The following is a 72,089-nucleotide window of genomic DNA, read 5'->3' on the forward strand; positions in this document are numbered from 1 at the left end:
CAAACAGCTGGTCCCGCATTTTTTAATGATTTTAACCTAATTTGCTCAGTTGCTCAAATTAGGTTCGTACTCTTTCCAAACAATTGGAAGTTCGCTCAAACGACCATCTACTGGTCGCACGACCATCAAGAGCCGGTCTCATGACCTCTTGGTCGGACCCTCATATTTTCTACATCAGGTTTTATGATTTGTTGCTCACACTAGCATTATTTCAGTAAATGATTAAATCAACATTTAATCATTCTTTCACCAACTGGTCCTCAAGAGACTTTGGTATTTTTTCTCATTCGAGCATTTGGGCGTTATATGGTGAACCCGTCATTCCATGTAGCCGGTCCCGTGTTGATTTGCAATAAATCATCATTTCGGTAAAATTAGGGTTTTGAATCCAGAGCTCTGCAGAAACGTGATTCTGCGCAGATTCGAACACTCTGATAATTTTTTTATGTTGATTCCATGATTGATATTCATATTTATTGTGCTCGACTCAGCGGTCAGTAACTTAAATTAACATTTTATTTGGTCCAGCTACCAACAATTCATCAAAAGAACAATATTTGTTCAAACTAGCAATATTTGATCGAACTAGTAATATTAGCTCGAACCAGCAATATTTACTCAATTAACAATATTCGCTCAAACTAGCAATATTTGCTCAAATCAAATAATATTGGTTCAACTATCAATATTCAACAATTTAGCAACACAATTTTGCTCGTCTTAGGTTATGATGATACCTCGTCTCAGCAGACACATTAAATTCATGAGTTTCGAAACATTTGCTAATCATGTTCAACTCAGCAATACATGGACTCATCGTCCCATAAAGTCAGCAACTGACTCCACAATCACGAGATTTCAATCGTGTCACATGGGGGATACTAACTAGGGTTTTGGTCTGGCAGTCTACGACAAGTGTGTTCACCCACGATGAGAATGTGAGCAAGTCGTGCAATCAGTTGGAAGAGTCAGCAAAGTAGTGGGTGAAACGTTAACCAAGTCTCTGCACGATGAGTAATTGGTTTTAACATGATTTCCCCATTTCCCATTCTCTGATTCCAGCAACTGTCACACTTCATGGGATCATGGTGTTTTCAACTCCGGCATTATAAAATGTCCCTGAATCCTGATTGAAAAGACAGAGGTTTTTCGAACAATCGTACAACATTCGCCAAAAACGAGCAATTTCTCATCAAAGTTCATACGGACAATCTTTCGTCTACAAGAAATCACAAAAATTACTCTCAATTGAGAAAAATTCAATCATTCAGAGCATTTTTACGCTGAATTCACAACACCAATCTCAGATCACCATTGATCTCACGCATTTCTCAGCTTCCCTCCTACAGATCAACCCATCCTCTCTTGTGACCGAATTGACTCTGGAACGGCCATCGTTCTTGGTTTAGGTCGGGGTCTTACAGATTGATCTCTCGAACTTAAAGCACTCCCTTCTTGCAGTGCATCTGTGTGAGGTTCAACATTTCTCTCGGTTCAAGGAGTCTCCGCACGGACGACTCTTCAATTCCATAAAAACTAGCAAATCGTTTTTCCCCATTCACAGTAGCTTCTCATCCAAATGCTTGATTTCCTTGGTTCTTCAACATTACTCGAAATCTTCGTCACTTCCAAGTACTCCAGTGATTCTGAACGTGTTCAATTCAGCATCATAGTTGTTGAAGATCGGTAGATATAACAATATATAAAAACAAGATGATTTCGTATTGTTATACAGTGTCATAGTACTATTACACGGCATCAAATTCCAATTGTATCACAACTTTGACAATATAAATTCCAATCGTATTGTTAGTCAATAGTTCATCTCATATGAAAACCACTCCCCCTTACATAATGATCTGTAAACCATATACATTTGTAGTGTGAACTACACATTAATTCTCCCCCTTTTTGTCAATATAAATTGGCAAAGGTACGAAAACTAGTGGGATCATAATGAAATTCTCATAGAGATTTTTCATGACTAAAAGAAAACATATCAACTTTGTTTCAATGATTTCACATAGTCTAAACTTAGTGTATTCATCAAGGAGTTTATAAAGATACAAGAAAACTCATACAATATTCCATATCCGCACTCCCCCACAAAGATTTGGCAACTAAGCACAAGTTCAAATAAGAACTCTCCCCCATATAATGTCATTTCCGAAACAAGAGCAAGAGCGACCTTACTTTTGCAAGAAAAGAAGGATCTCTTTGGACATTAACAAATTATATGAAACATGAATTTGTATCCAGAAAACTCAATTAAATTAACCACAAGATAACCCATGATTAATCTAATCGGAAATGCTCAACCTAAGAGAACTTGCGGAGCCGCACAATACTTTCACGTAGAAGTGGATCAGGGAAAGATCAATATTGCGGAATATTCAAAGATTCATTCTATTTTTATCAATATTTGCATAATAATATCATAGACAATCTTTGTAATCAAAAGTTCATCCTATCTTCCATCAATATTTGCATAATGATACAATAGGCTTAACTTTTGACATATATGGGACAATCATAGTTCACGGATGCAAACACACATATCCCATAACAATTTTTGAAATATATGAAACCAATAAAGATTAATACTGCAAAATCATCTTCCAAATAAACTTTAGAATTTAAATAAATAAATCTAAAAACATTGCAAGATGAAAGTTGTTGGCAATAGCTATGTGTACTCACAACAATTGCTATTCCAAATCCTAGTTATCCTTCTTAAAATACAAGAATAAATTCTCATAAGAAGTTTCCTAGACATGAAGAAATATAACTCCTAGGAAGAACGCAACTGAAGGTCTTCAGACATAACCAGCAACCAAAGATCGAACACAAACAAGTTCATCAGTTGCTTTCTTCAGTTCGTTTTTCAGAAATTCAAGATTTTTTGTTGCAATTCCAAGTTGCTCACGTACGACCTCAAAATCTCGAAGAAGATTCCCCACCAATTGAGATGACATCTAAACTGGAAGTTTGTTTTCACGATCAACAACATGATAGCAAGTAATGAAAACAGGGTCCTCGTGAAACTCAATAACCTTGCCCTTTTCAACTTTATCTTCCTTTTTGCATCCATCCATTATGCACACCACACAGATTCAAAAGAACTTTTGACATTACATAACATGTATGTATCAGGAGAAGAGGAAAACCGTGATACATATATATGAGTGATTCATAGGGAAACCCTAGGGTTACTCGTTTACGTTCGGTAAGGATAGGGTGCACAAACTTCCATGGTTATGAGACAGGCTCAAAACCAAGAAGCCAATGGAGCCAATATAAAAATATATTTTGATGGAAACATATTCTAATGACAGAATAACTTAGCTCAGAAGTGAGCATAAAGTAATTGTTGAAATCAACAGATTAACGGTCAGTAGGAAGACAAAATAAGAGTTTTCAAGGTAAGCAACAAAGAGAATATTCACAAGAGTTATTGATCAAAAATATTACAATATGTAATAATTAACCGGGCAGGGCTCAACGATAAGATGATCAATTTATTCTTAAACTAAAAAAGAAACAATAAAGACCATTTTCTCAAGACAAAGAGCTTCTTGAGAATTATGAGCATCCTCACACGGTATCAAGGAGGATGCTCACTTGAGCAGTCAAGTTGTAGATTGATGAGCATATATCTCATCAAGGGTATTGACATTTTCCATTTTTCTTTTTTGAAGATCTTCAGAAAAGTCAACATGATTAGTCACAGGAGAATTAAAAAGAGGAAGGCAAGAGATACCTGAAGCTGTCGCCTTCTTTGCCTTCTTAATGATGTGCTTGAGTCTATTTATACTGGTCTTTAGTTCTGAAACATAATTATTAATATGAATATACTCAGGAACGATTGCCGCTTTTGATCCAACACTTCTTTTAGTCATGGAAGAAGAGTTTGAAGAAGTTTTCTTGCTCATTGGATCAACATGGCAGTCATTTATCCTTATAACACAATTCTTTTTAAAATTATAGAAATCCATTGTGTCATCTTTATAGGAAAGACTTGGCTCATCACAACACTTTTCTTGTCTGAGAGTTGGACAATTAAGACCATTAATATGAGAAACCGGTTCGATTACTTCCTTAGACATCCAGATAAGAATGTTATGAAGTTTTTTATTCCGGAAGCGAATATGACATCTCCTATCAAGATGACCTTTTTTGCCGCAATAATAACATCATAGAGAGTTATTAGCTTTTCTCATATGACTAGTTTTAGGAGGGAGACAACCTTTGGTTGTTGAAGGTTCTGCTGCTGAAGGTAAAGTTTCACTTTTGCCATTAGTGGAACTCTTTTTCTGGAGGTTGTCATTAGCGTAGACAAAATTGATCATACCACAACTTGGAGAATCTATTCCTTTATATCCCAGACCACGTGTATCACGATGTTCTTTACATGCTCCCATCATAGTGGATAATTTTGTAGAGATAGCACTGAATCTTTTCAGATTCTCTTCCAGTGATTTGACCTTATCAAGAACAGCAGTTAGATCATCCTCTAATTGTTTTTCTCTGGCGAGAAAACCGATTTCTCTGTCATTAAAACATTTTTGTTGAGAGTCATATCTTGCTTCAGTTTCTGCAAGTCTTTCTTTCAACATAAAGAGATTTCGACAAAGATTCTCACATTCAGAAGTTTTTGAACGCATATCTTCTTCTCGATATTTAAGAAGAGATTGTAAGAGTTTATAACCACAATCATATCCCTTAAAGTGTTTTCTCAATTTCCTGTTTTCTAGACAGAGACGACTCAGAAATTCAGTCAAGCAAGTTGTTGACTTCTTTTTATTTGTGAGATGGTCGAAAAGCTTGATATATTATGAGACTTACTCATCAACATTTTTTCCCTCGTCTGAATCACTTTCATTTAAAAGATCATCCAACTGTTCGTCTAGGTGTTTTTCCCAGTTGAACGCAGTTTCAGACAATGGAGAAGACGTGAGAGATTTCTCAGGAGACTCAAGGATTTGAACCAAGTCAGAATGTTTCTGAACTATTGTTGCGTTGTCAAAAATAACACTACTGTCCACAAAGTTAGATCGCTATAAACAACGACTTATAAGTTCTTAAACGTGTTTGCCTACTCTGATACCAATTGAAAAAACGGTGGTCTAACAACCTCACCCAATATAATTCCAAGAGAATAAACTAGACAGTCAGACTCAATCGATGAAAATATATCCAAGAGTTGTATCTCAATTTCTCAAATCAATATGCAATCGAACAGATAGAAATTTGTGAGCCGGATTAATATGAAAAATAAGTTGGATGGTACAAAAGACCAATATCCAAAAGTCAATCAATTTATATCAACAACCAAAGGTTGGATTATCTAATTGATTAAACTTCACACAACCTGTGATATTTCAATTATATAAACAAATATAATGCGGAAAAGAATAACACAGACACCAGAAATTTTGTTAACGAGGAAACCGCAGATGTAGAAAAATCCCGGGACCTAGTCCAGATTTGAAAACCACATTGTATTAAGCCGCTACAGACACTAGCCTACTCCAAGTTAACTTCGGACTGGAACGTAGTTGAGCCCTAACCAATCTCATATTCATCAAGGTACGGTCGCGTTCCTTAAGCCTCTGAATCCCAGCAGGACTCTGCGCACTTGATTCCCTTAGATGATCTCACCCACAACTAAGAGTTTCTACGACCCAAAGAAGAAGACTTGATAAACCAATCTGTCTCACACAGAAAAGTCTATTGAATAGATAAATTTGTCTCCCACAGAAATACCTATGAGTTTTGTTCTGTCTTTTGATAAATCAAGGTGAAAAGGAACCAATTGATACATCGGTCTTATATTCCCGAAGAAAAACCTAGTAATATCAATCACCTCACAATAATCTTAATCGTATGGTAGCGAAACAAGATATTGTGGAATCACAAACGATGAGACGAAGATGTTTGTGACTACTTTTTATCTTGCCTATTGGAGATTAAATCTCGAGCAAATCTTAGAGAATATTTAAGTCAATACGATAGAATAAAGCAAGATCAGAACACGCAACTACAGAGAAAATAGTTGGGTCTGGCTTCACAATCCCAATGAAGTCTTCAAGTCGTTAACCTACAGGGTTTTGGAAAAAAACCTAAGGTTAAAGGAGAATCGACTCTAGTCGCAACTAGTATCACACACGAGGTGTGGGAATTAGGTTTCCCAGTTGCTTGAGTTCTCCCTTATATAGTCTTCAAATCAGGGTATGCAATGTTAGCTTGGTAACAAAGCATTCAATATTCACCGTTAGATGAAAACCTGATTAGAATCAAGCTAATATATTTCAAACGTTAGATCGAACTTAGCTTGTTACACACAAATGAAAAGTGTCTTCATTTAGATATGAGTAACCACACCTAAACGTTTACACCTTGTTGGCTCAATAATAGTCAACCGAAGTTAGCCATATGAACACTTTCATATCAACCTTATTCATCTTAACTATAACTAGTTCAAATGACTCAAATGAAACTAGTTCTAGAGTTGTTCAATTGTTTATATTCTCATACAAGTATACAAGACACAATTGAAGAAAAAAAAGATTTTGATTCACTCGAATCAATTCATAAACATTATAGCCACGGTTTGTAAAAGATTTCATTCCTTAATATGTAAATGTATTAGTTCATGAACAAACCGATTTTAGAACATAACTTACTCAAGTATGCAAACGGGTACGCATACCTAAGTGGCCGGACTTAGTTTGGGTTCACCAGTATGCGAACTGGTACGCATACCTCCAAACTCAGTTGAATACACGGACATGAACTTTACGCCAGTACGCATACGGGTATGCATACTAAGTTCTCGGACTTTCATTAAAACAACCAGTACGCATACGAGTATGCATACTATGGTTCCCGGACTTGGAATAACGTGCAACAGTTAGCATACAAGTACGCATACTGTGCTATATCCAATCATGGTTAATTGTTCTAAACTCCCATTTCAATCATTGAAACATTCTTTATAAGACGACAATAACTGTCTCACACAAACTATTAGCTTCAAAGAAATCTTCAAGTGATCGAATGATCAATACGAAACATTCTGAGTCTACATCAAATGACTGTCTCACATAAATAATGTAAGATGTTACCAGGCGATTTTCACATTATCATCTTTTGACTTTCGTCAAGAATATAAGATGAACTTGGTTAAAGCGAATACTTACCAACACATATTTCGAGAAATATGTAAGCGAATTAAATTCAGCTCGAAATATCAAATGTGTATAATTGAAGTCTATATAGCTATACGAATTTTGTCTCAAATAGGAGATAAAGTAGATAGACTTTTGAGTGATAGATGAGTTCAAGTCTTCACATACCTTTTGTTGATGAAGTTCCACAAGTTCCCCTTAGTAGTTCTTCGTCTTCAATCGATGAACGCCGTGAAGTCTAATGCTCAACTACAATTAGTATCCTAATCCGAGACTTATCTATAAGTAGGCTAGAAATTAAGACTTATAGTTTTTGCAACTAAACTTGACAACAAGCTTGAGATAACAACGCTTGCGAGTTCGACCGAGTATTGATCTAATACATGTAACACATGATGGAGGTTTTCCTGTGAAAATTCTTGTTGAAGACTGAAAGACATCTATGTTATGCTTCTTGGGTTTGGTTGTTTTTGGCAAAACATAAATTAATTCATGGATATCCATAAGGACCAATAAAGGAAACAAAAGTACATCTGATAGTGTAGTACAGTTCTATCTGTAGAATTTGTGCGATTGTTATCCTAGGGGTCAAAATGTTATGAAGATTCTGGATAGTTTTTTACTGATTAGGTAGCCTCGTTAAGAGTATTTTATGAGGCTACAACAACTTGACAATGAAGGAGAGGTGACCAGAAGAGTATGTGACCATAAGTTTATTGATCAGAATTGCATTGTGGGTAGATATTGGAGTCGGTGAGGTTGACACGGTTTAGAATATCGAGGGTCGGAAGGCTTTTGTTGATTGATTTTCACACAAAAAAAGTTGTACCTTTGGGGGGACACATAAATGTCTAGAGGAACTAAGATATTGGTAATGGGTTTTGATGCAATTGATGTGAAATGTTGGTTAAGCATTTGTATCCAGATGTTGTTGAATATCTTTCAGGTTTGATGAAAGTTCATATGATTCTATTAGCGAGGTTGTTTTTGGAGAGGTGGATATTCACGATTCATTGGATTGTTGGGAGACATGGGAGGTTTAACTTATCATGGTTCCAGGTATGGTTTAAATGATCGATGAGGTTGGAAACCATTTAGAGGTGGTAACAAAGCGCGGGATCCATGGTATTAGTGAATTGGTGAATACAATTTGCTTGGATAGGCTTTGTTAAAACAGTGCGAATAAAGGTTGGTAATTCCCTCCACTATGGGATGGTTGAGGACTGGGTGGCTAGAATTTCTGCAAAAATTGGTTATTGTTTGAGATATTTTTCATTGCAGAGGCTAGCTCAAATTGAATCATGTTTTTCATGGATATTCCTAACTTGTTTCATTATTAACATTTTGTTATGATCACTACTGCTTTGGATGCCCAGACCGCCTTATTATTTGGTCTTGATTAGCTTATCCCAGTCTAAGGGGTGAAGTTTCCTTACGAATCATGTCCCAAGAAAAATTCATGGTAATACGATCTATTTTCTTATGCACGTGGGTAGGAAGAATCTGTGGTTGCATGATGTGGTTTGAAGTAGTGGTTAGAGAATATTTTATGAGTGATAATCTACCCCATGTGTTAATTATTTTTCCATCTAGCCATTCACTTTGCATTCCGGTCGTTGAAGCGTAGGTTCAAATATGTGGCGAGAAGATCTACCTTGTTATAAGTAGATATAGGGGGTAATGTTGTAGGCATGTCAAAAGATTGGTAAAGAGAAGCCAGTTGTTGCTGATGATCAAGCACTGAATGGTGAATATTAGTATATTTTGATGTATGAATTTGCTGACATGCCGAGGTAATATATACTTGGAGAAGATATTTGAGTTGATTAATGCATTGTCATTGATGCTTTATCTGTTATGAGGAGATAGTCCTTATATAAAAGGTGAAGAATTGGTGGGGATCTTTGTGAGATGTATGAGCCCTCCAAGGCGTTTTTGGCTCCAGGTTTCCCAATTTTTTCAAAAGAATTTTCGCACAAATAATAAGCACATAAGAAGAAAGTCGGCCTTATTCCTCTAGTTGAAGTGGTGTGAAACTAATTGATAACTTATTATTATCTAGTGTGTAAAACTTCCGGGTTCTTATGAGCCAAAACAACCACAATTCCAGCATGTCTTCGCGAGACGCGGCTGATTGTGATGCCATGATTCCTAGTATACATCCTCGACGAGATACTGCTGATCATGTAGGCTTTGTAGATGCGTAAAAACGTCCATGGCGGACTTATGACCCAGAGCGGAGATATGCATGTCATGTAAGCACGACTCAATTTATTTGAGATCAATGACTTATTCCTGGTACACCATCGTGAGATACATTGGTCATGTCTACTCTAGGATCTGACTCGACTTAATGAGGTTTCCGAATAATTCCTAGGATATTCCCGCGAGATACACTGGTTATTCTGCCTCTAGGCCCTTTCGACAGATTCCTAGAACATTTTTCTGAGATACACTGGTCATGTCGGCCTCATAAATATGTGCACAATTGATTCCTAGCACATCTCTGCAAGATACGCTGGTCAAAGACAAGTAAGTCAAAGTCTCGCGGTGACGTTAATCGGGCGTACAAAGCCTTTTCTCTCTCTTCAGGACGTGTCCCAGCTGACCACAGAGAGATTCATATCCGTTAAGAAAATATTCGTAGAGATTTTGATCCGACCGTAAATTCTGAGAGATTCAGTTCTCTCTTCAAAAAGCAAAATCTCAGAGAGGTTCGAATCTCTCTGCAAAATATCAGAGAGATTCAAATCTCTCAGGAAATCTCAGACAAGGCTGAATATTCCCCATGATAGGCCCGAGCCTCATGTAGGAATCAAGTCTCCTTTTCAGACTCTCCGCGTGAATTCTGAGGCATCTCATGCCTTTTTCACGTGACTCATCCTAGTCATTCTTACAGATCGGAGAATATCTCTCTATCTTGGACAACTCGGCTAAAGAAATTATTTCTCTCTCAATGTATCATCACAAAGGGTGACTCAGCTTCATACAAATGGGGGGATAATAATTAGGGTTTTGGTCTGGCGGTCTACGACATGTGTGAGAAATACCCGGCTTATTTCTCACCGCAGAAGAGAGTAAAGGCGGTGGAATAATGAGATAAACTCAACCTAGTTCATCTCTATCTATTCCTGAAGAGACGGGAGAATTGCCTCGCACAGCACGGAAAGCAATACTTATCTTCACCGACCTGAGATTAGAGAATTCAGCTATAAATAGGTCCTTTATTTCTCCAAGATACGATTATCTTTCTCAAAACCTCTCAGAGCAATTCTTCTTCAAACCCTAGAATTCTCTGATCTCTCTCTTTGTCTGCTTCCCTCCCGAAGACCAGCCCTAAACCTCTTCCATGTGACTGAAGCATCCTTTGAACGGCCACTGTGTGTGGTTTAGGCAGAGACTGTTCATGCTCAACCTCCCGTAACTCACTTTCAGAAACCCTAGAATCTCACTTCTAGCCTCTCTCAGATTTTAGGTAACTATAGTAGTCGAAAAAGGATTCAAGACCGATCCTTAAATTAGGACCAACCCCTTGTAGCAAGGATCGATCCCAGGACAAATCCTGAGTATGTTTGACTTTTTTTCTTAAATTTTCGGTTTGTCTGTTATCTTCATGGGTTTCTGCAAACATCCAGATATACACGAGTTAGACTAAGAATACTCATAAATATCGACACAATGTTTGAACATGTACAAAAATTCAATATCTTATTATTCCACTATATTCTTTAAATACTCAACGCAAGATATCATATAATATCGATTTTCGATGTTATTTGTGGTATCAAAATTATATGCTCCTAGAAATTTGCATATCTCTAGCAGCTATGTTAGTTTTCATACTATATAAGAGAGATCGATTATAAGTTGGAAAATATTACATCTTTGTTAGTTTCATAAATACGTATTTATTACATATCTCAAAATTGGTAAATCTTGTTTCCAGAAAAATGTCTTGCTCGTAATACTATAAATAAGGTTGTTCACGCCTAGATTCAATTCCTCCACAAAAGTTTTCTTATTTTGATTAACAATGTCTCTTAAATATTACCTAAGTAGCAGAAGTGCCCATGCAACGAATTTTGTTTCAAAGCTTGCCAAAAGCCCAAAACTATAGCAGAAACTCGTCAAACCCAAAACACAATTCTCTTTTTTATTCTCGGGCAGGCCCGATTAGACCCAACAACCAGCAAAATCCCAATCCAAGTTGGCTTCGGTGTTTTGCTCATAACTTCTTCGATATGTATCAGAATTGAATGATTCTTTCTTGATGGAATCGCCTTTCCATTCTCTGCAAGTTGTAGGTAGTGGTTTTTAGTAATCTTGTACCAAATGGACCGAGCAATGTTCTTCCTTTCTTCACTATTGTGTTGTATTCGTCATGTCACTTCGTCTTCTTCAGACCTATAGTACTTCACTTCTGTGATGCTTTAACAGTCAATTCCTTTGCTTTTTCGGTGACTCACCTAATTAAAAATAAATAAAATAAAATAAGCTCAATACAAAGTGATTTCCAAGAAATTTAACAAATACAAGTATGACCTATCAATAATATGTAAATTAAGCACATATTAATGAGCTTATCGAGTAATACAAGGCAGGCGTATTTGGTTGAAGCCCAAGGAATACATATTTGGAAACCAAGGCAACCGGGATTTCATCTAACAATTTTTAATCACCCCATCTATGTTCAAATAAGCCACAATATATTTTTTCTGGAGAACACGAAATCCAAAAGAACACTCCGTCTCCCCTGGTTTAAGCGGACAGAGGGAGTAAGATAATAATGGCCAACAACTGGGACGATTTCTTTATAACATAATCTGGTTAGTTCAGACTCAAAACAAAAGGGTAAGAAATTATGAAGACCAATGAACTTGCAAGATTACGTTATAAAGAAAGATTTCTAATTGACTAGCCATTATTGCATCCAAATAAAACCCTCTCATTTCTTCATTTTTCCGCTCTAGTAGTAAGTTAGGGTTTTAACATATATTGAATAGTGTTTACATGCTTTAAAGTTGCGTCCTCATATATAATCGCAATCCTGCTATTCTAAATGGTCTAGCAAATTGCAGTTGGAAGAAATGTAGTGGGGTCTGTTAATTGCCGACAATTTATAGGTTGCAGTTTTAGATGTAAACTAGATTTGTACCGGTGTTACGCATCCAGATTTTTTTTTTAATTTGGTGTGTGCGGGGTTTCGTCTTGCCCCGTGGCAATGCATTTTTCGATTTGGTGCGCGCGGAGCTTAGCCCAGCCCCGTAGCGATGCATTTTTGATTTGGTATGTGTGGGGCTTCGTCCGGGGCGATGTGTTTTTGATTTGGTGTGGCGGGAAAAATACATTAAATAGGTGGAGAATATGTGAAGATTTTATTATTTTTTCCTTATAACTTGGTGTGCGCAGGGTTTCGTCCCGCCCTGTGGCAATGCATTTTTGATTTGGTTTACGTCGGGCTTCGCCCCACCCTGTGGCGATGCATTTTTGATTTGGTGTGCGCGGGGCTTCTCCCCCCGGTGCCGATGTATCTTTGATTTGATTTGGCGGGACAAATACATTAAATAGGTGGAGAATATGTGCAGATTTTATTTATTTTTTCATTTTATTTTGGCAGAAAATATGTGGATTTCTTTTCCTCTTTATATATTAATAATTTGGAAAACAGAGTCATAATTGTTGAAGGAGAAATATAGAGAAGAGAGAAATCTTATTCATTAGATATCAATGTAGTATTACATAGGAATAAGCATTTGTTTATAATCTAGGTTATTAAGCCTGGTTACATATATATATATATATATATATATATATATTTATATATATGAGCCGTACACATGGGTCAAAGTCCTTACAACACCCCCTCTTGTGTGTTCCAATAGTAGTGCTTCATATGTAGCGCTTCACATATAATGATGCCGATGTAGCGCTTCAGATATAATTCTTCATATCTAGTTTCTCTCCTGGATGACCACTGTATCTAAGTCAATTGCCTCATTAAAACCTCACTAGGAAAATCCAGAGGGACAAAACCTAAACTAAGGAAAAAGAGAACAACATTAAGAAAACTTTGAACAGTGTTGGAATCGCATATGTTGCCTCGTTAAAACCTTGACGCGGGAAAAACCCAGTGGGATAAAACCTTGACGAAGGGGAAAGAGTACAACGCAGTAAGTCCGAAAGTATGCCTATGCTGAATACCCATATATAATATCTTATCTATGTTTATAGATGATTGATGAACACCTAGTATTGATACGCAATAGTATTATCAATACTAATAGTTGACTTGTGCCGAAAACTGTTGTGATGTAATCTTTGCTTTGTTGGGCTGATTCTGGCAGTGGTTTCACTTGACAGACTATCGAGTTTCATTTCTTTGATTCTGATATTGTTCGGCAATTATATCAATGTGATCTTCAGGTCTTCATCATTTATCATGTAGTTGGTGTAGTTATGGCTGCCTCACTAAAAACCTTGCCGAGTAACAAAACCCTGTGAGAAAAACTAATCTCGATCGAAGGGAAAAAGAGTACAACACAGTTTCACATTTTAGAGTCAAATATGTCGACATCATATCCTTGGATCCTCCCCCTGATGTCAGCATCTCCCCCTGATTCCATTCAGATGAGTTTCCAGACAGTTCCTTCAGTCGTATACTTTCCAAAACTGAATATAGGAAATGACTTAGTAAATAAGTCAGTCATGTCTCTCCCTGATTACTTTCATTGGAGAAGAGATTATTATTCCTTTATAATCAACAACTTTTGGATTGCAATTCCATTAGCAGTCCTCTTATGTATTTATAGGGATAAAACAAACTCATATATGGTTACTGTTAAGTATCAATTCTTTATTATATAAAGGAGAATGTTTTGGCTGATGTGGCAGCTCCACGTTAAATTGGATATTTTTTTCTCCTATTAGAAAGCCATGTGGCATGTAAGAATCTAATTGATATACTTGTCCATCGATTACAACGTTTGGCCGAAGAGATACGACATGTGATGTTACAACGTTTGGCCGAAGAGATACAACGTGCGATGTTAAAAGGCGAAACCTTTACCTTAAGAGATACAGTACTGATGAAAGAACGCAAATGTTGACCAAGAGACACTAATGAAAGAACGCATTTCAATCTAATGCACCGATTCGAACACTATAAATTAGTTAAACAATGAGAGAAATAATAACATTTGGAGTTTGGGCGAGTCAAGATTTTGAAATCTGATACGAGATACTTTTAACTTCTCTTCACTTTTTGGATGTTGTGTGGACCATTTAATGTTCATAAAAAATTCATCAGGGTGGGAAGTGAAATATGCAATTAACGTTCTTTTAGGTTAATTATTTTGGGCAAACTAATTAAGAATTTCTTTGTATTATTTGTTTAGAATTAACATCTATAGTTTCTGCTGTTAACCAAGTGCCTGCTTTTTGCTTCCAGTTACTTAGGTTTTCATGATTTGATAGAAGAAGAAATCATCAGAGCTTTTAAGTGTTTGCTGATTTTGGATTGATTTAAGTGTTGTTTGAGTATATATAAAATTGTTGCTGAATTCTGGATACATAAATCCAAACGGGAAACCATGATTAGTTTTGTAGTTTTTGCGAGTTTATAAATAGTTCAGAAACTGTTGGGTTCAAGGTTTTAATTTTCTTTTTCCCAGAAATTTCATGTCTCATGTACGTTGAGTGGTAGTGCTTCCAATTTTTGATTTGTTTTAGGTTATAAATTTGGGGTTTATAGCGTCATTTATACAGGATAAGGATAAGATGGATGAAAAAGGAACACCGCAACGCAGAAGATAGATGCCCCTGATTTAGATGATGAGGAAAATATTTTCCCTCATGTGGAAATGTCCAAAACACAAACAACATCTTAAAGGGCTTCCTTTAATGCTTATCATATATAACCGGGGTTGGAAGATCCAAACCAAGCCAAAGAATTTGTGATTTTGTTACATCACATTATGATTGCGACCATGAGGAAAAGAAAGACGCGTCGCGAATGCTTTTCTTAAAATCTTTAGTTTTTATGTATTGGGATTATTTTCTGCTTCCACCATTATTCTGAATGTGTTTAGAGGTAATGTTGTTGGTTTCAATTCTTTACCATGTTGGTGGTGGGTATAGTTTTCAAGTTCGCCGTGTGATTTGGAAGTTGTTTGGCGATGAATCCATTTGATATGAAAATTCCATTGAGGTTTTAGTTCAAATTAGTATGATTGAAATCGTTGACTGCTATATTGTAAACTTCAAACTAAATGATAATTCTAATGAGCAGCAAATGTGGCTGTCTATGAATGTCAATAAAAAAAATGAAGATGTGCATCAACTGCAATTTTACTCTACAACAGAAACATTCTGATCTATTTTAGTTTTTGGTATCAGCAATAAATTGAATTTCCATTGAATGAAAACTTACTTTATTCATTCCAACGGAGAATGGCATTGTGTTGTTATTTTGTAGCACCGGATAAAAGCATTCTGTAAATATAGTCAAGAACATTGTTGGCCTAACCATTTTTTTATCTGTCCAGAATCAAGATGAATGACAATAGCCCGTGCATTTGCACGGGCATGGAAGGACTCGTATGGTTATATTCATCATACCATTCCAAAGACGTTGGTCGGCGCTAAACTATATCTAGCTAATAAGTTCACTGAGGATGAAATTTTTGGTCGAGTACATTATGCTAATCACAAAAATGCGTCTATTGCACTTAGATATGGGAATTTCATCTCCCAACACATCTTCGTCATCTTCCTTTAGACGAAATGGTCATTTACTTACATTTGTACCTTAACTAATCTTGAGAGTGTTAGCAGGATGCCTGTTCTTATTAAATTTCCTGATAACTTTGGACATATGCAAACTGGTGGAATAATACTCCCTTTGTCTCACTATTAGTTGACCTATTTATTTTTAGATTTTGTCCCATAATAAATAACCTATATCACTAAACAAGGAGATATTCCTAAAATTATCCTTTTAATTGATTATTGTTAGTATTAGAAATATGCATAATTTGATAGGCATGCTTATATTCGTTATGTAGGTGTTTTAAAATGCTTTTCAATGGTATAAAATTTGCGAACATCCGTGGTGTAGTATGAGAGATAAATCATTTTATTTTATTTTTGCTTAATCATGAAATTTTATTACTAAACTTTTCATTTACAAATTACAGAAGGTCAAGATATTTTCCAGGCAGAAAACTCAAAATAAGAAATAAAACAGGGAAACTATGAGTCCATCATGTTAAGCCCAAAACAAACACAAAAAATGCCCAGACAGCCAAGGCAACTAAGCAGCTAACAAATGAATTACAGATTCTTTAAAATCTAAAATATAAATCATCCTCATTTTCAAGTTTACCTAGAAATTGAGGCTTCTCTTCAAAGTAATGCACTTCACCTCTGCTCTATATGAGTGCCTGAATGTGATTGCAGGAATAAATCTTCTAATTTTAATCCATTTATTATATACTATCCAAGGCACCTTGTGATTTAAGAATGTCATTATCACAGCTTTGGAATCCAAACTAAAGCAAACTTTCACCAGTCTTTTTGTTACAACCCACTCACCTGCAATAATTAATGTCATCACCTCTGCCAAGTAATTTGTGGCAATCCCCAGCCCACCTGAAGCTGCACCCATATGATCACCATAATGGTTTCTGGCAATAAAGCCAATTCCTGCCATTCCTGGGTTACCTTTAGAAGCTCCATCACAACAAATTAGTGTTTGGTTCTGAGTGGGAAATGTAAAGAAACATTGTTTCACTCTGACAGTATGCACTTTCACCCCTGATATACCAAAATGTAACATTACATGCAGATCAAACATATTACCCCACATCTTACCTCTCATTCTGATACTGCATTCCTTTGCACATCTATTGATTCTCATTTTCATTTTATCCACAGATGGAGTTGCAGCTTCATAAATCACAGAATTTCTTGTAAACCACAATTCTACCATAACATTGAAAGCACATATGAACCATACTTCTTTAATGGCTGGAATTTTCCCTTTTGAAAAGTTCAAAACTCATCAAAGCTTTGAGGACAAGAACATTGAAAGATCCCACACAGCCAGTGCCATACAGTTTCACTAAATTCATAATGCCACATAATATGCTCCATTGTATCTTGAGCCTTACCACACAAATAACATTTAGAGACTGTTGATAAACCTTTTTTCTCACTGATTCCTCAGTTGCACAAGCACCTCTTAAAATCTTCCATAAATTTGTAGATGTGTAAGGGTGAACGCAAGGTTGCCATACCTGGTGAGCCCAAGCTTTTACAGAATATTTCTTCCTGATCAGTTGAGCAGCATTTGACACTGTAAAGTTACCAACTTTGTCCTTGGACCAATTTTTTTTATCTTTTCCACCCACTCATACTGGTAGTTCACTAGCATCAAAGTATTGTAACATTTCTTCAGGGACACACCATTCTCCATTATGAATTAAATCCTTTACCCTCATTGTGCCATTTTGCAATATATATCATCCATAGGATGTCTCTCAATCAAAGCATAGTCTTTTATCCATTTGTCTCTCCATACTGAAATGTTTTCCCCATCACCAACAATCCATCTGCTCCCTTCTTGTACCTCAGAGATAACCCATTTAAGTCCACGCCAAATTGTAGACTGTTTGTGATATTTAATCCATTCCCCATTCTTGTCTTTGTATTTAGATCTCATAAACAAAGTCCACTCCACATCTTCATTCTCAATTTTCCAAAGTAACTTCATTAGTAGATCTTTATTTATAACTTCAAGTCTCCTCAATCCTAAACCACCCCCTTCCACTGGAGAATTAACTTCATCCCATTTAACAGTCACTAATTTCTTCACTGAAGGATCACCTGACCATAAAAAGTTTCTGATAATTCTTTCACACACTTGAATCACACTCTTAGGCCACTTATAAACTAACATGTTGTAAATGGGCATGCTGCATAAAACAAATTTCACCAAAGTTAATCTTGTAGAAAGGCTAGTAACTTCCCCATCCAACCAGCTAGCATTTTTTGCATCATTTCTAAATTTTACTAGTTTTTATACATAAGGGTATAGTTATAAAAAGTACTTAAAATACTCTTTTCCATTCCTTGTCTTAAGAATTGTGCAAACTTGAACTAGGTCATCTAATAGTGGGACGGAGGGAGTATACCACAAGCTCGGTGTCGACTGAGCTTTTCCCGGATTTTCATCTCAAATTCGAATTTCAAGTAGCTTGTATAATCCCTTACTGCATTAAGGTTACAAGTAGTGAGCACGTGCGATGCACGTCGGCAACATTAATTTTTCATTCCATTTCTGAAATGTAGTACCTTTATTTTACTTTTCAATTTAGCCTAATATTAGGTAAAAATGGAAATAAAAAATTAAAGTATCATTTTTAATGAAACGGAGGTAATCTTTCGTATCGAAACTAAAATCTATAGATTCTTCTAAGTAATTTTATAGTATATCAAGTGAAGAATTTGAGCATTATATAGACAACACATAAAAAGTACATAAGCTCTTTCAACTTACCTTTAAATTATAGCTATTTTTTCGGAGAACTATAAATACATTAAAAAATAAAAATTTGATATGGTTGTTTATACTCGTTGCGTAGGTGATTGAAAGAGCTTTCCAAATATATAAAATTCACAAAAATCCGACGTACCATTTGAAAGATACGAAGTTTTAAAGTATTTATCTTTATTCTTATAAAAATGGCATTTCTGTAAATAAACGATTTCATATATTATTATTTTTAAATCCCTATTCTGTTAAGCATTTCAGTCCTTATTTATATTTCTTAACTAAACAGTCCATATTTTTATTAACATTTTAGTCCCTAATCCGTTTGGTTAAATTTGGTGAACCAAAAAAGAGAGTAAGGATTTCAATTAAGCTTGCTTGCCTTAAAGAGGGGGGAGATGTATATACCATATCAATAAAATACACATAGATAGCTATAATTCCAATTCAGGAACTTTTCTTGTGAGTACGCAAGGCACAATACCTTACATGTTTATCCCTTCCCAATCAAGTAGTCACTTAGACGGATATACCAAATCCGCCTGATTGTTTCAATTTATAAGTGAACGTTCCATTCTAATTGAAAACGTACTTCGTGGTCTAGAGTCATTTGATTTGGACGACAAATTCTATCAAACACTTTTGTAAATATGTTTATCTCTTAATCCTTACAGAGATAAGTAATAACCACATAAAAATGCTACATTTCAAGTCCTTTTGAAACTACCAAGCCAACTAAGTAACATAACGCTATAACGTTCGTTACAAGAGAGTAAACAATTCCAGGCCGTTGTGAGAAACCTCGTGCCACAAGGCGAGTCTTTATACTTTACGACCCCATTATTCTCATTGCTCCTTATGACAAATAATCATGTATGTCCACAGGCTTTACACTTGGTTGGTTGGCACTACCACACCAAATATATATACATTTGTCAAAGAATCAAATTCTACCTGGATTGTGTAGGCCAAATATGCTCTTTGTTGATATTTAAACAATAAGAAGCATCGTTCGATCTCATCGTGGTCAATTTCCTTGAGAAAATGTATATGAAAATAAAAATCATTAATATTCCCGCAGGATATTTCCATTGACTCATGTGTGTTTTCATAATCTTTTAGGATTTCATTGTTCTCTGGAATCATTAAACTTCGGAGCGTCCTCTAGTTTGATTCATGGACATAATCTGAGACAATATAATGAGATGATTTAATCAAAGATATATTAGGTTGTGCCTTGTTCACCTACTTCCTTTCTAGGTGAGCATTGATCGAACCTGATGGTCTCTCCATCTTCCTTTACGGAGCCACAACCTCAACTACACTTCCACCAAATGTAGTTGCAACATCTTAATCTATGGTGTACCCCATAATGAGGATTTCTAACTTTGCAAGCAAATTTTTGCAGCTGGTATGTATGATCTTGTCACGTTACCGATATCAATGTACTTTCTGAAAATCGATTACTCTTTTCACTTCATATTCACATTTGTAGAGTTCAAGAATCAATATGAGACAGAGTGCGAATACACCACCACAATGCCTGTCGTTCCTTTAGGAAATCTTTTTTCTTATCTCCCCCTAGCGACGGGAAGACTGTCTCATCAAAGTGACGATCCCTAAATATAGCGGATAAGAGATTGCCTGCTAAAGGTTTCAAATGCGGATAATTATTGGGAATTCATATCCAATATAACTACTTAATCGTTTTGATTACGATGTGGAGTCTTAGTGGCACATATATAGCGCAACCAAAAATGCGTAAAAATACAAATATCAGGCTTATATCCAGTTACCAACTGGTACGCAAAAATGGTTGACTAATTGTGGGTTCTAAAACGAATAAGTGAATATGCGTGCAATGTTTCATATCCCCCAAGCATTTGTAGGAAGGTTGTTACGCATAACCTATCCTTAGATACCATCTGTAACCTCTGATGGTAGCATCTGCGAGACCATGGGGTGAGGATGTTCTACAGTGATCCTATTAAACATGCAACATTCATCAAGTCCTTTTGATGTACATATCTAGCATTTACAAGGTTGGTGAGTCCTTAAAATGTATAATTTGTGTTAGGAATGTTTCAAAAACGCATTATTTCTTGTGATCAATAACTAATTCAACACTTTGAATCATCCACCAGATCCATAAATCACTTGAATGGTCTGCATTCTATATGGATATGTTCACATATATCACCTTGTTACTTTTGGAAAAAAATGGGTTGTTTACCATTTGCATCTTAGGATGGTCTCAATCCTTTTTTACTAAAGAATGACTTTGTAAAATGAGTTACATGCTTTATTGTTAGAGCATTGCTCGGTCGAACTCACATGCGTTGCTATCTCAAGCATGTTTGTCAATGTTAGTGATCAAAACTATAAGTCTTGATTTTTAGTCTATTATAGCTAAGGTCTCGGACTAGGATAGAAAGTGTAGTTGAGCTCAATAACTCCATGGCAATCATCATACAAGACGAAGGACTACTCAAGGAACCAGTGGATCTTCATCGACTAAAAGGTATGTGGAGACTTGAACTTATCTATCACTCAAAAGTCTATTTATCTCTTATCTTGAGATAAAAGTCGTTTTTCTATATAGACTTAGATTATACACATTTGCTATTTCGAGCCGAGTTTATCTCGCCTATCTATTTCTCGAAATATGTGTTGGTAAGCTTTCACTTTAGCCAAGTTCATCTTTACCTAGTGACGAAAGTCATGACAAGTTTCAATCACTTTGAAAATTGCTTACTTTGACGAAAAATAGTTTGTGAATAACAACTATAAAATATCAACGTCCTCTAAGAATGTTTCAATGATTGAAATGAGAGTTTAGATAATATAACCATTGGAGGATATAAGCAATGTTGTGGAAACACATATATGTATAATTCCTTATTCCTTGAACCGAAGTTTGCGAACTTTGTTGATCAAGAGAACCGCAATAGTGGCGTGAGCCAAGTCTGCGAACTGGCGGAAGTTCTCGACCCGAGAAATTCTGCTGGAGTTTGTGAACTCCGTCCGGGAACTTAAGTCCGCGAACCGTGGCTATATAGTTCATGAACCAATTTGAGTGAATCAAATAGTTTTTGCTTCGATTGTGTCTTGTGCAGTTACATAAGATTTCCTTGCAATTGAACAACTCTCTAACTAGTTCATTTGAGTCACTTGAACTAGTTATGGTGAAGAAGAATATGGTTGATATGAACGTGATCATATGGCTAACCATTTGGTTAACTATTGTTGAACCAATAAATGTACAAGTTTGGGTACGGTTACACAAGCCTAGAAACATGCATTTCATTTGTGTGTAACAAGCCAGTTTTCGATCTAACGGTTGAAAGATATTAACTTGAATCTAATCAGGTTTTCATCTAACGGTGAATATTGAATGCTTCGTTACCAAGATAATATTGATTGCAAATCCTGATTTGAAAGACTATATAAGGGAGAATTCTAGCAACTGTGAAACCTAATCCCCACACCTTCTGTGTGATACTAGTTGTGCTAAGCTAGAGTTGATTCTCCTTTAACCCTTGGTTTCTTCTTCTAAACCAGGTTAACGACTTAACGACTTCATTGGGATTGTGAATCCAGACCGATACTACTTTCTTGTAGTTGTGTGATCTGATCTTGCTGTTTCTATCGTACGAGTACAATTGTAATAATTGGCTCGAGATTGATATCTCCAATAGGCAAGATATAAAAGTAATCACAAACACTTCGTATCATCGTTTGTGATTCCGCAATATCTTTTTCGCTGCGTCGATTAAGATTATTGTGAGGTGACTGATGATACTAGGTTGTTCTTTGGGAATATAAGTCCGGGTTATCAATTGGTTCCTGTTCACCTTGATTTATCAAAAGACGGAACAAAACTCGTAGGTATATTCGTGGGAGACGGATTTATCTATTACCGTAGACTTTTCTGTGTGATACAGATTTGTTTATTAAAGTCTTCGACTTTGGGTCGTAGCAACTCTTAGTTGTGGGTGAGATCCGCTAAGTGAATCAAGTACGTAGCATCCTGCTGGAATCAGAGACGTAGGAGCATAACTATACCTTGGATAAGTGTGAGATTCATTGGGGTTCAACTACAGTCCAGACCGAAGTTAATTTGGAGTAGGCTAGTGTCTGTAGCGGCTTAATACAGTGTGTGTGTTCAATCTGGACTAGGTCCCGGGCTTTTTCTGCATTTGCGGTTTCCTCGTTCTGGTGTCTATGTTGTTTCTTTTTCGCATTATATTTTGTTATATAATTGAAATATCACAGGTTGTGCGTTGATCAATCAATTAGAATATGCGACCTTTTGGTTGTTGATTTAAATTGATTGGCACTTGGATATTGGTCTTTGGTACCATCCAAGTTATTTCTCTAGTATTTGATAAAGACTCGCAGATTTGTATTTGCTTGAGTATACATCAAATCGAGAGATTGAGTTATAAACTCTTTGATATACTTTTTATCTAGATTGAGTCTGACTGTCTAGTTGATTCTCTAGAAAGTATATTGGAGTTTGTCCATACAGATTGCTAAGCTAAATATTGGGTGTGGTTGTTGTACCCCCGCCTTTTCAATTGGTATCAGAGCAGGCAAACACGTTTAAGACCTCAAAAGTCTGTGTTTGTGGTGATCTGACTCTATGGACAAGAGTACTATCTCTAATAAACGCGTCACCAGAAATAAGGGCTCCGTCTTGTCCAATTCTATTAAAGAGAAAGCTTCTTAAATCTCAAATATGGACGAACCTTGTGTTCAAACAAGACAGACAGGTTCCGACATGAGTATTTTCGATTACCCTTCAAAAGAGTCTACCTCTCTAAATGAACGAGAAACAGCTGAAGAGAGTGTCTTGATTCTAAATCTTGCTAGAATCCAAGCTGGTAGATTTAACCGGTTAAAACACCATGTCGATGTTCTGCTTGGTGTAATAAGGGACTGCAATTTTAAAGAAAATACTGAAGATCACTCTTCACGTATGGTTCTCGAGGCAAGCCTCAAAAAGGATGCTTTGGAGATAGAATATCTCTTGAGTAAACTCTCTATTCAAGGATGCTCTAAGAAGTCTAATGTACCAAGTACTTATGCTACGACTGAAAGCGTTTCAACTCCAGAAGTAAAATCGGAATCCTTTCCATTCAAAAAGGATGTGTCTGAAATCCCCATTGATCAAGGATGTTCCACATCATATGGAAGGAAGAAATCTTTTAACGAGGCTGTTAAGACTGCATTTTCTAATCACTTTTGTGATCATAAAGTATGTCTCCTTTGTGAATCAAAAGGTTCTGCTAAACAAAAAGGAATTACTAAGTTGAATAAAAATTCTCTTGTTCAACTTCAAGTACCTTGGACTTAATTCTCAAAGGTGTAACTGACATTCGTATGTCTAAACCAGTTGGTTTTCGTACTTATCCTGTGTATGTTACCCGGAAAGTCAGTTCAATGAATTCCTCAAATGCTCTAAAGCAGAATAGAAGTCTTTACAAGAATCGTCTAAGGAAAGATCAAGTCGTTTCCTCTGGAAACAACATTTCCCTTGATGTGAACGAAATCCCAGGTGAAAGAAAAAAATTTAATGACATGAGAAATAACTTGATGGAGATAATTGAAGGGTATAAAGAAATTTTCGACAGGTTGTCATCCTCCTCAAGTCAAAATTCTTCTGGTAAGAACTCAAACTATGTCTTGTATTTTGATGACAGTAAGTTTTATGATAATTTCTCACATAAAAAGGGATCCCTCTTTAGACTCAGAAGGAAAAAGAGACTCGATCATAAACACAATTCTTTTGATGAGATCAAAGCTCATATTTGTGCTAATTAATCAAAAGGGTTAAAAAACTTACTCATAAAAATCCTGTTGAGTAAGATGTGTCATTTTTCAGGTATACTTTAGCATACTACTTCTGTTTAGTGAAGCTATTTTCTTATCGTCTATAGCCAAACTACTGGTTTCAGAAATGGTTGCTTAAGTATTTTATATTTGATTTTTTTTAAAAAAAAAAAAATCTTTCATTAAGCTTTTTGTGGGTCAAGTTTGTCTTCGCACGGATACTCGTTCTTGTACGAGACAACTGTTTGTAAACACTAGAAACTATCTTCCCTAAGAAACCTTTAAATACCAAACTTCTGAGTCAAGTTTACCTACTTTTTTTGGTTTGTCAAGAATGTCTTCCTCTTCACATGCTTGGGGTTTTGCTAAAGGCTTTCTTGATAAAGGTATTGGTTTTGAGTCCAAAGGAAGGAAGAAAAGAACTCTTGTTGAAGATGATCATCCCAATGCCTCGTGTTACTTTGCCTACACACATGAGGATGTTGAGAAAGAGGAGATGATCTCTGCTGAAGTGGTTCATGACTTTCTTAAATATTACAAGGAAGAAAAACTGCAGCTTGTTGATACCTTAAAGAGTCTTAATGTGTTAAGAACTGAGTTGGAAAAGGTTACGTCTGACCTTGGTCTCATGAAAGCACAAATTAAAGACATGCTCAATGAGGATATATTTTCTAAAGATGCTGTCGTTCACAAGCTCGAATACCTCAAGACTCATGAGGATCCTGAATCATCTATTTGACTTCAGTTCGTGTCCAGTTTTGGCATAGGAGTCTGTTTTTGTTTTTACCTTGTTTATCTATCCTAGTAAATCTTCTATTTTTCTTGTTTTGTTTAGAAGAATAACTAGAGTTTGGAATAACCATTATTGTGATTACACATAGCTATGTCCAACGTTTTCATCTTCATGTTTTTAGATTTATTGGTTTAAATTCTAAATTTGTTTGGAAGATGATTTTTGCAGTATTAATCTTTATGGTTTTATATATTGCAATATTGTTATGGGATATGTGTGTTTACGTCCGTGAACTATGATTGTCCCATACCTTGTCAAAAGTAAAGTCTTTAGTATGTCGATATGCATGTATTGATAAAACAATGAATAGACTCTTGACAAATACAAAAGTTAAGCCTATTATGTCAATTGTTGATGGAAGATAGGTTAAAATCTTTTGTTTGCAAGGATTATGTCTATTGAATGTCGTTATGCGAAGAGTGATGGAAAATAGAATGAATCCTTGTGTATTCCGCAGTATTGATCTTCCCTGATCCATATTTTTATGTACTACTGTGAGGCTCCATAAAGTGTCTTATGTTGAGCACTAAACGGCCAAGTTGATTATTGTTATGATTAGCTTAGTTGTTGTTCCGCGAGGTACTTTATGTCGAGCATATTCAAATAAATTAATCATCTTGTTTGGTTATTTAGGTGTTGCTCCGTAAGTTTTCTGATGACGAGCATGACCAATTAAATTGATTACTTTTGTGATTAGTTTGGTTGTGTATTTCGATTATATTAATTATGGGTTCTCTTGTGATTAATCTAATTGTATATTTTTTGAGTCTCCATAAGTTCACTTATGTTGAGAATTTTCGATTAAATTAATCATGAGTTCTCTTGTGGTTAATTTAATTGAGTATTTTGGATTCAAATTCATACTTGTATGTGATTTATTATGTCCAAAGAAATCCTTCTTTTCTTTCGAAATTAAGGTTGCTCTTATTGTTCCTTCGAGAATGACATATTATGGGGGAGAGTTCTTAATTGAACTTGTGCTTAATTGCCAAATCTTTGTGGGGAGTGCGGCTGTGGAATATTATAGGGGTTATCTTGTATCTTTATAAACTCCTTGATGAATGCATTTAGCTTTGGCTTTATGATTGCATCTAAATAAGATGATATGTGTTTCTTTCTTTTGGTCATGAAATGTCTCTTTCGGAAATTTCATTAGGATCCCGTTCTTGTACCTTTGCCAATTTTATTTATAAAAAGGGGGAGAATTAATATGTAGTTCACACTACAAACACATATGGTTTTCGGATCATTATGTAAGGGGGAGTGGTTTCCATGTGAGATGGAGTATTGACTAAGGGGGAGTGATACATATCACCATAGTATTGTTGTTGAAGTTGTGATACAATTGAACTTTAACGTTGTGTAGTGATACTATGACACTGTATAACAATGATCGAGAACTCTTGTTTTCTCGTTGTTATAGCTACGGATTTTCAACAACGATGATGCTGAAGTTACAACCTTTGGGATTATTGGAGTACTTGGAAGTGACGAAGATTTCAAGTAATGTTGAAGATTAGTCGTATGGAATAGGAGCTACAAAATTTAATTCATTTATTTTTTGTATTCCATATGTATTGATAGTTTTGTCACTAAAATTGACAAAGGGGGAGATTGTTAGAGCATTGCTCGGTCGAACTCGCATGCGTTGCTATCTCAAGCATGTTTGTCAATGTTAGTGATCAAAACTATAAGTCTTGATTTCTAGTCTACTATAGCTAAGGTCTCGGACTAGGATAGAAAGTGTAGTTGAGCTCAATAACTCCATGGCAATCATCATACAAGACGAAGGACTACTCAAGGAACCAGTGGATCTTCATCGACTAAAAGGTATGTGGAGACTTGAACTTATCTATCACTCAAAAGTCTATTTATCTCTTATCTTGAGATAAAAGTCGTTTTTCTATATAGACTTAGATTATACACATTTGCTATTTCGAGCCGAGTTTATCTCGCCTATCTATTTCTCGAAATATGTGTTGGTAAGCTTTCACTTTAGCCAAGTTCATCTTTACCTAGTGACGAAAGTCATGACAAGTTTCAATCACTTTGAAAATTGCTTACTTTGACGAAAAATAGTTTGTGAATAACAACTATAAAATATCAACGTCCTCTAAGAATGTTTCAATGATTGAAATGAGAGTTTAGATAATATAACCATTGGAGGATATAAGCAATGTTGTGGAAACACATATATGTATAATTCCTTATTCCTTGAACCGAAGTTTGCGAACTTTGTTGATCAAGAGAACCGCAATAGTGGCGTGAGCCAAGTCTGCGAACTGGCGGAAGTTCTCGACCCGAGAAATTCTGCTGGGGTTTGTGAACTCCGTCCGGGAACTTAAGTCCGCGAACCGTGGATATATAGTTCATGAACCAATTTGAGTGAATCAAATAGTTTTTGCTTCGATTGTGTCTTGTGCAGTTACATAAGATTTCCTTGCAATTGAACAACTCTCTAACTAGTTCATTTGAGTCACTTGAACTAGTTATGGTGAAGAAGAATATGGTTGATATGAAAGTGATCATATTGCTAACCATTTGATTAACTATTGTTGAACCAACAAATGTACAAGTTTGGGTACGGTTACACAAGCCTAGAAACGTGCATTTCATTTGTGTGTAACAAGCTAGTTTTCTATCTAACGGTTGAAAGATATTAGCTTGAATCTAATCAGGTTTTCATCTAACGGTGAATATTGAATGCTTTGTTACCAAGCTAACATTGATTGCAAACCCTGATTTGAAAGACTATATAAGGGAGAACTCTAGCAACTGGGAAACCTAATCCCCACACCTTCTGTGTGATACTAGTTGTGCTAAGCTAGAGTCGATTCTCCTTTAACCTTTGGTTTCTTCTTCTAAACCAGGTTAACGACTTAAAGACTTCATTGGGATTGTGAAGCCAGACCGATACTACTTTCTTGTAGTTGCGTGATCTGATCTTGTTGTTTATATCGTACGACTACAATTGTAATAATTGGATTGAGATTTATATCTCCGATAGGAAAGATATAAAAGTAATCACAAACACTTCGTCTCATCGTTTGTGATTCCGCAATATCTTTTTTCGCTGCGTCGATTAAGATTATTGTGAGGTGATTGATGATACTAGGTTGTTCTTCGGAAATATAAGTCCGGGTTATCAGTTGGTTCCTGTTCACCTTGATTTATCAAAAGACGAAACAAAACTCGTAGGTATATTCGTGGTAGACGGATTTATCTATTACCGTAGACTTTTCTGTGTGATACAGATTTGTTTATTAAAGTCTTCGACTTTGGGTCATAACAATTCTTAGTTGTGGGTGAGATCATCTAAGGGAATCAAGTATGTAGCATCCTGCTGGGATCAGAGACGTAGGAGCATAATTGTACCTTGGGTCAGTGTGAGATTGATTGGGGTTCAACTACAGTCCAGACCGAAGTTAATTTGGAGTAGGCTAGTGTTTGTAGCGGCTTAATACAGTGTGTGTGTTCAATCTGGACTAGGTCCCGGGCTTTTTCTGCATTTGCGGTTTCCTCGTTAACAAAATTCTGGTGTCTGTGTTATTTCTTTTCCGCATTATATTTTGTTATATAATTGAAATATCACAGGTTGTGCGTTGATCAATCAATTAGAATATCCGACCTTTTGGTTGTTGATTTAAATTGATTGACACTTGGATATTGGTCTTTGGTATCATCCAAGTTATCTCTCTAGTATTTGATAAAGACTCGCAGATTTCTATTTGCTTGAGTATATATCAATTCGAGAGATTGAGATAAAAACTCTTTGATATATTTTTTATCTAGATTGAGTTTGACTGTCTAGTTGATTCTCTAAAAAGTATATTGGAGTTTGTCCATACAGATTGCTAAGCGAAATATTGAGTGTGGTTGTTGTATCCCCGCTTTTTCATTCATTATTTTAAAAGCATAATGGGAGGGGAGGTGGTGTTTATAGTACTTTAGAAAGAGTTGATTGTGAGATATGCCGTCACTTTGCATATTTTCAATCTTTGTAATTCCCATTTTCTTGTTCGCTCAAATAAAAGGATGTCCATTTGAGTTCTTTCAAAACAGAACATCATATCACAACCAAAGTGTCTTTATGATTATGTCAAAACCTGAATGAGTCAATTCCCAAAATTACATTGTCAATTATCCAAGTATTAGTGATTTACAGTTCACTAGATTAAATGGCTCATTATTTTCTCTAAAATGTGATTCCTTTCACATTCATTGGAGGTAATTTGTAGATGCATTCTCATTCTCACAATTAGTTGTCGTTCAATAACCGTTTGCACATACTTCGTAGAAACTTAACAAAGTGTGATTAGCTTTTGATTCTTACAGAGCTCATGTAACTTTTATAATCTTTATACAAACAAATATTGAGCATTTCTTCGCTCGGATATTACCTGTAATGATCCAATCATCGCATGGTATTATATAAGGAAACAATTCAACATTCAGTTAATATGTTTCCTTAAGATTTCGTGTAATAAGTGGTGCCGCCTTATTACGTAACAAAGGAAAATCTATCTCATTTACTTTAGAGTGTTACTGTTCATGAAGATGATATACTTTTCATCATAATGTACGAATGATCCTTATAATGTACGAATGATATACTTTTCATGCCATAAAAGCATACAATGGATATAATTATTTGCAAACAAAAATTCTTTATTTTAGCTAATATAATATCGATCAAACTATCAGGTAGACAATAGTTTAGGATCAAATCATGCAAATATATAATCTAACCATAGAATTCGATCGAATTAAGATAGAAAATAAAAAAAATTGGCAAAGTTCTTGTTGCCATTAATGTTGACGTGTAGCTAGGGTATGACCTTATCCAAGAATAAAGTGAGTTTGTTTTCCTTTAAGCTCCATATATCTCTTGTAGTTGACTACTAATATATGATACTTGCATTACAACTCTCGTACCATTCTCAGTAAAATGCTTATACCAAAATTTGCAACTCTCGTTGGTATGAGTCAGAATTACATCTCTGTCCCATTATAGGTAGATGCATTTACTTTGTATCATTACTACTGTAGCCAGAATTACATCTCCAACCTATTCTTGGAAAAAGATTTATATCTTCTACCATAATTTGTGTGTTCTCTTTCACATGTTTCAACATACTGATGTTGGTATAATCTAGCACGTCTACCCTCTTTTCGTCGGGGTCCCTTCCATTGCTAACATTGTCATAGTATCTTATGTTGAGAAGTTTCTTTATCCCAACAGATGTGACACGTTGTTTAGAATCGAATTATGCCTCACAACCAATTACTTTAGGTTGAATAGATTACAAAATATTGTTCGTCTCTTTTTATCATACTCCAAACTATATTGGTTCATTAATATCATCAATGAAGTACAAAAATAAAACAAAAACGGAAAGTATTTTTTGACTCATCGAAACTTTTGTGAATTTCTTTCCAAAAAAATTGAGGCGTGTTTTTAATTACAACATATGATTGTCGAAGTTATTGACTCATTATAGTCTAACAAGTGGATTACATCTCACTAAACATTCAAGTTCGGCAGGAAAAAATGAATGTTTCGACAAACTTCCTTCAAAGCATTACATCGCCTGAAGTCAATATATCGCCTTAGAAATGTTGAAGGTATGGCTTCCTCTTTGAACGATGTATCTTAATAAGTTGAAATTTTTTATGACGAAAGTATTGTACTTGTGCACACAAGCTTCCACATCATAGACTCTTTAATGGTGTTCAAGTACTTCTGAGTCCAAAATGTCAAATTCAGGTTGAATTGGTTAGGGCAAAGTCTGGTCAACTATTTGGTCAAGGACCGGTCCATTGGGTTGGCAAGGTCATGGTTAACAAGTATAAGCATATATGGTCCATTATATATAAAGTATTCAGGCCCATTGATAATAAGCTTGGAACTATTAGCATATGATCCCAAAACATATTGTTAACCTTAAAAATTGAAACATTCATCTTTCATCCATTTTGATTGATAGACAATCGCATCATAGTCCGATCGTGATGAAAATTTCATAGTAGATTCATATTAATGTTATTATAAACATCTTAAAATTTCAAGCTAATCCAACGGTTAGAAAAGAAAACATTATGTATGACGCCATAAGACTATTTCAGATTACGTTTATGTGGACAAAGCTGAAAATATCGCATACTTTCGAGTATTTTCCATGGTTGGATCTTTTCGAAAATTTTACAGTGGCTCAATAAGAACAATATGTAACACATATCAAAAATAGAGCATAATCTAATAGTTGGAATTCCTAAAACCTAGGTTTTTCGACGCAGTAATAAATTAGGGTTTTCCTGAACTACACAGATTCATTAAAATCCAGTTTTGGAGATTGCATCATATTCCAATTTGATTGAAATTTTAAAATAGTAAGTAATACCTAATTAAGTTGAACATATTATAATTTAATGAAAATCTAACGGTGAAAGCTCTATGTTTGACAATCATATATTCGTGGAACCCTAGAAAATACTATGAAAACGACATTCTTTTGTGGAACGAGAATATCTGGTAACCCATCCATAATAAAAATTAATCTTGATCAGAACCATGCTAATATATTCGTGAAGGAAGTCATGATTGATGTCGAGCGATAAAAACTAATAGAAAAAAATTACACAAAGTGGTAGAGTCGTGCTGATAACGTGTTGATGGAGAAATATAGAGAAGAGAGAAATTATTCATTAAATATCAATGTAGTATTATATTACATAGGAATAAGCCTCTATTTATAGGATAGATCATCAACCACGGTTATATATATGGGCCGCACACATGGGCCAAAGTCCCTACAACACTAATATAGTAGTTAATCGATTTCCAAATTGAATTTGGACTTCCATATAATTCCAAACACGGTAAGTTAGGTTTTCCGTTTAAATTTGTAATTTTTAAACCAATCATACGTTGCCAAGTGTCCTCATCACCGAAATATTGAATTTGGTTTCCCTTTTTTAATCTTTTTGCTATTCTTTTTAAACCAATCATACGTTGTCAAATGTCCTCACCAAAGCGCTTGTTTCATAAAACTCACAAAAGGCCTATTTCAGTCAATAGGAAGCGATTCCTCATGTGGGAGTTAAACCAATCATACGTTGTCAAATGTCCTCACCAAAGCGTTCGTTTCATAAAACTCACAAAAGGCCTATTCGAGTCAATAGGAAGCGAGGATTTCCTCAAGCGGGAGCTTTATTTATGTAGCTTAATTTTTCCATTTTAACCGTAAAACAAAAGGGTACCTTATAACGAGAATTGCAAGGATTCTCTTAATTCATATTGTTCTTCGTTGATATATAATATGCATATGCTCTGGCTATGTTTTAGAAATAGAAACTAGAAACCCATCGATATAAGGACTAAAAGACAGATAAAACACAACTGGAAAAAAAAAGGAAAATAGGAGAGAAGCCAAAAGTCACAAAAAGGCCCTCGCTCTCTCTAGAAACTGTTCACTGCTTTGTGGCTAATTCACTAGCTCTCAAAGTTGTTTCATCCAGAAGAACAATTACTGCGGTTGTTGCATTAACAGTCGTATCCCAAAGAGCAGATAGGTGTGGTTTATTGTTAGCTTTCTGCATTTCAACGTCGTCGTTAGATTCTATATCCTCTATGATCATGATGGATCCAGGTGCATTTACTCCCTTAATGACTTCAGGAATTTCTTTGGCTAGTTTATTTTCTTGGTATTCCTTGAATTTACCCCATAAAACCGAGTAAAGCCCTGCTACTATCAAGATTCCACCAAGAATTCTGCACCAACAGTATAATATAAGATTAATTATTCGGCGAATGCTTTTATTTCTTCTTTTATTCTGATTTGCTAAGGATAATGACTTCATAGTATCAAACACTAAGAAAGTGTATAAAGGTATTCCATGAAGGAATAAGATATAACAACATGTTAGATGGTGGGAAACGGGAATCACTACTTTATTACTGTATTATCAACAACCATAATCAGATCTAGAAACGTCTATATGATAAGTTCGTAGGAGGAATATACGAAGAAATCGCAGATGCCGGATGCGTTTTTTGTAGACTGATAAAGTATTAGAGTATTGCAACACCTTAATTTCTAAAGACCGGTCAGGAAAAAATATATGATCAGGAAATCGTAACATACCCTCCTAAGAAAATCTTTTCTGCAAGTATGAAAGATCCAAGAATTGCTACAATAATCATCATTAGAGGACTGAAGGCACTTGCAAAAACAGGTCCTCTTTTCTTCATCACTAAACCTTGTACGTAATAAGCCAGACTTGAAGTTACAATTCCCTGTACGCATGTTGATTAATGTTAATAATTATACAGTGAAGTGAAGGCACTTGCATACGTTAGCATTTACCAGTAATATATATTTATAGTGAGAGAGAGTATACTAACAGCGTACGCAGCAGCAAGTAGGTTCATATCCCAACCAATGGTCCAAGCTGAGGGTTTGTGCTCCATTACAAAAGTGACAGCAATGGATTGAAGAGTCCCCACAAAACATATTAGAGCTGTGAGAGAAAGTTGTGCTGTGTACTTCTTCATTGTTACCGCCTACAACAGAAATTTCCAAGCATATATTGAGTAAGAAAATCAAATAAAAATTATGGCCATCAAAATATACTGTAATATGTTTACCAGTATATACCTGTAGCACAAAAAAGGCAGCCCAAGCTAAAGTAGCAAGGATGACAAGAATCGAACCCTTGAGCCAATCGCCTTCAGTAGTACCAGTAGTATCTGTGACAAATGATTTGCGAGGATGAACATGCTTTGACCAAACCATCTCAATGATAGGTCCTTTGTACAAGGTCATTAACATTGCACCAGCCACTGTTACTACTGTTCCCACAACTTTGGCTTGACACCTTACTTTCTTCATATCCACTTTCTCCATCCTGATTATATGTACACAGACATAATCATGAAATAAAAGCAAAAGTTAGCCTAAAAACTACAGTAATCGTTTGATCAATTACTTGGATCATACATGCACATTTTTATTACCTGCAGATAACGGCCATGACAAACGTCATCGCTGGCAAAATGTTACTCAAGGCACATGCAAATGTTGGGGACGTGAACTTAAGCCCAGCATAGTAGAAATTTTGATCGATAACCGGCCTGCGTAATTTGTAACAAAAACAAAATGAGCTATTTCACATCCTGTATAGCATTAGAGATGTATATATAACTATAATGAATAGCCACCATATTTCTTTGTTTATAAGGACACCTACCCAAGAAGACCTAATACAAATATCTGCATGACCATCATAAGCGTAATCCTGGGTCGAACTTTTCTGCAAAAAAAATTATGCCCAAGAACAACACGTCTGGTTAGCAATCAAATTGTAAACTATCTTCGCTGTAGATCATTATTAGTTAAAATACATTTCAGGACTTTGGTAATTTAATATGTATACCTTTCAATAACTAGAGCAAAGGGAGCGATTGCAGCGGTAGCAAAGGCATGTCGGTAAACAACTAAAACATAGTGACTCATACCCCTGTTAAGAGATACTTTTGTAATGATATTCATGCCAGCATAGCCAAATTGAAGTGAAATCATCGCTATGTATGGTGTGCTGGATTGGAGGAAGCTGCTAAAACATCCCTTATTCTCCATTTTGTTTTAGCGAAGGACTTTCTTCCGAAAACCAGGGAAATTATCCCAAAAAGTAGTGCTAGTATATTTTACTAGTTCTTTCCAAAAAGAAGTGTCTGAAATGAGCAAAGAGGAGAAGAAGTTCACAGAAGATGATGACTATCTTGTGAGGTAAAATATGATAATGCATGCATGTATTTATAGTGCCTACAGAGAGAATCCTATCCAAATAGTTTTTGGGTGACGACTGACGACAGAAATTCCTTCAATGTGTAAATCGGCAACATTTTCATTGTCGCAACTCGCACGTGAGATTTCCCCTCAGCAGTTTGCTGGGAGTGTGCTCCAGCACCCCAAGTTCGGCGGGCCCATGCTCAAAGTTAGAGTATTTTAATGTTACTTGAGAACGATCTCTACTGTCAACCAGAGGGTAAGAGCAACTGCAGTGGACGACTAAACCCAAATTTGGTGTCGAGTGGGTTGGCGTAGTGGGACGGACCATCGATCAAAATTTGATCAAAGAGTAAAACTCGGACCAAATTTGATCGGTGATTAAGACCAAATCCAAATATAGTCGGGCGTTTATATAATGTCCGCCTACCCGACGGGCGTTGGTATAATGTCCGCCTGTAGCCGCGCGTTCGTAAAGTTAACGCCTGATGCAGGGCGTTGGTATAATGTCCGCCTGGATGGGGCGTTGGTATAATGTCCGCCTGAATGGGGCGTTGGTATAATGTCCGCCTGGATGGGGCGTTGGTATAATGTCCGCCTGGATGGGGCGTTGGTATAATGTCCGCCGGACACCCAAGCGTTGATATAGTCATATACTGTTGTTCACAAAGTTTTGAAAACTTTGCTTGGGGCGTTGTCTTTATCAACGCCCCATTTTTTTTTTTTTTTTTGAACCCGGGCGAACGTATAATCTCCGTCCCACACACCAGGCGTTGCTATAGTTCACGCCCCATACAGGCGTTATCTTTATCAACGCCCCATACCAGGCGTTATCTTTATCAACGCCCCATGCCAGGCATAATCTTTATCTACGCTGGACGATGAAGCGGACTTTATATCAACGCGCGACCAAATTTACTCGTCACCCGCTACGCCACAGGACGGACTAAACCCAAATGTGATCTTTTTTTTTAGTCTTTGGTCTTTAGTTATGCTCGCACCACTGTGGACGCTCTAAGGGCCTCATGGAACTAGGATAGTGTACTTTGGAAAAATGGCAGGTATGAGTGTAATTGTAGACCGTGTAGTCATATTCGTTCAGAGCATCTCCAATGCAAGAGGTAAAGGTCTCAAAGTTGAATGACACATAGGATTTAAGATTTTTTATATCAAATTTCCATCTTCAACACAAGGGTCAAGGTCATACAGATAGATGACATGGCTAAGTGGAGGTAATGGAGAAAGTTTAAATAAGATTTTCTCTATGACCTTGGGTCTTAAAGCCACATCATCATTTTGTCTCTAAATTCAAGTAAAGTTTGTTGGATAATACTTTGGGGTTGGAGATCAACTTAAGGTAAAAAAAAATTACATTTATGTTTTTTTGTCATTTAGTAATGACCCACACATAAAAATGTATTAATAAGACCTCCACGTAGGATGACCTTGACTCTTTGCATTGGAGATGCTCTTAGTATTTTTCGTTCTTGATCCCAACATTGCAGAGATTACCGAGACCTAATTATATCACAAATGTTTATAAAACATTTAATTTGGGAGATTTTTTTTTTCTTTTTTTGAAGCATTTTAATTTGAGTGGTGGAAACAGTTTATATTCCCTATGTCCAAGTTATATACTCCCTCCGTGCCAAATTAGTTGAGCCAATTGGTTTTAAATTTTGTCCCACAAATAGATGAGCTATTTCATTAATCAAGGGGATATTTCTAAAACTACCATTTTAATTAATTATTGTTACTATAAGAGATATGTATAATTTGATAGCCATTTTTATATTCGTTACGTAGGTGTTTTAAAATGTTTTACAACGGTATAAAGTTTACGAAAAACTGTGGTATAGTTTAAGAGATAAATCATTTCTAAGTTTTACAAGTTATTATCCATAAGGGCATACTTGTAAACAAATTTTAAACGTACTCCGTTTTTCTCCTTGCCTTAATAATTGTGCAAACTACAAATGGCTCACTAATTTGGGACGAAGGGAGTAGTTAATACTACTATCATAAATAAGGGTTTATTTGGAAAATTCTTCTAGAAACTAGAACTATAACTATATAGATAGACAACTAAAAACTAGTTCTTCGCTTATAAAATTTGGACGAAGGGAGTATATTTTTCAATTATTTATGATCAAGAAAGGTTGAAGCTATTTGCTAGTGACCAACATACAAATAAGTAGAAAAAGATATATGACATTTTTTTTTTTTGCTAGGTTGTTTTTTTTTTCCTGATTGTCTGATAGCCCCTCGAGGACTATACTATAGGGAAATGGATATATGACAGGCACAAAACAAATTAATATGAAAGACAGTGAAACAAATTAATTAGGAGATTGATAACTTGGATATCTAGAAACTGAGAAAGCCAAAACATTATTCGGTTATTTAGACTAGGGCCGTCGCTCGCGCATAGACATAGTTGCACAATAAATCTGTGCTTTTAGTCATCAGCATAGGACAATTTACTAAAATGCATGCATGCTTATTGTGTGTGCACCCATGCGCCTATATCATGGAAGATTGGTGAGAAATTCTTTACCGTTATTCTATTCTCCGGTAGGAACTTCTTCGACTCTTCCTCAACTTTAACAAGCTAGTGAAAAATGATCTGTATAAGGCTACAAATTAACTTGACTGACCCACACCAAGGAAATTGAATATTCTCACAGCTAATCCATTAAAAGGTGTGCCCCCCCCAGTCCCTGCTAAGCTGATTGGTTTAGTCGTGTCAGCAGTGAAAGATTCTATATCATTAAAGTGCAATATCGGGGATCATACACATTTTTTTTATCTGCAATTAATTAGTGGCAAGCGAATTGAGAGGCACCAAGACGTAAGCAAGAAACTGGTGCATGGTGATGTGTCTTATTATATAGAGAATTTTTGTTAGTGTACGCGTGTTAAACTATAGTTTGCTTGACTCGGATACGGCGAGTTGGTAAAACTCTTAAACCTTGACCCCTCCGACCTCCAATTATATTGTTTTGGGAAATAGAAATTTAACGTTTAATCCCAAATTTGTTGGGCTTTGGACGCTTTAGTCCTACCCTCTCAGGCCTATTACACGCTAGTCCTAATTTACCAAATCCAAAACGAGTTGGCCCTTTTTTAAACGATTTAGTCCAAATCGAACTTTTCTGATGACAATAACCCTCATGTAAAACTTAGAGTACTAATTTGTTCTTATTTCATTTCTTCACTCTTTCATCGGCAATGAAACCTAGCGCGAAGAACCAGAATTCTCCCATTTCTCTTTAATATGGAATGGAAGCGACGAGAAATCTTTCATTTCTTCGTATCTTCATCAATTTTCTTACCTTATATCAGTTATTCTTCATTCAATTTACAAAAATCTTAGATTCTCGGTGTTAATGAAGTTCGCTGAAATGTAAATTCCAGGAGTAAGTTTAGTTGTAACTAACCGACGGAGAACGAAGAAGATATGATTGGATCTCTTAATAAACGTAAGTTCCATGTCCGATTTCAATTCCTCAGAGTTCTGATCTACTTTTTCTATGTTGAAGAACTGTTTTTATTGAATTTGTTATTATTTTGTTAATTTCAATTGCTAATATATATGAATTTAATCTCATCTCTCCATTCAGATCTATAAGTTTTCTACCCAAATCAGCTAAGTCTCAGTTTTTGTAACTGACATCGACATTATCACAAATCCCTAATTTAGGACCCTCAAGTTTCACATGGCTGCAAGCTATTATGTTGCTGCCAATCGTATCATCTAACAATATTAGTACATTGAAAGAATTATGTTCCCAGATTATCTCATATATGTACTTTACACTAGTTAGAGTGTTGTATTAACAAACATTTTAAAACACCATGTATGTGCACAATAAAGGTAGATGAAAACAGTTGATTAAATTCCAGTGATTAGTTGAATGCATACAACGTATTGGTTGGAATGTTTGTATTAAAATTGGTACGGTTAGACTTGTTAGACTGCACTTTTGGCCCTCTATGGATTCCAATTAGCTACTTAACTTGTGATTATGTTATTGGATATCTCAAATTGAGTCAAGTTCTCTTTGATTCGATGTTAGGACGAATTTAGGGATGTTTTTCCCTTGGAATTAAACTTAGAAAAATCATAGGTTCTGAAAAAGTTTAGGTCAATCTCTTTTTTCTAATGTGTGGTTAACTTTGTTGTTTAGTAGGCAAAATAGCTTTGATTTTACCTTCGTTTGTAGTTGATACTACTTTTTACCAAATGAGTTTTTTGATAATATCTTGTCATTTGGATACTTCCGTGTGGTTTGTTTTGTAGTACATTTTAAGTTGACTATTATTAAGAGTTAGTAATTTCTGTTTTCTTTCTTTGTGTGGCCTCACCATCAGAATTTGTTGACACCTTTCATCAGGCGGTATAGCGAATAATAGTCGATACAGATAATAGGATATATGCTATTTGAAATTCTGAATCATGCACTTGTGTTATTGTTTAGCTCTAGCTTGCGGTAGTTGGTGATGGGCTATCTATAAGGAATTATTGTAGTCTTGGATTTGAAGCTACAACAACACAACTACTAATTTGGCACAATTATGTTTATCGACTTAGGTTCCTCACCATCCCTCTCACAGGAAGTACCAGTTCTAGTGTGCCTTTGTTTTCCGACATTTATGCATATATTCCTTCTCTTTTGAGAGGTCTTTTTCCCCTGGGACCATCACCTTAAGGATAATTTGTTATATCGTCTTTAATCTTTGCCCTCTGCAGTTACTATAAAGCTGAAGACCTCAAGACACCATGAAGACTGACATCCTTAATTGTGTCCTTCCAATCGCAGAAAGTTTAGTCAATAAAGTAGTTGTGATTTTATCTTTTTTAGTTGGATTTCGTAACAATTAATGAAGTAATTAATAAAATATTAAAATTTAACTATCTGCAGGCAAAGAAGGTTATATCTCATTGCAAACATTGTCTTGATGCATAACTACTTTACAGGTTGTAGCAGGAAACATAGAGAACATTATTAGGGCACTAGGACTGCATAAGGAAAGAGCAGAAACAATTCAGTGCTTCTCTTCTGATTCTTTGGCGGATGTCTGGACCCACCTAATCCGATGGTGTTTGCAAGTAAGTTCTGCATAATTTACATTCTCTGAAGACTGAACGATTTTTTTTTGTGTGTGTTTTATGCCATGTTTTAAGGCATTTCTTGTTTCACAGGTCCCATTAGCTGGCGGAAATGGGTATATGTTGTTGATGCATATGCAATATTCTGCACAGGAAAGTGGATCAAGTAAACCCCGAAGATCATATGTTGAATAAATACTGGGAATGACTTGGTAAAGAGTCGTGAAACAAGTTAAAGAGTCAGATGCAGAAGTATTGACTGAGATTGGTCATAGGACCATCATAACTCTGAGCTTGTGGTATTGAAGCGTGCAAGAATGGCACTGCAAGAGCACATAAGAAGATGAAAGATGCAAAATATTATGCTCTGCCTCGTTATAATTATTCAAGGTAAAAATATTTCACCTCTTATTGCTTCTTAACTACTAGATATATACACATGATTTACGCGTTGCGTATGTGTACATGGTTGTACACATGCTGAATATTAACGTGTACATGTTTATACACATGTTTATTGTCAATGTGTACATAGTTGTACACCTGTTTATTGTTAATGTCTAGATAGTTTTTATACTCTCATCAGTAGCATTCATTATTAACAAAAAATGATGCTTACTAGGGGTTGCCATACTCCAGCCGTAACTTTTTTTTTCTTTTTCTTACATTCCTCAATTATTTCTACCTTGCATTCCTCAATTATCCCTAAGATTTCGTACACATGTTGTTTTTGTCTGAATTTACAAGTTGAGTCACAGAAACTCACAATTGTGCAACTAGGAGAGGGTAGGCGCCTAAACGCTACCTGAACTATCAATATATAATTGGTTTGCTGTTCTAGATGTCCTTGGTGTTGAGGAGTGCACATGCCCTGTGTCATCTTTTGTTTCTCAATTTATTAGCTTGATTTTGATTCTATTAAAATTTTTATAGATATGAGATGTTCAAGTAGCCTATGTAACTAAAATATTTCAATATATCCTAACTGTCCGTTGAAATGCATCAGGTAAAGAGTTCATTACATTACTTGAGGTTAGTCTATTGGGTTCATTTCTTGAGTTCAGTTTCCATTTCATATGTATTTGAGTACATGATAAATGTTTACAAATTCGATTGTTTATTATTCTATATATGATTGTAGTTGCTTTGTTTGGTAACAATGAACTAGAGATGTTAGTGATTATACGTATTGGTGATGCAAGTGTACATATTGGTGCACCTGTAGGTTGTACATAATGCAAGTGTACATATTGGTCCACCTGTACATAATGCAAGTGTACATATTTGTGCACATGTATGTAATCCAAGTTTACGTTTTTGCATCTTAGTTCGATAAGATAATATTACTTTGTTGGTTCATAGTCCATTTGATTTAGTGGACTTTGAGTTTTGCTAGACGATGACATAGTTAGGGTTCAAATTTGGGTTCAATTTTTATAAGGGATTCATATTCTGTTACTTAATGATATATAGTTAAAGATTCATTTTTCTGTATATATTAATTTATCATTTATTGTATTTAGCGTTTTTAATTGAGTGATGTCATTGTGGAAACTAAGGTAAAGACAGAGATGAACTTCAGTTACAGTGCGAGCCCTCCATCAATGCCTCACATGCATGTCCACAGAATAGCATTGTGGTTGAGCTGTGATTATCTTATGGTTCTGTTTCAGTCTGGAATGTAGGAGAGGTGAGTGGACTAAACTTGATTTTTTCTGCTTTCTTTTAATTCACCTTCTTTTACGTTTTAAAACTTCACATGAAGGAGAATTCTGCAACTATGAAGAAGGAAAAGCAAGCTTATAGGAGCAGTGATGTAGTTAGACCTCAGTTTGAGTCTAACCTTACCTCTAAAGTCATGGTAATCACTGTGTGTGTGATTGTAAATAATTGTACACATGTTGAGTTGCACATAGTTGTACACTTGTTTTCTTAATGTGTACATAATTGTGCACATGTTGATTTTCAGTGTGCACATAGTTGTACATCTCATGATGCAAGAATGTAACGGCTACGCGCTACTGTATGGAAGTTCGCTGCCATTACATTTGTTCCGCATAGATATGTGAATCATTCAGCTTCTTATGTGTGTTATTGTATTGATTGGAATGCAGACATCAAGGCCAGAGTACAATCAAATCCTTGTGAAGATTCCTGGGTAGTGACTTCCGGGGAAATTTTGTAAAAACATCCTTCTTAAACAGTTTTTCATTTATGTGCAGATATGTAACATTTTACATGTTTATATTGATGCGTTGTTGAATTTTAACCAACCAGATGTCGGTCTCCTCCAAGATTTGAATGAGGTCTTATCTTTTTGTTCATGCCATGGCTTTTTTTGAGTATTGCACTACTGTCGACTGTCTAGTAGTGCTCTTAGTCAAGGTTTTTAAACTACATAAGCTCCATATCCGATATCTTTTTTGAGTATTGCACTACTGTCGACTGTCTCTAATATTACATATGCAGAGTACGTGTGTACGTAGTTGTCCTGTTGATTGTTACCGTGTGCTTAGCTGTACAAATGCTAATTATTAGCGGTAAATAACTGTATTATACCTTTTGCGCCATTGACATCAATAATTTTTTTTCCCTTCTGTTTTATGTATTAGAGAGTCATAAGCTCAAAATGGGAGAGTGCCCAAGCCTACCACAAGGGTTTGCGGAGGTTGATGGTTCAAATCCATCTGAGTTTCAACATGTGTATCGCTACCGGTGTTTAGGTAATCGATTCCACTTTTATGTATGTAAGATCTGGTGGATCTTGTCTTGTCTCATGAATATATAGCCTATTTTGTACATATGAATATTGGATAATATTGGATTTTTTGGATTTTGTAGACATGTACACAGTTGTACACTTTATCTTGTCTCATCAGTATATGGCATGGTTTGTTAGTGCGGATGTTGAATTTTCTGAATTCTCGTAGATGTGGACATAGCAGTACAACATTGTCCTGTCTCATGGATATATTGCTGAGTATGAATATGCTGGACTTGACTTTTGCAGATGTGTACATACTACATAGTAATATACCAGTGTAAATTAAAAAAAAATTAAAAAATGAATATTATATGGTCATATGGGTACTTTTTTTGTACATCTCGGAAAGAGCTTTCCGAATATATAAAGTTTACAAATTTTGGACGAGCGGTTTGAAAAATAAACCGTTTTTTAATTATTTTTATATTATTTAAAATTGATGACATCATCATGAGTCATTTTGGACTAAACCGTAAATATTTGGACTAAGTTGTAAATCAGGAAGATTATTTATGTATTTTTTATATTTTAAATAACTTTTGGATTAAATTGTACCTAGTTAACTCGTGATGGACTAATCCGTACTTTTTGACGCGTTTTTGGACTAAAACGTTTTTTTCCCTTTTGGGAACCGGGAGAAAAGGCGTCAAATGGTGTCAACTGGGAAGCGAGATACTGGTGGTGTACGCTGATCTTATATTAGAGTCATCAGGTATGTGCATCACATGTATGTAAATACTAGAGCCGAAGAAAAGATTATAGGTGGCGTGGGTGTTTGAATGACATTTGAGAAGTAATTTATTTTTATCTGAGACTGCTTTGAGATCGGCAGACATACTTGTGCATAACTGGGATAATGGGATGATATGTGCTTGGATGTGACTGGTGTTTCGTCTTTTACCGGTGGTGGAGTTCATACCTTTACCTCGGGCCTTTCCATTAAGAATGATGTTACTCGTAAGAATGCTAAATATTTGGAGAAGTGCACGTCTCATGGTTATGGTTTTGGGACACTTGCTTTTACCATTTTAGGTGAGTTGGGTGATGATACTATAGACTTCTGAAGCGCTTGGAAATTATATTGCTAGCCATGATGCTAATGTTCGTGTCGGAGAATTTCTTTTTCATAGGTTAGGTGTAGTTATTCAAAAAGGTGTGGGAGCTCAGCTTGTCGCTAGACTTCCGACCAATTTCTTACCGGAAGATAGTCTTTCTAAGTTGTAAATTTTCTTTTATCTTAATTAAGTTAAAACTAAATCGTTACTTTTTTTTATTCGAAGGTTAAGATTTTTTATCAATAAAGAAAAAGCATACAGAGGGGGAAACGGGAAAACCATATAATAAAGAAGACAAAAGCCACCATCGGAAATAAAATGAAGAGGGGGATCCATGGACACTCTTAGATGGACAAGGTCAGATATGATTTGTGCCAATACACCTCCAACTTTTTCTTAGGCAATCTGTATAGACAAACTCAACACAACTTCGAGAGTAAAAACTCAATCAAGGAAAGTGCCTAGAGTTATATCTCTATCTCTTGTTGTTAGAAATTTACAGGATTGAATCCGTGAACCTCACTACAAAGAGAATTATTGGACGGTACCAAAGACCAATGTCCAAGGATCAGTCAAGTCTTTTCCAACTAACAAGGTTTGACTTAGATATTGTGATTGATCAACGCACAACATGTGATATTTCAATTGTCAAGATAAACAATATAATGCGGAAAAAGAAAAAACACAGACCCCACAAGTTTTGTTAACGAGGAAACCGCAAATGTAGAAAAATCCCGGGACCTATTCCAGATTGAACACCAAACTGTATTAAGCCACTACAAAGACTAGCTTACTACCAATTAACTTCGGTCTGGAATGTAGTTGAGCCCAAACTCAGTCTCCCACTAATTCTGGTACATGCACGCTCCTTACGCCTCTTGAATCCCAGCAGGACTCTGCGCAATTGATTCTCTTGGTCTCACACCAACTAAGAGTTGCTTCAACTCAATTGAAGACTTTATACCAAATATGCCTCCCACAGATTAAGCATATTTATTGATTTCCTTATTTACGATCTAAACGGATGATCAGATCAAACGTAGATCCAGTTGATGAAAATCGATAGCAACTTAGACAAAAGTCTGGCTATCCTCAAAATCCGGACTTATGCAACCCGAAGTGCAACCTAGATTATTATTCACCTCACAAGTATAAAACTTGCGGAATCAACAAAGTATAGGACGGAGAAACTTTGTTGATTACTATCTATCTTGATTGATGGAGCAAGGCTCTACAAACAATCAAGATCAGGATACTCAAGTTATCAAGATAAAATAACTGGATCTGACTTCATGAATCCCAATGAAGTCTTTGTAGTCGCCAAACCCTAAAAGGGTTTCTGGAGACGACGACTCTAGATACAACTAGGACACACCAAAAAGTAATGTCAGGATTCAAAGATCCCAGGTGCCAAGAGTTCCCCTTATATAGACTTCAAAGCTAGGTTGCTTTAGGTTTAAGCTAAGATAGTTTTGGAACCAAGCAAACAATATTCATCGTTAGATGAAAACCTTGAATCTTATTCACGTATACAAGATATACACTATAGTTAGGTAAACCATAACCGAACCGTGTATAAAGACTATGTTCAATATGGTTAGCCGAAACTAGCCTATTTGAACTTAAAAGCTTAACACTCATTTTCATATTCACAAGACATTAAGGGTCACAATTATGTGATCAAATGAGTCTAGTGTTAATTATATAACTGATCAAATGCAAATTACTTCAAGGAAATAATTTAATCGCAATTGAATCACAATCGACATAGTTCGTAAATGTACAGAGTACAAATACTTGAACTATTCGTGAATCGGCTGAGTCATAGTAAGTGGACCGGTTTCCAAATTTACGTGCAATAACCGAGTTCCTGAGTCAACAGAACTACTCAGTTCATAAACCGGTTTGCACACTTATGCAATTACCTAGTTCCGGACTCTTCAGAACTTTTCAATTTATGTACCGGTTTGCAAACTTTTAACTAATTCAAAGTTCCGGAGTCTACATAACTTTTTAGTACACGTACCGGTTTGCAAACTTTGGACTTTTGCCAATTTCGGAGTTCACATAACGTTCAGTTTACGTACCGGTTTGGGTACTAAACTGTTTCTAGAACATAGAACTGTTTTGGTTCGCATACTGGTTTGATTATTTTAATACGGTTCCCTTACCATAGTTCCACAATGGTTTGTTCACAAATATACATACCTATATGAATCACGAAACGACCAGATTTCCCATGGAGTATGCATATCACACAAATCTGAAAGTCGAAATACAACTATTCCGCTATGTGTACGAATACATGTAATACGGCTTCAAACAAATTCCGAATATAGTAGTTATATATTTTTCCAAATCGATTTGAAACATTCCTAAATAACATCAATGACACATATCAATGTTTCAGGCTATTTTCGAATGATAAACTTGAATCATGATTTGGTTCTGAACAATAAATTGTTCTCCACCGAATTTGATCAAGTATGAACAAATGTTCATTAAGCTTAGTCATTATATTTCGAGAAATTTGTAAACTAAATAATTAGTTCTCGACTCGAAATTCTTGTCTATGCAACCTAGCCTAATTAGTTATGCGACAATCGTCTCAAGATAGAAAAGTGAATATAACTTGTGAAATAGGTGGTTCAGTCTTCACTTACCTTTTGTTGCTGAAGTTCACCAAAAGCTTCGGTTGATCTTCGCCTTCAAACAGTAGAACGCAAATGATGACTAGTTCGTTTCTCAACTCCACTATCCTAGACCGAGACTTAACTAATTCTAGACTAGAAATAAAGATATAGTTTTGACAACTAAATTTGACAACAATCTTGATATAGCAACACTTGTGAGTTCGACCAAGCAATGCTCTAACAATCTCCTCCTTTGTCAATTTTAGTGACAAAACTATTTAATGCATATGGATAACAAAAATAAAGTTTTGAAAAAAAAAACTTCTCGATCCACCATGCCTTCTTGATTTCCTTGGTTTCTTGAACTCTCCTTGAACTCTTCGTTATTTTAAGTTGCTGTTAGAGCATAGCTCGGTTGAACCCACTAGCGTTGGTATGTCAATTTTAGTTTCCAAAATGCATTCTTGATTTAGCATACTAAAGATATTTTCGGACTAGATTAGGTCTAAGAAGTTGAATCGAAGCTATCCTTAAAGGATGAAGATTGAAGACTACAAGAAGACATCAACAAGTATTCCATCAACAAAGGTATGTAATTGATTTCATTTGGATTCTTGTTCAATTCTACCTTTCTAATCTATCGAGATAAATGCTCACTCTATGGAACAATTCCTATGACGGATACTTGAGGTTATTTGATTCATGACTTTGGTGACAATAACCTTTATCCCTATATAGGATCTCATGTTATAGTGAATGAGCTTACGAATTTAACGAGCCAAGAATCACTCAATTCCGAGTTATAACGATAAAGTTATGAGTGATTTATTAAAGTAACAATTGTAAGTGTTGCTGTAATTGTTACAGTTCGTTAGTAGGAAACAATCCATGGATTGTTTGTAACGGTTCACGGACTTGGGCCCAATTACGTGACTAGAAGTCTTTTTTAGTCAAGTTGGTGATGTTTCCTTATCTAGGCAAGTTAGCTATTACTCCAAACATCTTTGATTAACATATTAAAGTGTTTGTGATTCCTTCCTAATTTAATTTGTGATTTATTCACATAAATACAATTTGCTAAATTAATTATTTATTTAATTATTTTGGCAAGAGTTGTAACTTAGGAAAGACTCCCAAAATTAGGAGAGTCTTGAAAAAGGAAAAAAACTATGCTTAGCTTTCAAGCTACCTTTCACTATAAATAAAGGGTTCGTGAGTGCTACACGTTTTCATCCCCTTTGGAAAATTGGTGTTAGCTTCATAAGGTTGTTTTCCATGTCTTTTGTTCTTCGTGAACAAGAGTGAGATAAAAGTCTTTGTATTGGGGATCACAAATCCGAGTTGAATCTAATCTTCGTGATTGATTATACAACTTTTAATCTAGGATTTTCACCTCTTGTCTATTCTAAGGTTTTCTCTTCTGATATAAACCATTCAAGAGTTGTTGATCATAAATCCTAGGTTTTGATAGATTTCAGTTTCCGATCATATACCAACACTTGTTAGTCGAAATCGGAAGCTAGAAAGAAAACTTCGATTAAGGCATCTCGTAAAAATCCTTTTGAAGTTTTAAACAAGATATCTCTAGATTTATTCTAGTTGTTCTTGTTGTAGAGTTATTAGGTTTCTCTTACTATTTTTGAAGAGTATAATAATCCCTAATCTACAAGTTTGTTTTGATATTACTTTTACTTAGTAATTGTTTTCTCAAAACAAACACAAGATTTCCAAAACCTTGATTCACATCTAAAGGGAAATCAAACCGGTGTTTTGTGTAAACAAAATATCAAATCGTATCAATCGTGTTTTTGTATCTTCTAAAGAGAGCCTTGGGTTCTGCTAGAAGATTTGCGCGAAGTATTTCTAAAGAGAATCGTTATTCTGCTAGGAGTTCTACAAGTGCCGAAGTAGGTATTACATCTAGTCCGAATAGGTAGTAGGAAATTGGTGTAGCAGCTTATAATCAGTGTGTGTTTATTCTGGACTAGGTCCCGGGGTTTTTCTGCATTTGTATTTTTCTCGTTAACAAAATTTCTGGTGTCTGTGTTATTTCTTTTCCGCATTATATTGTTTATCTTTATAATTGAAATATCAAAGGTTGTGCGTAAGTTCAATCAATTGGGAATCCAACCTTTGGTTGTTGATTAAATTGATTGACACTTGAATATTGGTTTTTCATACCATCCAAGTTATTTCTTATATTCAATTAGGCTCGCAAATTCCTATTTGTTTGATTGCGGATTGAATTAAGAAATTGAGATATAACTCTTTGATATACTTTTCTTAAGATTGAGTCTGACTGTCTAGTTGATTCTCTTGAAAGTATATTGGAGTTAGTCCATACATATTGCCAAATGAATAATTGGGTGTGGTTGTTAGACCCTCGCTTTTTCAGTTGCATTGATTCTGAACGTGTTCAACTCAGCATCGTTGTTGTTGAATAACCGATTCCATAGCGATAACAACTTTTTGAAAACAAATATTCTCAAACATGGTTATACAGAGACATAATATTATTATCTTCTCTCTAAAGTTAAATTGTATCTCAACTCTGAAGTAATACTATGGTGATATGTTTCTCCCCCTTAATCAATACTTACATATTTTGTTTAATAGGTAAACCTATTGCTTAAATGATTCATTCCCCCTTATATAATGGTCCGTAAACCATATGTATGTAGTATGAAACTACTAAATAATTCTCCCCTTTTTTGTCAATAAAAATTAAAAAATGTACGAAAATCGAGGGATCATAATGAATACAACCAAAAGATATCTCAAGCTTTAAGGAAGACGAAGATATTACATAATAACATAGTGAAAATGCAACTCTTCATATCAACTTATTTAGATGATATCACATAGTAATAAATACTTAGCGCTCATCCTAGGTGTTTATGGGTGAAAATCTTTTCTGCTGATTTTGGTAATTTCGGTGAGTGAGTGAGAAACAAATCTAAACCCTAAACAAATGTACTGCGCGGGAGTACTTTAGATTCGAGAGATCAATCTATACAAATCTGGCCTAAACCAAGAAATGGTCGTTCCGGATTTGCTTCGGTCACAAAGAGGAGGAAAAGGGCTGGTTTAGGGAGGGAAGCAAAGAGAGTGTTGAGACAGAGCAGTTCTGGAAGAGTAGTACTTGACTTGTATCAGAAAGTGAAAGCTTTTGAGAAAGCTAGCAAAAGTTGCTTTTCTGAGTGTTGTATTTCTCCCTGACCAAAAACTTGTTGTCTTGGTGGAAATAGGTAAGACCTATTTATACAAGTCTAAGTGATACTTACCCTGGCCTCGTAAGAAAAAGAAACGGATGAGATACATGGGAAGAGGTGGTAACGCCTGGTATTGATGGAATTTGATGGAATTGATGTTCCATAATGAAAGAGCGTTTCACCATTACTTCCTTCATTTACTGACCGTTTTATTCTTAATACACTGTCTTGAAACGGGCATTTGTGTATGCCGCACGCTGTAAACCGCCAAACCAAAACCCTAAAGAGAATCCCCCAGTTTGTGACATGTATTGATGTCTCGAGTGTTTTCGTGGAAAACGTGTAGCATGTCGCTGGTGTTTGATAAGTTGAGCTTGAGAGATGTGCCGGCTCAGTGGCGACCTTCGACGGTCGAGATTTTGCATCTTGAGAGGAATCGTGGCCTTTGATGTAGGCGCGGCATGCCAAAGTGCAAGGGTTGCATGGCGTGTGCCAATGGCTTGTGTGAAATGCCTTGGTTGTAGGTTGCGCATCGGGTGCAGGTGGCAATGCCAAAATGCAAGTGTTGCATGGCATGTGCCAATGGCGCGTGTAGCGGCTTTGGACCTAGGTTTGCACGGCTTGACATGCTAGGTTGCAAGGGTCGCTTGGCATGTGCCAATGGCGCGTGTGGAGGCTTAACACTAGGTTTGCACGGCTTGACATGCTAGGTTGCAAGCGTCGCTTGGCATGCTAGGTTGCAAGCGTCGCTTGGCATGGGCCAATGGCGCGTGTGGCGGCTTGGCCTTAGGTTTGCACGGCTAGGCATGCTAGGTCGCAAGCGTCGCTTGGCATGTGCCAATAGCGCTTGTGGCGGCTTGGCCCTAGGTTTGCACGGCTTGGCATGCTAGGTCGCAAGCGTCGCTTGGCATGTGCCAACGGCGCGTGTGGCGCAATGATTGTGCAGCTCGAATTTGGCACGGTTGTCGCGAAGCGTAATGATTATGCGGCTTTGGTTTTGGCATAGTTGCCATGATGCGCCGCGATCGTGCGGCTTGGTTTTGGCATGGCTTCCATGATGCGCGTGCAGCTTTGGTTTTGGCATAGTTGTCATGATGCGCAACTATCGTGCGGCTTAGTTTTGGCATGGTTTCCATGATGCGCAGCGATTGTGCGGCTTTGGTTTTGGCATAGTCGCCATGATGCGCAGCGATTCTGCGGCTTTGGTTTTGGCATAATTGTCATGATGCGCAGCGATTCTGCGGCTTACGATTTTGTGTGTCGAAACCCTAGTTTAGCATTTGAAAAAAGATACCCTGGTAATTTTTTACATAAGTGCATTAAATGTTCTAATAAATGTGTTTAACGTCACCGGTGACGTCATGCTATGTGCAAGTTTTTACGATTTTACCCCTTGTCTAAAAACCACCATCAACACTAGGAAATTAAAAAGATACAGGTGAAAAAGCGGGGGTCTAACAACACCACCCAATATTTCGATTAGCAATTTGTATGGACTAACTTCGAAACACTTACTAGAGAATCAACTAGACAGTCATACTCAATCTAGATAAAAGTATCTCAAGGATTTAATATATCTCTCTTGTTTTGATTCACTAAAGCTAATAGAAATCAGCGAGTCTATAATCAAACACAAGGAATAACTTGGAGGGTACCAAAGACCAATGCCCAAGGATCAATCAATATCAATCAACAACCAAAGGTCGGATTTCCAATTGATTGATTCAAACGTACACCCTGTATTATTTCAATTATATAAACAAATATAATATGGAAATATAAATAACACAGGCACCAGAATTTTGTTAACGAGGAAACCGCAAATGCAGAAAAACCCCGGGACCTAGTCCAGATTGAATACACACTGTATTAAGCCGCTACAGACACTAGCCTACTCCAAGCTAACTTCGGACTGGACTATAGTTGAACCTCAATCAGTCTCCCACTGATCCAAGGTACAGTTGTGATCCCTACGCCTCTGATCCCAACAGGATACTGCGCACTTGATTCCCTTATATAATCTCACCCATAACTAAGAGTTGTTACGACCCAAAATCGCAGGCTTTAACAATAAACAAATTTGTCTCACACAGACAAGTCTATCAAAGGATCAATCTGTCTCCCACAGAAAACCCTAAAAGTTTTTGTTCCGTCTTTTGATAATAATCAAGGTGAACATGAACCAATTGATAATCCGGTCTTATATTCCCGAAGAACATCCTAGATTAATCAATCACCTCACAACAATATTAATTGTATGGTATCGAAACAAGATGTCGTGGAATCACAAACGATGAAATGAAGGTGTTTGTGATTACTTTTTATATCTTGCCTATCGGAGAAATCTCACAATCTCAAGACAATCAATATGATTGTACTGTTACGATAGAAGATGCAAGATCAGATCACACAACTACGATAAAAGTAGTATCGGTCTGGCTTCACAATCCAAATGAAGTCTTTAAGTCGTTAACCTGGTTTTAGAAGAAGAAAACCAAAGGTTAAAGGAGAGACGACTCTAGCACGCAAACTAGTATCACACGTAAGGTGTGGGGATTAGTTTTGCACAATATTAGATGTCTCCTTTATATAGCCTTTCAAATCAGGGTTTTTCCTTAGTTACAGAGCAATCAATATTCACCGTCAGATGAAAACCTGATTTAGATTCAAGCTAATATTCTCAACCGTTATATCGAAAACTTAGCTTGTCATACACAAATGACTGTGTGCTTCTAGGTTTGTTAACCGCACCCAAACGTGTACATTGTTGGTTCAACAATAGTCTACCCAAAGAGGTTAACCATATGACCGTTTCATACCAACCATGTTCTTCTTCACCATAACTAGTTCAATTGACTCAAATGATCTAGTTAAGAGAGTTGTTCAATTGCAAGGAAATCTTATGTAACTACACAAGACACAATCGAAGCAAAGATAATTTGATTCACTCGAACCGGTTCATAAACTTTAAGCCACGGTTTGCAAATGCATTCCTTAGTCTTTTAAGATTAAGTTCAGAAATCATCTTTAGATATATAACCTTCTCAAGTTCGCAGATTAGGTTCGCGGACTTAAGACACCGGATAGAGTTTACAAACTCTAGCAGAAATTCTCGGGTTCAAGAACTACGCCGGTTCGCGGACTTGGCTCACGCAAGTAGTTTGTCAACTCCAGAAATTATCGGGTTTGAGAACTTCGGAAGTTCGGGGACTGAGTTCGCGGACTTGGCACTTGCCAAACTTCCGATTCTCTTAATCAACAAAGTTCGAAAACTTCGGTTCAAGGAATCCATTGGTTATGTAATCTAAGATCTCATTCCAATCGTTGAAACATTCTTAGAGGACGTTATATAGTTGTTACACTATTTCTCGTCAAAGCAATTTTCAAAGTGATTGAAACATTCATGAATTTCGTCACTAGGTAAAGATAAAATTGGTCGAAGCGAAAATCTTACCAACACATATTTCGAGATATATATAGGCGAGGTATACTCGGCTCGAAATACCAAATGTGTATGATCTAGTCTATATATATAGCATACGACTTTTGTCTCAAAGAGTAGGAGATAGAATAGATAGACTTTTGAGTGACAGATAAGTTCAAGTCTCCACATACCTTTTTGTCGAGAAGTTCCACCGGTTCCTTGAATAGATCTTCTACTTGTATGAAGAATCGCCATGAAGTCCTTGAGCTCAACTACACTTACTATCCTAGTCCGAGACTTAGCTATAAGAGACTAGAAATCAAGACTTATAGTTTTGATCACTAACATTGACAAACATGCTTGAGATAGCAACGCATGCGAGTTTGACCGAGCAGTGCTCTAACAACAAGCATCCCCTTTATAATTCCACAGCCACACTCCCCACAAAGATAAATCAATTAAGCACAAGTTCATTTAAGAACTCTCCCCCATAAAATGTCATTCCCGAGAGAACAACATGAGTGACCTTACTTTCGTGAAAAAGAAGGATTTTGGGAATTAACAAATCACAATGATTTGTATCCATAGTGTCGACATAAATTGATCTCAAGGCCAGTTACGAATAACAAGACAATTTTACTCGATTTTACTCAACATAAGAGAATCTTACGGAGTGTGTCAAGCAGCAAAACACAGAAGTATGATCACAAAAAGATCAATACTGCGAGAAGTTTGTTTTATTTTCCGTTTATAAAAACATAATAGATTTAACTTCTAAGCATATATGAAATATTAGCTCGATTCAGGAGAACGTAAATGCACAAATATTTCATAAGAATTTTTGCAATAATTAAACCAATAATAATTACATACTGCAAGTTCATCTTCCAACAACTCTAGAATTTAAATAAATAAATCTAAAAACATGCAAGATGAAAAACGTTGGAAATAGTTATGTGTAATCACAATCTTTGCTATACCAAACCCTAGTTATCCTTCGCAAGAAAAGAATTCTCAAAATAAGTTTTCTAGATAGCAAAAGAAAGAGTCAAAGGATTATTCATGTGCTTCATCGTCCGAATCACCCGTGGAAGCTTGAATCTTGTCTATTTCTGATGTCGGGAAATTTTGTAGCAATCATACAAAATTTTTTTTGCATACCTTTTACCTTGGAGTTGATCTTACAAACATCCTTGTGAATTCGTTGAAGAAGAATCGAGGTCGCTGGATCACAAGGACCGCCAAGAGGTGAAATAGAGGCCCTTTTTTTTTGTTCTCATTCGTTCTCATACGATTGAACGTACTTTCACGAACTAAAGTGGGAGCTCCAATGAAGTTCCCAATTGGATAAATATCAAGTTCTTCACATATGTATCCAATCAAACAGGTAAATCCTAATATCTTCTTGGATACAATCATTGATACCATTTGAGAAATGATCAACCCACAAATGTCAAGATTTTTAGTTCATGTTTTAAGGAAAAAAATAACTCTGCAAAATCATGGCTCCAATATGCATCCCAAATTTCGGATGGACAAATGTTGGGGATACCCAACTTACCAAAAACCTTAAGAGCCATGCTAAGTTCGGAAGTAGGAAGCTTCCCATCTTTCCAACCAACATTCTTTCCACAAAGCTCAAGAGAAATGGTTTCAAGGGATGGTTTTTCTTTATTTGGTCTTGGAAGTTGAAAATTACCAAGAGGAATGTTTGTGAGTTCCGAGATGAACTCTGAATTGACAACAATGTTTCCTCCTCCAATCATTGATTTAAAGCTCATCTTATCGAGATTAACATCATACATGTTCGCATAAAACATTCTAATAAGAAGATTAAACCCTCTCCCAAGCCCACTAAAAATTTCTCCCAGATCATATTCATCAAAATAGACAAGATCTTCTGTTTTAACATACCCTTTTTCTAATTTATTTTCTAGAATAATTTCTCTAGTTGCAATTCTTTCAAAGGTCTCGTTACAATCTATGTTAATGAAACGGATCCTAGGGTCTTCAGGAATTTTCTTATGCTTGGATTTTTTAATAACTCCTTTTGTTCTAGCCATGAAAACACAAATGAAAAGATTTAATCTTACATGAATAGCTCCTTTTAAAGATGATTGCTTGATTTGCTTTCTTGATAGAAAACCTTGCAACAAAAGAGATAGCCAAGAGATTGTGAATTAACACCCCAATTTATGAAAGCAACACACCGGTAAGGAAATCCTAACCTCATTTTCTAATCTCGTGCGTGAACTCACGGAAGAAGAAGGAATACGGGAGTACGCGTACTCTTTTAATAAAGCCATAATGGGCTTGACCGGGTTCGGGTGAGGGATTCCAAATCTAGACTTTCCCTTTGTTTGTTTTTTAAAACAAATATTTTGTCAGGAGATACAATCATATCATGTATTTTGAAATCCGGATCAAATCCAAAAATTGATAAGATTATCAATTTTAATAAGACAATTAATCTTATTCTTAGCTTTATGGAAGAAAAAAATCCAGAGCACAAGAAAAACGGATAGATAATCACAGGAAAAAGAAGACCCATGTATAATTTATAATGATCTTACAACATCGTGAAATCGGAGCCTGCTCAACGACTTGTGAAGTTATGATCATAATTTGTTACAAGTTTCTTCTTTTAGTTGTGTGATCTGGGATCTTAAACGCATGATTGAAAAATACCGAACTGAAAAGAAACAATCCTTTGCAAAAAGTTCCCCATCTTAAATTGATACACGATGGGGTGAAGCCAGAATCTTGCTAACAAGAGGTTGGATGAGCAGCCAGCTCATAAACAACTCTGGCGTGAAAGTTTCCCGGAGTAGTTCTTCATCCTCATGGTGATCAACGGATAATTGACCAATATCATATGAAGTAGTCAAAACTGTAGCAGTTGTGCATATTTTTCTGACATGCTCAGGTTTCCTACACCGATAGCACGTCTTTTCAGCGACAAGACTACGAAGGGGCACTTCCCTACTTAAGATCACAACAATGTATTCCAAGAACTTAAATGTTTTTTCAAAGGTCATAAAAAGATCTTCGTCAACAAATCCCCTTATATTGCATTCCTTAAACAGACAGTTTAACAATCTTTTAAGACAGCGAAGCTTCTTACTGTTAACATGACGTTTCTTGTTTTTAACAATTGCAGAGGATTCTTCAATTTTTCCCGTTGATTCTTCACAATCACTCAAGGTATTAGTCTTGAGTGAATCGAGATCATCCTGTGAGACACTAAGTCTTGAGGAGAACATATCCTGAAGAATCGTTAAGGAATTCTAGTGTGCGTCTGTAGAGATTTCATCTCTATCGATATAGTCAGACTGCTTCAAACACAGACTTGATAGGTCTTAACGTGTTTGCCTACTCTGATACCAACTGAAAACACTGGGGTTACCAAAATACACCTCAAGCGTTTTCTTAGGCAATCTGTATGGACAAACTCAACACAACTTCGAGAGTAAAAACTCAATCAAGGAAAGTGCCTAGAGATATATCTCTCTCTTTCCTGTTGTTAGAACGTTTACAGAATTGAATCTGTGAACTTAACTACAAAGAAAGTTCTTGGACGGTACCAAAGACCAATGTCCAAGGATCAATCAAGTCTTTTCCAACTAACAAGGTTGGACCTAGCTACTGTGATTGATCAACGCACAACCTATGATATTTCAATTATAAAGATAAACAATATAATTCAGAAAAAGAAATAACACAAACACCAGAAGTTTTGTTAACGAGGAAACCGCAAGTGTAGAAAAAACCCCGGGACCTGGTCCAGATTTGAACACCATACTGTATTAAGCCACTACAAATACTACCCTACTACAAGTTAACTTCAGACTGGAATGTAGTTGATCCCGAACTCAGTCTCCTACTGATTCAGGTACAGTCGCTCTCCTTACGCCTCTTGAATCCCAGCAGGACTCTGCACAATTGATTCCTTTAGACGGTCGCACACCAACTAAGAGTTGCTTCAACTCAATTAAAGACTTTAAACCAAATCTGCCTCCCACAGATTAAGCATATTTATTGATTTCCTGATTTACGATCTAAACAGATAATCAAATCAAACGATAGATCCAGGTGATGGAAATCGATATCAACTTAGAAAAAAGTCTGGCTATCCTCAAAATTCGGAGTTATGCAACCCGAATTGCAATCTAGATTATTATTCACCTCACAAGTATAAAACTTGCGGAATCAACAAGGTATGGGACGAAGATACTTTGTTAATTACTATCTATCTTGATTGATGGAGCAAGGATCTACAAACAATCAATATCAGGATACTCAAGTTATCAAGATAAAAATAACTGGACCTGACTTCACGAATCCCAATGAAGTATTTGTAGTCGCCAAACACTAAAAGGGTTTCTGGAGAGGACGACTCTAGATACAACTAAGACACACCAAAGAGTATTGTCATGAGTCAAAGATCCCAGTTGCCAAGAGTTCCCCTTATACAGACTTCAAACCTAGGTTGCTTTAGGTTTAAGATAAGATATCTTTGGAACAAAGCAATCAATATTCATTGTTAGATGAAAACTTTGAATCTTATTCACATATACAAGATATACACTATGGTTAGGTAAACCGTAACCGAACCGTGTATAAAGACTATGTTCAATATGGTTAGCCGAAACTAGCCTATTTGAACTTAAAAAGCTTAACAGTCATTTTCATGTTCACAAGACATTAATATTGAGTCATAATTATGTGATTAAATGAGTCTAGTGTTAATTAGAGAATTGATCAAATGCAAATTACTTCAAGGAAATAATTTAATCGCAATTGAATCACAATCGACATAGTTTGTAAACGTATAGAGTACAAGTACTTGAACTGTTCGTGAATCGGCTGAGTCATAGTACGTGGACCGGTTTGCAAACTTACATGTAATGACCGAGTTCCGAAGCAACAGAACTAATCAGATCATAAATCGGTTTGCACACCTATGTAATTACCAAGTTGGACTCTTACGGAACTTTTCATTTCACCTACCGGTTTGCAAACTGTGAACTAATTCAAAGTTCCAGAGTCTACAGAACTTTTTAGTTCACGTACCTATTTGCAAACTTTGGACCTTTGTCGGTTCCGGAGTTCACATAGCGTTCAGTTTAAGTACCAGTTTACGTACTAAACTGGTTCTAGAACATAGAACTGTTTTGGCGCACATACCTGTTTGATTATTTTAATCTGGTTCCCTTATCACAGTTCCACAATGGTTTGTATACGAATATACATACCTATCCGGATCGCGAAACAATCAGATTTTCCCATGATGTACATACGAGTATGCATATCACACAAATTTGAAAGTCGATATGTAGCTACTCCGCTACATGTACGATCGAATGCATGTAATACGGCTTCAAACAAATTCCGAATATACATTCCTAAATAACATCAATGACACATATCACTGTTCCAGGCTATTTTCGAATGATAAACTTGAATTATGATTTGGTTCCGAACAATAAATTGTTCTCCACCGAATTTGATCAAGTATGAACAAATGTTCATTAAGCTTAGTCATTATATTTTGAGAAATTCCTAACTAAATAATTAGTTCTCGACTCGAAATTCTTGTCCGTGCAAGCTAGCCTAATTGGTTATGCGACAATCGTCTCAAGATAGAAAAGTGAATATAACTTGAGAAATAGGTGGTTTAATCTTCACTTACCTTTTGTTGATGAAGTTCTCCAAAAGCTTCGGTTGATATTTGCCTTCAAACGGTAGAACGCAAATGATGACTGGTTCGTTTTTCAACTCCACTATCCTAGATCGAGACTTAACTAATTGTAGACTAGAAATCAAGATATAGTTTTGACAACTAAATTTGACAATAATATTGATATCGCAACACTTGTGAATTCGACCGAGCAATGTTCTAACAACATGCCCCTGGGGCCCACAACCAAGGATTGGTAGGGGTTGGGGTTTCTAGCCACCTTGTGTTTGTTGCGTCGATTTTTTGTTTGTTTATCTATCATTTTTTATTTCGGAGTGACTTTTGGAAACAATTTTTTTTTGTGATGCATTTTTTTTTAATTTGTGACGTCTTTTGAACCAAGCATCCTCATAATGTCCTAGTGAAGCTTAAATTGTAAGATGACTAGGGCTTAACCCGTGTCGTAACGGCACGAGCATGTTCACTTGTTAGTAAGGTATAAACGACCAGAATTATTGATTTATTTGTTGTATCGGTTGTTGTTTCTGATGTTGTTACAAAAAATGATTTTAGTCACGGTAACATGAAAATTAAAAAAGGAAACAAAAACGAAAATACAAAAACACTACAATTAGGTAGCAAAGATATAAATGTTGCATTTCTCCGCCTCCATGACTGATATAAAGACATGTTATAATAGTGCACATGCATATGGAGATAGCCCAGTTGTTAATTTAAATTCCAACCATAACAGCTGGAGTTCCAATAAAGGTCGTATGCCTAGTCGAACGATTGTGATTGAGTTGTTGATCTAAATTCCAACGTTAAATGGAAGTTTAAGTACGAACACCGAATCATGACTTTATATGAAAATATAAGGAGTAAACAATCGTTAGAAAAAATTAATACAAAATATAAATACGTGTATGCCTTATATGATATCGATCAGTTAATAACCGTACGAATAGAATAATAACTTTAAAAATTAGTAAATCAAAACAATACTATTAGTTAACAAATTAAGAAGGTCTATAATTCGATCATTTTTGTGCCGTAACTATAAAACTGAGAGCAACCATGTGGTACTCCCACCGCCATAACCAAGTAATACTATATCAGACAAATAGTAATGAAAAACTTAGTTTAGTATCCAAAGTGAAAGGGTAAATTACTGGTACTCGTGTAGAAGATTGAATCCTTCAACATATATTTGTGGACGCTGCCCTCATCAGCTTTAAGGTGTAAACTAATTTTTAGCTTCAACCGTTTTCATTCATATTGTCTACACCTAAAACATGAACCTATGAATGGGTCATCTATCAAGCACTACAAACACCAATCTATAAACAACACAATAAGTAGAAATCTGAAATATTTGTAAATTAAATGTGGTAACACAAAAGCCTAAAGTTAAACTATACTACTGTATTGAGGTAATTCAATGATATCTAAACTCATATCGAATCAAATTTCAGTACAATATAATTAGCAGGAAAAATATAAAAAACCCTAACTTTTGCAATTGAATATTGTATCTTATATCGATCACTCAAAAAATATTTCAAATACTACCAAAGTTTCTAAATCCGTAATGAAAATTAACAAAATACAAAGAATCGAAAACTTTTTCTTTTACACGTAGCAGAGAAACAATTCAGACGAACCTTGAAACTTAATTTCATGAGCTAAGTTTATTGCAGCAAAAAAAAAACTGAATTTCCAAATATTGCACAATCATTTTATTCAAGAAAAATATCATGCATAAATTTATCTATTGCAAGAATAAATATGGACCGCCACTTATATAATCTTATCTTATCATCCAAGACATTCACGGGGTCGATAAAAATCTGTAACAGTCATTTGTTATGACCACAAAAAACAAATATGGATAGCCACTTACATAATCTAACCTAATCATCCAAGACATTCACGCGCTCGATAAAATCTGTAGCAGTCATTTGTTGTGACCACAAAAATGACATCTGTTTTTAATACTAACTAACATAATTAAAATTGTCAACGATGCAACACCCACCATTACCAAAGAACTACACTACTGTTATTTCTTCCAACGCCACACAACCGTTCACAAACACCACACAACCACCAATACTATTGTTATTATTATTTATTAACAGAGAGATATTTAATTAATAACATATTTATTTATCGTAGGAAATTAATTAATACAACATTTATGGTGGGAAATTAATGACACCTTAATGATATGCTAAGCAATTTAAGATCGTTGGACGTAATTCTAATTTTCAATCTCAGATGTTATTTATGTGAACAACCACAACCGTAGATTTAGCTTTCCCAAGAATGAATCCTAGCCGCCCTTTATCTTGCGTAAGTTGTCCAAACTATGCTTTATAAGCTAGATATATAAAATAAATGCATTAAATACATATGTCTCTATAATACAATGGAAAAATAAATGAGTAATGGTATCAATGATCTGGGTTGGAAACTCGTTAGCACTAAAAGTATTACTGAAATAAATTGATACATTAGATTAAATTAAATTATAAATCTTTAAATTTCAATTTTTAACTTAAGGCATTCTTATATCCACGATGATGTTGTCGGAATGTATGAAATAATGGTAAAATTAGAAAAACAAAATCTTATAATGTGTACAACTATTATAACTCATCTGACTCACAATTATTTTGCTTCTCATTTAATGTGTACGAAAACAACCATTGATATATAATCAAAATTAATTTTGTGTCAGAGATTTTTTTCGTACATATGGATGGTTGTGATGATTCTTGCTAGAACGCTTGAAAAGTAAAAAAAAAACTTATCACGTGAACTGAATAAATGTCGCTCATAATTCTCAATGCTTGGTTGTGATTCGACCTTTATGTCTCATTGTCAACTTTACATTGTTGCATAAACAATTGGACTTCACTGACCTTAGTTGCATTTTGCTGCTAGACTAGATATGTTCCAATAACTAACCAACTGAGGCTAGTCCAGTTGGTCGGGAGGTTGACTCTTATATTTGAGGTTAGCAAATCAAATATCTATTTTTGAATTTGAGAGTCTCTTAAAAACCTCCTTATATATCGCAGAAGAAGAAAAAAATGTAAAATCAAGACGAAGGCATTTTTAATTAGAATTTTATATTAGAAAGGACGAGTCTAATATGGATATGGATATGAATATTAGAAGGGACCAGTATGATATGGATAAAAGAGAAATTAAAGAACAACTGAATCCATAAGACCATCCGGCCGCATTCTAGGCTCTAATATTCTTTATTTTATTTTATTTTTTTATGAAATTAATAAAATATTCAAAAATTTAAAAATAATTATGGGTTTTAAATAAATAATGAATCAAGCTCATTTTTATTTTTTATTTTTATTTTGGCCAATCAACAAATTTCAATTAATTCAAATCAAAATAGTGATTACATGTTCGCTTAACAAAAACATCAAAAAACATCAAGATACTCAAAGCCCTAATACAAATAAGGATATCAAGTATAAGTAGATCGCGGAGAGAAAGAGCGATAAACCGCAAAGATACCCAATTTTTGATTATGTATAAGGGAAAGATGATGGTATAATCCGGAAATAATTCCGACAATTTGATTTGATTGTATTCTTCTATGATAAGAGATGCTCCTGAAAGGAAGGAGTGTTGAACCGTTGATGTTTTTGAACCGAGAAAAGCAAGCCACGAACCAGCCATCAAAGATTGAAGAACTCGTCCCACAACGACGAAGAAAAATCTCCCCAAAACGGCGAAGAAACATGTCGAAAGACACAAAAAATGGTGTAGATACATCTTATTCGATATCTATTACCTAAATATAGAAAAGAAAAAGAAATCCTTACTCAGATATGGTCTAAAAAGACCAAATCTGAGCAAGAAAGATGAAACAACTCTTGGGTTTTTTTTTTTTTTTGAGAAGGGAGGAGAAAAGGAAGAAGAAAATTGAGAAGTCTTTCCTAGGCTCTAAGAGCATCTCCAACAGAGGGTAAATCTTATTTTTTTAAGTGACACATAGGATGTTAGACCCTCGTTTGGCATAAATCCATCTCCAACAGTAGGGTCCTACAAACTAGGAGGGACCAATTACCAAATATGAAGGTGTTCAAGAAAGTGTTATTGACACCTCCGGCTCCACCTCCACGTCATATTTTTCACTATATTTCTTAAAAAATTCTTTAGTGTTGGAGATGGTTTTTTAGATGTGAGGTCCTATATTTACTCTATGTGTAGACCCCATAAATAAAAGGACTAAATTAAAAAGTCACATAGAATTTTTTACACCTTCTATTGGAGATGCTCTTATTTAGGGGTGACTTTAACGTGTACACCTGTATACACGTTAACATTTATTATTTCTATCGGTTTTATAATTTTTGGATTATATGCAGAAGTAGGCCTCGTCTGGACCCTCACTTTCATTTCTAGGCCACTTTTTTTATTTCTTGCAAAACTAGGCAAGTTAAACGGATTCCATCCACTTTAACCATCTCGGTCAATTTATCGCGTTGACTTGTCAATATCTCGCCAAAATATCATATAGGGAGATCTCATACATGTGGTAAGATTACTGAAATGTCCTTCACACGTGTGTGTCAGTCACACACGTTTAGATGTCCACCTGTCTCGAAAAGATCTCCACGTGTTGCTATCTGAGATCCAAATCTAAGTAACACGAAATCTCGAGGATGAATTGAACGACCAAGATAGTTCTTCATTGTTATTATCGACAGCGTGGGAAGGTGTAAGGAATAACAGAAGATTCTTGGATTGAGAAATCGATTCATTTAGTTTCTTCTTCTCTTTTGTTCTTCAGAGAGGGTTCTTCAGAGAGGGTTTTTAGATAAATCAGTGAAACAGTGTTTTGTTAGTTGAGATTCGAAGAACAAATTGAAGATTTCCTGCTGGTGAAGATGACGAGAAGGAAGAAGCGTTCTACAGAGAGGTAACAAAAAACACTAATCTGTTTTTTGAGGTTTCTCGGTTGATTTTAACGTTTCAGTGATGAACTTATTATGGGTTTTTTTTGTAAGGTTGATTTATTTGGGTTTGTCGAATTTCTAGGGTTTTCTATGTTTATAGAATTTTTATGAAGTTCGAATTTGTTCTGCTGATAATGAAGTTCTACTGATAAATTTCTAGGGTTTCTTAATTTCAAAATTGGGTTCTGCTGATAATGATTAACTGAAATTGATTTCTAGGGTTTTTTATGGTTTGTGTGATAATTGATTTCTAGGGTTTTTTTGGTTCTAAAATTTGTCTGAGATGGGTTTTCCATAAATTTGTCTGATATATATTTTGTTGTTCTTAATTGTAGAAAGCAAGTGGTTAAAGAGGTTCAACGGGACATATTTTCAACCAGAAATATTAAGGTGAAGGATCTAATCAACACTGCTATGTGTTTTGATTTTAAGGGTTTGTCCAGAGAAGATATGGGTATAAATCAGTTAAAGTCTAGGATTAGTCCTATGTTGATATTAACCAGTAGGGAGACATTGGACCTTTTATGGTTTGTTGATCCATGCCTACCATCAAACATCATTAATGATATAGAATTTTGGTTTTTCTGGGAAAATGCAATTGAAGATGAACATGGTTGGATTACATTGTATTTGCAAGTGATTCCACTAGATGAGAATGGTGAGATAGATGTATCTCAGGTTACTGCAGATTCACAGCCTCCTCCACTACAAATGACACCCAAAAAGAATGTGACTCCAAAGAAGCCAGTCTCTAAGACTCCACCTAAACCAGTTTTTACTAGTGGTTCATCACCTAAGAGATGGCATGGAAAGTCAGTTAGAAGAAGTCAAAGAATACCAAGGATGAAGAAGAAGAATCCTACTAAAGTGTTTGTTGATTTAGCTGGTAGTGAAGAAGATGTTTCTGATGAATATGTTGATGATGGAGGTGTATCAGTTCCATAGTTTACTCAACAAACACAAGCAAGTATAGCTGAGAATGATGATGGAGATGTTTATATTCCACAGTTTACTCAACAAACACAAGCAATTGTAGATGAGAGTAATCCTGTTTTGGAGGCTAGTGGAGATGAACAAGGTCATGAGATACCTAGATTAGATGATTATTTCAATCATGACTTTTGGGTTGAAGCTACAACACAGGCAGAAGTGGTGGAATATTTGTTTGCAGTTGCCCAAGAGTACAAGAAAAGTGATGAGTATGTCATGCACTTGAAAAATGTAGAAGAAGATGAATGTAACCCTGATGATGAGGATGTCCTGAAGATGAATGACAATGACAGTGAAGAGAAAGATATCAAGAGTTACAATAAGTTTCTACAAAAAGTTGAGAATGGATATCTTTCAGATGGTACTGCAAGTGACAGAAGTGATGGTGATAATGTTGATAATGATGCTGCAAGTGATGGTGATAATGTTGATAATGATGCTGCAAGTGATGATGATAATGTTGATAGTGATGCTGGTGATCCAAACTTTGGGGAGGTGGAGGTTGAGAATGACAAGGAAGGTATGTGATTGCTTCTGTCTCTTTTTAAACTTTGATGTGTTTGATTGTATAATCCTTTAATTTATTTAGTACTAATGCCCTTATCTCTGTGGTTTTGTAGAGGACCATTATGGGGACTTGGTCTCCGACAGAGAAGAAGAAGGTAAGCTGTCATTTGTTTTGTAGTCTTTTGTTTTTCTTATTCTTTGTTTGTTTGTTACGTTTGTTTGTTATGTTTGTTTGAAGTGAAAACTACATTTTTTTTGTACTGCATAACTTGTTATGCACATCTTTTTGTACTGCATAACTAGTTATGCATATTTTTTTTGCATCTGCAGTGATTTATGATAAGCATAACCTTTGATGCATCTGCATAACTGGTTATGCACATTTTTTTGTACTGCATAACTTGTTATGCACATTTTTTTGTACTGCATAACTAGTTATGCATATTTTTTTTGCATCTGCAGTGATTTATGATAAGCATAACCTTTGATGCATCTGCATAACTGGTTATGCACTTTTTTTTGTACTGCATAACTTGTTATGCACATTTTCCCCTTGTTTGAAGGGCTCTAACTGAGTCATTTGTTTTTGGGAATTTGTATCAGAAACCAACAAGAATGATGGGCTTGAACTTATAGTATCAGAAAGCAACAAGACTGATGGGCCTAATTGTTCAAAGCCTAAATGTTCAAAGCCTCATGATAACACACAGTTTGAAGAAGAGCATGCACAACATTTTAAGGATGAGGAAGATGAGGAGATGTTCCCTAAGGGAATTACTTTTGAACAAGTGGATCCTTACAACCTAGTGAAGGGAAGCAAGTTTGTCAGCAAGAATGCTTTCAAGAAGCATTTGAGGGCCTACTGTGTGAAGCATAGACATCAGGTCAAGTTTAAAGATTCAAACAACTACAAGATTAGGGTGAAGTGCATTCATCATGAGAAGACCAAGTGTCCTATGTTCATTTATGGAAGAGTTTTGAATGGTGAAGGAACTACATTTACTCTGAGAAGTTGGAATGTGAAGCACACATGCAATGGAAATGTTAAAGGGGAGAACAGATGTGCAAATCCAGAATTTGTAGCTGACTGGTACATGCATAGGTTGGAGACTCTAGGTAGCAAAAACAAAATCCCTGATCCTGAGTCATTGGTAAATGAGTTCAACAAAACAATGAAAGTGAACATTAAGTACCATACAGCATGGAGAGCAAGAAATATTGTGTTGCAGAAACTTCATGGCAGCTATGAGGAGCAGTACAAGAAAATTCCTGCATTCTGTGAAATGGTGAAGGTAACATTAATTTTTTTGTTGTTTGTTTGTTAATGTTTGTCTTAATATTAAAAATTATATGGCATTAGCATTACTTTGTTGTAATTGCAGGAAAAAATGCCTGCCAGTGTAGCTAGTTTCTCATATGGAAGCACAGACAACACATTCTTGTCAATGACACTCTGCTTCAAGCCTGCTATAGAAGGATTCTTGGCTGGATGTAGGAAAATCATTGGATTGGATGCTTGCCATTTGTATGGGAAGTATGGTGGTGTGTTACTGGTTGCAACAGGTCTAGATGGTCAGAATGGTTTAGTACCTCTTGGTATAATGGTGTGTAGGAATGAAAACATTGAGAACTGGAAGATTTTTCTCAAAGACTTGAAAGCTATACTGGGTGAAGACTTGCATTTCACCATTATATCAGACAAGCAGAAGGGGATTAGTGAAGCTTGTGACAAATACTTCTGCTTGGATGAGCACAGATTATGTTTCAGGTTAACTTTTATATCCTTAATATTTCCTGATAATATAAGTTCAATGACTAACTGTTTCTTATTGATAAATTGACAGACATTTGATGAAGAATTTCAAGAAGTATTTCAAGTCGTACAGCTTACATGTTCATTTCTGGAATGCTGCCAAATGTTACAAGAAGAGACACTATCAGGTATGCTCATTTCTCAAAAAAAATATAATGTAATTTCAAGTATTACATACATGAGTTTGATACTATTTATGTCATGTTTGTTTTTAGCAACACATGGATAAATTATTTGCTGAGGATGAAAAAGCTGCACTGTATCTCATATATCAAAAACCTGAAAGCTGGTCTAGGTCTCATTTCTCAAATGACAGCAAGTGTGAGCACATCAACAATAATTTCTCAGAGTCTTTCAACAACATGGCCAAGCCCTTTAGAGATAATCCAATCATTACACTTGCACAAATGTATAATAAACTGGTGATGGGTCTTTTCTTCAAGAGGAGGAATGAAAGTGAAAATTGGCAGGATGGTGAGATAGTTCCAAAGGCAATGAAGCTGATTACAAAGATTCAAGACTTAAATCATCTGTTTGAGTTAACTGGAGATGTAAGGGGAAGGGTGTATGAGGTCAGGAGTGTTCATGATGCTGTGTTTGTTGTGGATCTTTCCAAAAAGAGTTGTAGTTGTTTGCAGTGGCAGCTGAGGGGATTTCCCTGTCAACATGCTATAGTTGCTTTAACACCATTGAGACCAAACTGGGTTGAGTAAGTCACACTCTCTTTTCACTCCAATGTTTTGATTTGTTATATTCCCTTTGTTTTTCCTTGCTCAAGCTTGATTGTAAACTGATAATTTGTGGATATGCTTCCCTGATTTCATGTTGTAGCTACTGTGACCCTGTATACAGTGTGGAATACTACAAAAAGACATATGCTCCAGAGTTTGAACCACTGTCAGCTGAAATTGACTGGGTAAGACCACTAGTTTTATTAAAGAAAAATATATTGATTATTGTGCAACAAATATTTAATAATAATAAAGATTCTTGGATTCTTTTAGGGTTTCATACATGCTTTATATAATACACAACCTTTAAGGGTTTCATATCTATCTTAACAAATATCTTCTCTTTCTTCCTCTCTTTGTGTAGAATATACTGGTAGAGTTCATTAATCCTCCTGTTATCATAAGAAAAACTGGAAGGCCAAGAAATAAGAGGATTCCTTCTTATGATGAAGCTGGAAGTGTGAAGAAAATGAGAAAGTGTAAGAAGTGTGGAGTTTATGGTCACTATGCAATAACTTGTGCTGGTGGAGAGGTTGGAAAGAATCCAAAGGGAGAAAAACCTAGAACCTGTGTTGATGGCTCAACATCATCTACTCATGTCCCTGAACCACCAAAAAGGAAGTACAATAGAAAGAAACCGGTTGTTAGTGCTTATGCAGGTGCATCTACTACTGCTAAGGATGGAATGAAGAACCAAAACAATTCAGAATCTTCTAAACAAGGTGCTGCAAAAGGGAGAAAGAGAAAGGCTTCTTCTCAACCTGCTTTCAATCAAACTAATCAACATGTTGGATCTGTCAACAACAAAGTCACCTTCACAGTTGCAGATCCAAAGGGAAAGAAGAAACCAAAGAAGTACATGAAAGTCTGATGGGTTGGTTGTCTCTTTTGTTTTTGTTCTGTGACTGGATCTGAACAATATGGTTGATACTATTTATGTTTCATTTTGGTTATCTTTTGTGAATGGATGAATGGATGCTTTTGTAAGACAATGCAAGTTCTGAAATGGGAGAAATTTTATTATAAAATTGTTGCAGGCTACATTATCATTCATACCACCACCCATTTTTCAGTTCTGAAATGAAGAGAAGCAGAAATATGTGGTTGTGGAGACGTTCATTTATGATTTATAGAGAAGAAGATAAGAGTGCCACGTAAGCAGTGTCACGTGGGCCTTGCCACGTAAGCAGTGCCACGTACGCACTGGGTGATGACGTACAAAGAGTCATAGTAGCTGGTTGGGTCGAAATAACCGATTCAAAGGACTTTTAGGTCTTTTTAAGTGCACCTAACGGTGCTAACTTTCCATCCATCACTTTTGGTCAAAACTTGCCTAATCTAGCAATAAATAAAAAAAATGGCCTAGAAATGAAAAGCACAAAAAAATGGGCCTATTTTTGTGAAAAGCCCATAATTTTTCGTATCGGAAAGATAACTTTTTTGATTTCGAAATTCCTCTCATAACTATGGCATTTTTGCCACAACTATCCTTCGTGGGCCCAACGTGAGATACAAATATGCTTAATCCACTTACGACCAATATATGTATCTTTCTATCAGCCCCATCTTTCTTCTGTCCTTTCTCCTCGTAGCTATCCACGGGAACTCATTAAAATCTTTAAAAAAAATCAAAACCATGTTGTTCACACTTCACAGTAGAAACTAATTGCGATTAATTTTCATCTTTTATTCATTTTTTTTCTCTTGATTTTCCCATGATCCCATCCTTATATTACTGCCACAGTAGATTCCCATACCAAATGTGAAAATTGTTAATCTTAGCCAAAAATTAAGGATGAATGATTTGAGTGTGTGTTGATGAAATGATTTGAAATTGGATACAATATAATTAGTCTTCTCGTAAAGCAATCAAAAATATTAATGGAATAAAGGGAGGATTCTTATGAGCTCGATCAAAAGGATGTTGCTTAAAAAGGAAATTGTGCATGGACTTGTTTAAGGTAATAGACAGAAACAGTCCGTTCACTAAATGAGGTCTTTACTGTTGGAATTAAGATTTTTAACTGAGATATCTGTGTCCTTTCCTCAATCCATTTATTTCTTCCTCTCTTCTTATGTCACAATTACTATGACAGAAAAATCAAATCAGTTTTTTTAGAATCAAACCGACCTTAACCTTGACAACCAAAACAAATTTACACCATTTTCTTACTATCACAGTTGCTATAACAAAAATGGAGAAGTAGAAGAAGATAGAAAAATAAGGAAAGAATGAAGAAGAGAAAAATCGGGAGGAGAGATGCCCATGATTGTATATTACTCCCTCCATCCCATAAATAGATGAGATATTTCACTAATCAAGGATATATTTTTAAAACTACGCTTTTAATTGATTATTGTTTTTATAAGAAATATATATAATTTGATAGCCATGTTTATATTCGTTACCTAGGTGTTTTAAAATGATTTTCAACGATATAAAATTTACGAAAAACCGTGGTATAGTTTAAGAGATAAATCATTTCGAGTTTTACAAGTTATTAGACATACTTGTAAAAAATACTTAAACATACTCCCTTTCTTTCCTTGCCTTAATAATTGTGCAAACTACAAATGGCTCACTAATTTGGGACGGAGGAAGTAGTTAATACTACTATCATAAATAAGGGTTTATTTGGAAAATTCTTCTATTTTGCTTATGGTATTTATGCTAAAATGTACTAGTGATATATTTAATGTTCTGTCTCCGTTTTGGATTGACATCAAAGTGAATGATATGGGATACTATCAGCCGTATATATGGTATGTATCGATGGGCTCCAATATTCCAGCATGTCGTTGTGTTTCTCATTAGCCAAAGGTTGGAAACATGTCCATTTTCACTGCTCGATGGAATCACTAGTTGATGCCTCAACCTTCTTTAAATAAAGTATGGGTTGCCTTTCCCATATCCTAACTTCACCATGAAGCTTAATCCGAATATATATCTGGGAAAGTGCTAGCTAGGAAAGATACACATCAGCATGTCATTTGTTCCCTGTCCCTCCGTCAAAAAAGAGTTCCCATCAAAAATTATCCAGTTTTAAACTTATACTCCATGCGTTTCAAATATATGAGCAGGTTTTCTTATTTGGGTATGTCAAAAAATAGGCTTGTTTTCATATGTGGAAAGTCAAATGTTATGATTTTACTACTATACTCATAAAAGGACCATTTCTCTCTCATTTTTCTCTCCCACGAGATTTCAAATCCCAAAAGTCATGGCACATTTGGTAATTCAGTAACAGTTCTTTTAAATTTTTATACGTATGCCAAAACTCATTCTACGTATATATGACATAACAGAAACACAACGTAATTATCTGCGTATGGCATGAAACTTTAGGTAAAGATAAAAGTATAACACGTTAATTATTAGTAGGTAACACGGTTGCATTGCGGACTTAATTATCAGATACGCAGGGTACAATGCCACCATACTTGACACTGTGTGTATATGCTGTTATATATTGTGCTGACACACTTTTATTCATGTGAATATTTTCTTTCAACTGAAAACCGAAAGTCAGTAATGTGCACACTTTACTAATGTTTATGCCATCACACCAGATATAATGGTCTTAATCACAACTATGCCGAGAATAAAACTAGAACTTCATTTATTATTGGAAACATGAATATATTGGAAGGGATCATTAAGGTGCGTGGGCCAAAAACCAACTAACGAGCAGTATAATCTTGTCTAAGCTAAAGTATAGGATTCCGATTCATTTTAGCTTATAAACATGACTCATTGTTGGTATTTATATGCTTGTCTACAATATGATGCCATTGCAATACTTTAACATCAATGCTTTGATGGAAATTAAGATAGAGATTCGAACATCGTAATTACCAGAATCCATGCCAATTTAAGGAGGTTGGAAATAATCTAGGACCACTGGTCTCGACAGAAATAAAATGTTTATTTAATATATGTAGGACTATTCTTACCCACAATGATTTGCCGAGTAAGAATTTCCATACGAAATTAAATAGGTTGTGGAAATGTGTGT

General features: G+C 35.6%; 1 protein-coding gene and 1 long non-coding RNA gene across 8 annotated transcripts; one reads left to right on the plus strand and one right to left on the minus strand.

Moving 5' to 3' along the window:
* Positions 1-32,642: 32,642 nt before the first annotated feature.
* Positions 32,643-35,140, minus strand: LOC113334618 (WAT1-related protein At5g07050-like). The gene is made up of 7 exons (XM_026580835.1): positions 34,805-35,140; positions 34,619-34,681; positions 34,386-34,502; positions 34,027-34,276; positions 33,774-33,932; positions 33,514-33,665; positions 32,643-33,140 (listed from the first exon to the last, which is right to left on the minus strand). Exons 1-7 carry the CDS (start codon positions 35,005-35,007, stop codon positions 32,840-32,842), a joined length of 1,245 nt encoding a protein of 414 aa, XP_026436620.1. The 5' UTR covers positions 35,008-35,140; the 3' UTR covers positions 32,643-32,839.
* A 3,198-nt stretch (positions 35,141-38,338) lies between these two features.
* Positions 38,339-43,432, plus strand: LOC113310375. 7 transcript variants are annotated; one of them, XR_003341117.1, is made up of 7 exons: positions 38,339-38,639; positions 40,139-40,270; positions 40,364-40,660; positions 41,830-42,131; positions 42,385-42,451; positions 42,883-42,993; positions 43,112-43,432. It is a non-coding gene; the product is annotated as an uncharacterized LOC113310375 (long non-coding RNA). The 7 variants fall into 7 exon arrangements; XR_003341110.1 differs by having other exon boundaries at positions 42,385-42,993; XR_003341116.1 differs by having other exon boundaries at positions 42,883-43,432.
* The last annotated feature ends 28,657 nt before the right edge of the window (positions 43,433-72,089 follow it).

Source organism: Papaver somniferum, chromosome 1 (genome assembly GCF_003573695.1).
Source record: "Papaver somniferum cultivar HN1 chromosome 1, ASM357369v1, whole genome shotgun sequence".
Classification (NCBI taxonomy): Eukaryota; Viridiplantae; Streptophyta; class Magnoliopsida; order Ranunculales; family Papaveraceae; genus Papaver; species Papaver somniferum.

Coding starts and splice junctions, on each gene's coding strand:
- LOC113334618 (XM_026580835.1), bottom strand. CDS start 35,007: ATGGAGAATAAGGGATGTTTTAGCAGCTTCCTCCAATCCAGCACACCA. Junction 34,503..34,618: donor TTTGTATTAGGTCTTCTTGG/GTAGGTGTCCTT, acceptor CAAATTACGCAG/GCCGGTTATCGATCAAAATT. Junction 33,933..34,026: donor CTGCCTTTTTTGTGCTACAG/GTATATACTGGT, acceptor TTTCTGTTGTAG/GCGGTAACAATGAAGAAGTA.